Source organism: Rhincodon typus, chromosome 20, assembly GCF_021869965.1.
Source record: "Rhincodon typus isolate 14 chromosome 20, sRhiTyp1.1, whole genome shotgun sequence".
NCBI lineage: Eukaryota > Metazoa > Chordata > Chondrichthyes > Orectolobiformes > Rhincodontidae > Rhincodon > Rhincodon typus.
In genome coordinates this window covers 36,592,862-36,648,545 of record NC_063351.1, presented here as the reverse complement: position 1 = coordinate 36,648,545, position 55,684 = coordinate 36,592,862, and the positions used below count along the sequence as shown (strand labels likewise).

Below are 55,684 nucleotides of genomic sequence, written 5' to 3'. Positions count from 1 at the left end.
ACACACATCCAGATCACACACACACCACATCCAGATCCTCATACACCCCACATCCAGATCCACAGATATCCCACATTCAAATCTACACACACGTATCAAAATCTACGCACAAACATCCACACCCCACCCCCCACAGCCCTCACATCCGGATCCACGCACAAATTTCCACACCCTTCCCGCCACATCCAAACCCACACAACAATTCACACACACACAGACGTATACGCACACACCTACAAACATGCAGACACATGAGCAGTTAAGAATGTGAGATCTTAAAACAACTTTTTGTTATTTTTTAACCTCAATGGCATTGTTGAAACTTTTAGCTGCTTGTTGAATTTATGCAAACGATAGGCATAAATATAGATCAAAATTGGAAGAAAAAGTCAGAGACTTTGAGCGTTTTCAATGAAAAAGATTCAAATACGATGAGGATATCAGTGAAATTTGTAGCATATTGAATCTTGTGTGCCATTATGTTATAAGGCGAAGAAATGGGAAACACTTTGAACAGTAATTCTCTTGTCAACTGTGTGAAGTCGTCTTTAATTTCTTATTCCTGCAGATGTCAACATGAGGTAACATGGACCAGTGAGAGTGGAAGGGGACATAAAACTATTTCCTAGCTACAAGTTTCACAATACGCATGTTGCATTTACCGCGTTCAAAGACAGGTCTTACGTGTAAACGCTTATAAGTGTAATGGGCATACTATAATATCCAATATAATGCATTAAATAGAGACACAGACGCATTTTGGGAATGCAACAATTCACAACTCTTGATTAAAGACTATCTCGCTGCAAATCACACATAGGCAGCGTATTTAAGACATTAATAGATTATTTCATAATCAGATTAATAGAGAGTTATTTAATCCAAAAGTATACACGGTTAGTTCCAAACCGACCAATATTTAACATTGAATGCTCAGGAAAACACTAGGCTAGAAGGTGCTAGCTTGCCAATTAGGGAACCTGTAATGTGCTCGTCTGGTGTAAGTTACGGACAAAGTACAAATGTTGCCTTATGTATTTTGTTCTAAGATGTTTTAGGAATTGAGCGGCAACTGATGTTTTGCACTAAATTCCTATTAATTTGCTGTACAGGGACCGTGCTGCAGTGCAATAGTTTGTAAGACTCACTTTTCCTGACGCTATTGATTAGTCGCTGAAAAGTGACAATAAATTGAAATCTATGACTCCAACCTCTCACTCCCGCCTCTCGCTCTCTCTCACAAACACACACACACACACCTACACACACAGACACAGGTACCTTAAAAATTATCCGAACTGCCTCAGATCTCCGCTTCATTTTACCTGGGGTTGTGGCATTTATGAGGTGTAAAAAATAATAGGTGATTTAACAGCAAGGTTTGAGTCTAATGGGTTCTAATGGATGATATGGTCACTTTGCGATCACGATTGTCTTTTTGTTTCAGTTGCCAAGAATAAACCGATCCTAATAAACCTGGGGGCAGCTCAGCTGTGCGAAAAACTTCATTGTGAAGATGTCGCGGAGAGACAGACCTTACTTAATTCATTGGTGTAATCAAACACCTAACTGTCTGTCTCAGCTGAAGATAAAATGTTAGAGAGCTCTATCCCGGTTTAGAACTGAACACATGCTTGGACACAGCGTCGGCTAACACCGCCAATAGGTCTGATGGAAGCCGAGATCGCCAAATGAAATTGGTCAATTTCTTCCAAATGAGCACTGAACAAGGATGGTCAGAGATGACGAGCCTGTAATAACCGGAGCATACAGTGAATGGCTGCCTAAACACAAGCTGCCCGGACCATTTTTATGCTGTATGAGCTGTATCGTGTCGCCGGCTGCTCGCTGGTTCCATAAAATATGGCTCTGTTCAGCCATTAATTGAGCAGCTTTCAAAAACTTCTTTAATAATTAAGCCCCTGACTATACATTATACTCAATGTTGTGCCTGTCTGTTTCACATTTCACATGTCTGATGGCACCATTCAGTTGATTTTTTTTTAAAAAATAGCTTTAAAAATGACAATAGGAACTTTGGATACACACCGTTTTTTGTCATCAATATGACTTGTGACACAGGCCGATTGTACCCGTTGAACCTGGATTGGTGAAAAAGAAACAGAACAATGCACCACGCAGATAAGCATGTGCAAGAATTAATCCTTTATTATACCGTTATTGTTTGATATGTGTACCCCTACAAGGCCAATTTTATCAAAATACTTATGTCAACATGACCGTTCTTTCGTTTTAATGCCGACGGGAGTACCGGAGACAACAGTGCCTGCACTATAAAAGAGGCCAGCGGCTTTTTAATCTTTAAGTGTAATCGCTAGACTTTAGAATCAGAAACATGTTCACTGAGAAATACGTTTTTGTTTCATGATTCGGCAAAAATCGAATAATTTTAGTTACCAAAAACAAAACATGTAAGCGTCTACCAATTAATTTGAGGCAGACACACAGTAACTCCACGGCTCCAGACAATCAGTACGTCATTTGCCAAATGAAAAGGCATACAATTGAATTTATAATAGCACTCCGATCAGAAAAGTCCCTATATAATTCGATATTTTTGTGCATTCAGTGGCCAGCCTTCGTAAATAATATACAAAGTAAGGAAACATAATCCAGCAAGCTGGAATGTTTAATTCATCATTATGCAAGCTAATTGGAAGGTGATTATATGGTAATTGCTCATTAGCGGTGTATATTTATCGCTGTACCTTATGTCAAGGCCATGGGAATTGTGTAGAGCGTGTACTCTCATTTCAAGGATCAGTTTCAGAGGCAATTCGTGAAACTTGATGGATCAAATTCTTCCTGACGTCAAGTCCATCAAGAGCAATAGAAGCCTTGGTATAAATAATGGCTGTTGAGTGGGCATGGCAGTTTAGCTTTGCTTTTTAGCTCGTGGAAGAGAGATTTAGAATGCGGAAAGGGTTGGGCGTGGGGAATCGGGGTCTTTGAGCTGAGCTCTGGAAATTAAATTGGTGCAGCAACAGGGTTACCGAGCTAACACAACGCCCGTGATTGAGAAAGATTGCTTCATGTGCTGGGACTGTGGGCGCAACTCTGTCTATTGTACAACTGCGTGTTGCAACTGGAAGGAAAGAGTGACAATGCGAAGTCAGGCATACTCTTAGATCAAACAACACGACGTAAAATGTAAAAAAAAATGTGTGCCAGTTCGAGACAAAAGGCTAAACAACCGGAATGATTGGGAAACAATCTTTCGGGCGGTAATAAATGATGGGTAGGACAATATAATCCATTAACGTTGTATTAGCAATTTCAGTAGATAAGAATTTACGCAGCATTACATGTGATGTCGTATCCTATAAAAGTGGCTGCGGATAGTAGTGGGAACTCAGTTCAATATAATTAACCTCTTTGCTGAATTTGGAACTTGTGTTCTTTCGCCTGAAAATTGTCATATTTGTGAGCTCAGCAAGTGAATGAATGGGTATTCTTCCAGTCAGGTTTCTGATATCTTAATGACTCACTCTGCTGGATTGCTGGGATAATTACAGCCAATCGAGTCAATGAGAAAAGACTGATTTATTGCCCCTCTTTTTTTGTTGGAGCTTGAAACCGTGACATTAAAATGTTTTAAGTCTTCGACTGTCCGACCACGACCAGGTATCACACGGATTAGGGTTAGTGCTTGGGTCACTAGGTTCTCAAAACTCCCACTTCCAAATCGCAGCGGGCTTGTTTTCTTAAAGTAAATCAATTGATATATGAGGTCTAAGTAGTTCCTAAACAGTGATACTGATCAGAGAATACAACAGTGGTGTTGAGTAAGGTTTGGGTTTCTGACTGAAAGCAGAAGGGGCATCAAACTGACGCCCGTATATCAGGAAAATGACTTTCTAATGAGCAACTCTTCATGGACAAGTTTCACAATGAGTTGACTTTGTTTGCAATCACGTTGCTAATTTCCGTAAAGCTTTACTGTGTGATACGGATATAAATTAACTTTGAGGCGCTTGAATAAAATTAACAAAGGAAACGAGAGGAGGGAGTTACAGGAAATTGGAAATAGAATCATAAATCTTTTTTTTAGAAAAAATCGAAAAGAGCGAATAAAAGCTACTCCATCTCCATTCACATATAGGTATATAAAAATCACCAATATTACTTTTCAGAAGGGACATCACTCTTTCCAGTCCCATTTTTCTTTAGCAGCGAGACAATTATATCTTCACCGACTACATACAAAACACGGTGAACTATAAGCCAGTTCTCAACCAATAATATTATCTTAGTGAAGCGCTCGGTCGATCTCGATATGTTGGCCGGTAAAAATCTATCTGCAGGTGCACACAAGAAATTTTAGATAGCCCGCGATACACTTTAATTATGGCAAAGTGGAGCACCTTCTCTGTCATTCTGCACACGGGGAAGGAACCCCTTAAATCAAAGAAAAACTGCCCACTCTTGGGAAGCAGGTACACTGCTCTCACAGGAGCGCTATCCACAACGACGGCAGGTCAGAGTTATATAAAAAGTGGTACTAACCCAGTCTTGTGTCCCTCACCCCTCACACACACACCCTAACTATCATTACCATTCAGGATAATCCCGCGCTATTAACAAACGCAACCAGACCGATCACTTTGATATTTTAATGGCAATATTAATCCTATGTCTTCACAATAGAAGATGATTTTAACACAGCGACACACAATAAACAGTGCCACCGGGGATTAAGAATTACGGGCTTTTATTATTGAGTTTTTTTTCTAAGCAATGACATTCGGAGCTTGGAATGGATGAAAGCGGATACGTTATTCAGGAAATCTATATGTAGAATAGTATAATTAAACAACAGCACAATTTGCAGCATAATTAGTACACGTCTTTTTTTTCCTTTAAAAAAATTGAGTAAATGGAATCAGCGGGACAAGATACAGGAACTTCGACTGAATTAACTGTCCTGTCACTGTTTGATGCTTAGAAAAAGTGCGCCGAATTTGGTTCAAGGGATCAAGGCGAGCCGCCTTTTCCTCCAGTTATTTATCTTAATTCCGACTTGAAAAGATATAATTATCTAGTTTGAACAGACCTGGTATAAAATCCTTCTTTAGCCGGTCAGGGAAAGCTCATGTGTATTCAGCGGCAGCGGGGTCGTCAGCGCCGCTTGGTGTACGCTGAGATAGTGAGTAATGAAGTTGTGTAGTCCTGCGATACAAAGGGCATTAACCTCATTAGCATGAAACCTTTTCTTCTAAGTATTGTGGAACCTTTTCAGCCTCCTAATCCCCTATTTTCAAAGATCGGTTTGTAATAAAGCTTTTAGGTTTTTCAAAGCTAATGGTATTCTCAAAAGATTTATTGCTGTTAGTGCGCAGGACGCTTTAAGTTCTTCCTGCTAAGTATATGTATAGCACAAGACGAAGCTTCCCCCACCCCGATCCAGATGGGAAACCATTTAGGAAACTGGCCACGCTGCTCTTAAGTGCAAAGCTTTATAATCAAGAACTATGGACTCACTTGCATATTGTTAATCAAATGCCCCAGCCATAGAAAACGCTCTTGCACCGGCCTAAAATTTAACAAGACAAAAACTAAATCAAAACGTGAAAAAGCGAATCGTGAGTAACTATTTCTCAAATTGCTGTGTTCTCCGAACAAGGTTAAAAACCGCGTCCGGCAATAGACGGGGAGAAAAGAAGGACCTATATTAATCAATAAACTTCCAACCGCCGCTAAACTTGGCTTGCTGCCCGTAATGTAAAAAGAAATCTTGTTCCATGTACATCAGTGTGCACCATTTTATTAAAGTCGCCTCGATACTTAGGGGCTTGCATCGCTCTCGATTTCTCCCAAAGTTTGTTTCCGCATTGCGAGGACGCGTGTGGACAGCAATTAATTGTGCAGTTTTTTTTTAAATAATCGCGAGTTAAAACAAAGCGGTTATTTTTGCTGTACTTTGTAACTGCACCGTGTCACAGTGTGACGACTGGTGAGATTGTCCTGAGTTATGTCAAACTATTCCCTCTATTCACGGATTAAGAGATTAAACGAACCAGTGGCGCTGCCTCCGCTTTCCTCATATTCCTGGTATGATAATTGCTGAAACTGATTTGCACTTTCACAAAAGATTTCAGGACTCTTTGTAGCTGTACAGAGCAGACGAGATTTCTGTCAATGGAAATAAAACTGATTAATGCAGTCTATCAGGATGAAAAGTAAATGAACCATGAAAAACATTGCCTGGCTCAGAAACCCGTTTTGTAGTCAAGAGCTGGTTACAAACAGTTCAAATGCTACAGTTTTAATTACGATTTCAATTAAAATAATAAAAAACGATATCGTTTTGTGAGGTGAACATGTCAGACACCAACGAAATGATTTTAGTTTGTGCGCCTTTTCCGTTTCTGCTTTGTTGTATATGAGATGCAAAAAAAACAATGCCATGGCAAATAAAATACCAAACAACAAAGATTTGGATTTCCCTCATACGCACACTCCATCCCCTCCCCCCAAAATTCAGGTAACCATTGAAGAATTTCAATACGAGAGACAGTATTATTGGTTGGAAACAATTCCATTGAAATTACACAAATAAACAAAATTGATAAATAATTACTCTGTATCATTTCGAACTTCTTAATATAACATTTAACACATTTACACACCCTGACAATCATACATTGGCGGGTCTTAAGCGAAGGCTTGTGTTCTCCTGCTACGTTACAAAAACATTCAGCCGTCTAAGGGTTAATTAGTTCAATATCATCAAGCCGGTCGATCTTTTTAAAAAAATCCGGTGGATATATATTAAGAGATAGAGATTAATGACTTTGACCTTTCTTTGTATTAAAAAGAATTCATACATATCTTACTGCCTTTGATAACTCTGAGCAGCAAATGGATAAACCTTTATTGACAAAAATGACATTGACATACTTCTTGGAAGTATCGTGTGTTAGAATTGCAACAAACTCAACAAACACAAGTATCTACATTCGATAGAAGACATTACAGAAACATCTTTAACTTTAGTGTCGCTATAAACACGGATTTAAGAAGCTCAGTGCCTTGATGAACCCTAACCGTCCAGAGATGGCCACTGCTTCTTTCTTTCGCTGACAGTCCTTTCGGTGGCAACTTTCGGACAAGTTCTACCAAACAAAATGTCACCTCACTGAAATGTTGTTTTCGCTTCAGATTGACACAGAAGGAAAATCCAGAATACTCTTTAAACGTTTATTTTTCAAAAAAAAAGTTTCTTATTTTAAATAAAGGACCGAAATCGTGGTCAAAACGATTCTTTTCTTTTTTTAAAAAAAAAGATGTCTAACTTTCTTTATTGTTTTTGTAGAACACTAAGAACGCAGCACTTCTACTTCATTTAAGCGGTATTACAATCACGTCGACTGTATTATTATTTAACAGGTTTTTTTTAAACAGCATTTTTTTCTGTAAAAAGAAGCACACAGCTGACAGAACTTCTCTCAAAGCAAATAAGAAAAAAATAAAAAATAAGTCCCGCTTTTTGTTTGAATAATAATCCAGCTTTTCACGAGCGGCTCACATGCAATTCAAGTTTCTGAAACAGGTGTGGATTTTGGTTTTCCCATTCAGTTTTTTTTCAAATATTTAAATTCGGAAGTGCAAAAAAAAAAGTCCGGAATTGGATTGGAAGTACACATGAAAACGAACTGCATACAATATGAACATGTCCGCTTGTCAATCATCTTGCCCCGGAGTTGATTGATTGCTGTCTCTAGACAGTTCACGGTGCGCGCAGTGCCACCTCCCGGACCTCTTCTTACCCCAGCTGCCTCGTCACAGGAATTGCATTTGGTTGAAGTGTTCGTTTACCCCTTTTCTTTTTCTACATCAGCAACTGTGCTGCTTGAAAGTTAACACTATAGTTTGACACGAATGTTACAGTCCTAATCGTCCGAGGTGACATCGATCTCCTCAGGACTCGCCTGTTTGGTCGCAAGCCTCCACCTATTGACGTGGTGGGTCCCCTTTTTCTTCTGCTGGGCGTCTGTCCCTTCCTCTTCCAGTTTCTGTCGTTTAAATTTCGTCCTTCTGTTCTGAAACCAAACTTTTACCTGAAAAGTACCAAAGATTGCAATTAATTCGACAGTAGCCTGCAGACTTTCTCACTTTCCACTCCACCAGCTGATATTAGCAGCGCAAGCATTTTACGGAGCGGGCTATGTCAATAAAACGATGAAAATTTTGCTCTGATTTACAACAAAAGATTTGTTTAGCGCAATTGTTACTGATTTACTTGGCATTTCAGGGCCGCTTTGCTGGGGATTTTTCCTACTTTGCACATTAATCCATTTCAGAAGTCTGCAGCGCGTTTAATATTACAATATAAGTAAGCTAAATAATAAACTAAAATGCAACTTAATAGTATGAACAAGTGTACAGAATTATAATAATATTATAAACAAGAGCACTGAAATGTAACGAAAGCAAACAAAAGTGCAAATTTCTCTGCAATGTACTAAAATGGTGTGTGGGGTTAGCAATCTGCACAAGACATTCCTCTTTATTCAATAACGAGGAGACCAGAGGGACACGATTAGATTTAGAAATACAACAGGGCGAAATATAAAAGCTCAAAAGTACAACCTTCTTCCAATGAAATTACATGTATATCCCCCTCCGCTCCAAATGTTCTCTCCTGACCTCCCATCCTTGTTCCCAGTCTCTCCCCCAATCCCCACTCATTTACCTTTCCACATTCACAAAACACTGGAACGATCTCGCATATTTATTTTTCTTTTGGCAGTAGCTGCTCACCGATTGGGGACGGTCTTAAGGCCGAAATGTACTTTTTAATCCATAAATGAAACTTGCTTTCCAATCGAGTGAGTGGGATACATGAACTGTCTGGTTGGGAACAAATGACAGAGGGAGCAGCGCGCTTGTCTCTGCACCGAACTTTTCAAACATGTCAACTTTCCAAAGTGATGTTTCCGCTTTGAAACTGCTTTGTTTGGGCTTCATTGCAAACCTCGAAAGCGCTTCAGAAGTAAAATCCAAATCGATTCATTCCACACAGAAACATAGAAGGCCAAGGACTGTTAAATATCTAGGGAGAAATAATTCTAATTGTCCGCACAAATGCCGTTCTATTTTGTTAACAGTAAGATGAAGTAAAGTTTGTAGATAAATGGAGAAAACAGTATGCCGACATTTGAGTCCGCTTTTATATAAAGCATACACTGGTCTTGTAATTTTACCCCCATTAGTCAGCGAATGAAATGAACCTGCTCTCTCTCCCTCTCTCTCTCCTAATTGAGGGGGATGCCACTGGTTTTCCAAAGAGATGCCGTTTATTCAGGCCATGCGCGACACCCAGACAAAAGACCCCAGTCAGCATCGATTCGCAATCACACAAAGGCACCTTAAAAACCACATTAACTAGGAAATTAAGCCTGACCGCTCCCTTGTTCGACAGCCAAATGAAGACGGCGATGCATTTGTTCCCCCATAATGTTTTGCCCGATATGGTTTTGAAAAACACAAAGCCTTAAAGCTACACTTGTGCACAGACTGCTGCAGACGGTGAGCCCGGCTGCGCGCTGTTTCCTGCGCCCGCCGCTTTCACTTTTTACCTGTGCCCCTCCGCTTTTGAATTGTTATAATGATTTCGCTTAACACTGGCAACTTGCTGACAGAAGTGGACCGATGCAAATGGCCAAGGCGCCGCGGAAAGCCAGATGTCATCGGCGCTTCTCTGAGTCTCCCTTCTCCTGAATGATTCTCTGAACTGAAAATCCCAAACAACATTCACACCTAACAAGCTCAAAAGCTAAAATACACAACTCTTAATAATACAACCACTTTCCCAACGCCGGGATGAACAGTGCAGTTAGATTGCAAATTATTCCCTAGCTCCGGAAGCTAATTGTTTGCGATTAATGTGCAAAATCGTTTAATTATTTTGGTCATCTCTAAGACGCATATAAAGACAACTTAAAACCAGCAAAGAACCGGAGAACATTGACTAATTGACCAGATCTTTCCCTGTAGCCATTTACTTTATGAAGAATAATCTTTCTTAATGTATCTTTAAGTATGTTTTTTTAAAAAGAATACAATTGCTGACTGTATTTTACAACAGCCCGCTACTAAAGCATCAAATTCTTGCTGGCAAGATCCAGTCAAAGGGAACGTTACAAAAAAAAAAGGCTTTTGAAGCCTACATTTCTGCCAGGCTGCAATTGTTCGGAGAATCGTTGAAAAACAGAGGCCAGCACAACCGCAAACGTTTGAAGAAGCTTGAGCTCTCTCACCTGAGTTTCTGTGAGACTGAGACTGTGCGCCAGTTGTTTCCGTTCGGCCCCGACCACATAGTGATTTTTCTCAAAGGCGTGCTCCAGTCTCAACAGCTGAGACGGGGAGAAGGCCGTTCTGATGCGTTTGGGCTTTCTGGCCAGTGCATTGTGCAATAAAAAACTCTCCGGGCTCGTCTCGTTGCCTGAGATTGACACAAGAAAGCAACAGAAAGAATTCAGAGCTAGATTGTAAGCAGGACCAAATCCGTCACTTTGTTACTGTTAAAATTAATCTCCAGTCACCAATTACCACTTTGCACCGAAGTTATTCAAGCTGCTGTGTAGATCTCCGACAAGCAATTTCACAAGGTCTCAGCAAACATTTAATATAGATTTGGTTTCATATAATTTGCTTAATATGATATATTTCAGTTACATTAAATTAAATCAATCGAGCGCGCATTATACACCATTGCTCTTGAGCTCCGAACGAATATAGTTCATCCGAGCTTTTTAGTCGTTTTTCAGTTCAGAGCCGAGGCCGCACAGGCCATTACAGCTAAACTTAACAGCAGAGAACAAGCACTATTTATTTTATGAACTATACTTGTTAATAACTGTGCCATTTTAACCGATTTAAGTAGAGTAAACTATATTCGCCCGTCATGGACAATTGCAATTAATTAGTTTACTCAAATGATTTCTTTTTAATGCCAAAAGCAAAGAGCAAAAACACCCGTTCATTTGACGTCTAAAATAGACAGAAAAATAATTCATATCCTCATGTTTCAGTCCATTTAACCGAATAAATGAGAGCAATGTGTGTGTTGTTTTTAACTATTCTATTCCATGTCCAGGCAGTTTCAGAGAATCAAAAAAACTGCAAGATGTCAAAACAAGAGCCTGTTTTCTGGAATTCAGACATTTTCTTGAATTAAACTCCGTGCAAACCTCATTCCTGGAAGCCCGGCCTTTTGTATACAAACAACTGACCCAGAAAATTTCTAACAACAACATAAAAATACTGACTTCAATATGGGTCTTGAATCGCTCTGAATGAACCCCGGAGCCGCATTCAGAGGGTGGGATGTAGTGAGAAGGTCGGTCTGTCCAGATCCAGCACCTTAACCCCCTCCCCGCCCCCTCCAAACCCCAAACCCACCCCCAAAAAAAAACCCCAGCAAGTTCAACCTCCGCCTGGGCTCCCCGCTGCCTGTGGCGTCTCGCTGTTCGAGGAACCGGGAGCACAGCCAACGTTTCCCCCGGTACTGCAGCCCGCTCGGCTCAGCTCTACAAAACAGGCCCGTCAACAAACTCCGGCTTTCAACTTTTGCTTGTTACTTCAGCACACGAGAAATTAAAGGCGATGTGCGTGTTAACATTGTAAGATCGGACACGGCGCGTTGTATGAAACAGCCACCAGTTGGAAATGAGTCTAAAACGAACAGTAACATTTAGAGAGAGAGAGAAAAGAAATCAGTGCATTTTTTTAAAGACAGACGTACCTTGAAACCTGTGTCCCAGATATCTGTACCTGTGTATTAGCCATGGATAGAAACTCGAAGGGTCTCTTTGTTGCGATGTAAACAGGGGATGTGGAGAATGGGAAGACTGCAGCGGGTGACCAGCTAAAGCGTGTGGAGGGACCGGGTGAACAGGCACCGCCGTGTTGGTTTGGTGAGAGACCGCATCTGCGAACACTAGATCCGGGTTGGAGTAGATAGCCCGGCCGCCGGTGTGAAAGCCGTTCAGGAATGGATTCACTGAGCTAGAGTTTGCATAGCTGAGGGCGGCTGGCCTTATAGGTTCCTCGGCTCTCGATGCAGGCAGTGGACTATCCTTGGCTACCAGAGATTCAATGGTGAAACACCGTTTCGGTGTTGGCTGGAACATGACTTGCCAGTCAGTATATCCTCAGTGCGGGAGACAGAGAGAGAGAGAGAGAGAGAGAAAAAAGAGGGCGGTTGTGCGATACTCCCCCCTCCCCAAAAAAGACGTATTACTGCTCAAATTGAAGAGAGAGTACATTAAAAGTTGGTCCGAGTACACTTTTAGTAGCGATGTGTCCACATAGTCCAGAGACAATCCATCTATGCGGTCACTTTATCACACGCCTGAAAAGTTGTGCAAACGACTTGTTAGTTCATGGGCTAATTAGTGCTGATATCACATAAACAGCTTCCACTGAAGCCCTGTAATGGCTCGATGATTGGTCGCTATTACTCGCCTTGAGGTTGAGGGAAGATTCTTAAAGTGCGTCAATTGCTCTTTAAACCCGGAGAGGCGGACTCCATCCATACGGAATGGATCAAAGCACCAGCCCAAACCCCCACCGCTCAGCCACCATCCCCCACCCCTCCCTACCCCACCCACCCCCAAAAAAAACAAAACCCTCGACAACCAGTCATGGCTCAACAACCCATCTAGCAGAGAGAGAGAGAAAAAAACTGCTTGGCTATTCGGTACCTGCAACACACATACACACACACACATAAAGCCCGAACGCAATGTGACAAAGCATCCGATAAGTAAATACCTTTTTAAAAAATACAGGAACGACAAACATTTGCGGAGGGGGAAAGCTGCTGTAGGCGCGGCTTTCAGTGTGTGTTCCTGAATTTCCTCCGGCTCACATCGTAACGCGCTTTAAGTTTACACCACAGCGCACAATATAGAACAGTAACGCGGGATTAGAAGGTGGCTTTACAAATGATTCTTAAAACAACAAAATGCTAAATCTCCTTCAGATGAAGAGAGCGCAGTTTCCCGGAGTTTCGGGATGGCTCCTTGTTTTGGTTACCGCCTCGTGTCCAGGGACCTTGTTCGGACTGAATCCTCTACATTTCTATTGGTCAGGTAGGGGAATTATACAATTAGATAATTATATCGACTCTGCGCAGTCTGCGTGATTCCTAGGTGCGTTAATGCTCCTTTCTCTTTGCCGCATGTTAATAATTCGGGCTATATTAAGTAAACACAAAGAATTAAGAACCCAGCATGTCTCAATCTCCCGCACTTAATTGCATTCCACTCCTGAGAGTCTCGTAAACAGGTATTTCCCGCATTCATTAAGGTCAGGAGATTAAATATTGAAGCACCTTGTTAATCAGTCAGTTTATTCTATCCTTCCCACTATATTTGAGGAGGTTGTATGTACTAGGTGTAGGGAGGTCCGCCAGTCTATAAAACCTTCCCACCAATCGAACGTTCAGTTCCAGTTGTTTCCCTGGAAGGTGTCATTTAAAATCTGGAATTCTAGGTCTTGCCCATACGTACATATTCTATTGCGGTATAAATGTAAATGGTTTAGCATTGTTGTGTTGTCCCGCTTCTCTGGGTACAGTGTTTTTTTTTTAACTGTGTCAGACAGCAGTTTGAAGGTAGGGGTAGAGGTGTTCGATTGTGCCTTTTACTGTAACCCATTGTCGCTCATTTTTAATTACTGCCATAACATAACAGCTTGAGCTGTTCCTCAAGCTGTTGCGAAGAAACATTTTGTCGTTTTAAATATCGCGCTCTTTTATTCTTCGGCGTTATTATCAAAATCACAATTACATCAAGAACATTATTCCGTTTTGTTATTGATATCAGAATGAATTCAATAAGGACAAAGCCGCGTGAGCCTTTGGAAACTCAAATGTTTTAATGTGGTGATATTTTCTTCTTGAAAGAGTGTAAAGCTCTTTTTTCTCTGCTCGGTGTTATTAAAGAACTAGCAATATAGACTTCACAGAAAAATAAAGACTTTTCGCCTCTATGTTGCGCAAATAGCAATATGACCACAATAGCTAGCCTCTGGAAAATGTTGAAGGCTTTATCTGCGCGCGCGATGCCCATAATTTCTATGAATGGCCCTTTTTAAACATTAGTACAATGGAATACACTGTTAAATGATTAAATATTATTGGAGACAGAGACTCGGTTAATCTTATCTTTCAATTCCATCTCAGTCAGAAAATATTTCTCTTATTTTAAGGGTCAGAACTTTAGTTATTGCTTTAGGTTTGGTAAGAGTGACCGGGTCGACATCAAAGAATGTTCTAGACCCATGATGGAGCTTGGTTTGAAGTTCTAGGGTATTATGAACCCACTCGGTTCCATACTAATCCCACAGTGAAGCGGCATTTCTCGAATAAACAACCTCAAACATATAGCTCTGTGTGGTTTGAGCGCTAGGGAAAATTATATTTTATTTCTTCCCAAACAAAGTGCCTAACGTGGGTCACAATGAATGACTTTTAATTATTCATGTACTCTCATGATCTCGGCCATGATTCGAATTGAAATTCAGCGACAATAGCATGGGAAATAATTTCCTTTCCAACTACTGCATTGTGTCTTCTGTTCTGAATATACCGCAAAATCGGTTTATATTCAGAAGCAAACAAGGTTATGTTCTGCATGCTGTGTTAGATAGTTTTGTGAGCATTCTTCCGCCTATCACCCAATCAGTGTTACATTTTATCAAAGTATCAGAATCAGGAGTCGAAACTGAAAATATTTCAAATGCACAAGGAAACACTGCTTGCTCGGTATTTGTGTTTTACAAGCATGCTTTGCATTTATAAATAATAGAAACATGGTACTTAAATGGCTATAACCAAACAGCAATGCTATCAATAAAAATCAGCAGCAGATTTGGAGTTCATGTTGCGTTTTCTACGGTACAGGCAAGTCCGCATAGATTCCGGCTGTCAGAAATAGAAATAAATGCAGTGCTAATTATTTTTAAACTCTTGCAACACAGGCTTGTTAGATAATTACACCTCCAAAGCTTCGCAGTTTTATTGTAACTTTCTATGAAATTAAATGATGCATTTTCCTTAAAGGTTGAAATGGATACGAATATTAATCACCAGTTTCGTCTCCCGGAAGCACTGGACAGTCATTATGTAATGCCAGCATACCATTAGCTCAATTTTTTTTTAAATCTTCAAAATAACACTACATCATGAACTTGATACTGATTCATGCAAATAAAAATCAAATTTCAAGGCGCAATTAAGAAAAAAATCTATATTTACGCATCAGCCGTGCTGTGGTTCCTTACGTTCAATGTTATGTCTGTGTTTTTACTTCAAGGTTAACTGTAAACCTTTTGGCAGAATTGAAGTGGATTTTTAATCCTTAGCCAACACACAGACTACCATTTCAAAAAGTAGGATTTATTTAGCGGAAGATGATGGCATATTCAAAGATGGGAGGCATTATTGGAAAGGAATGTTGACATTGCCAGTACTTAACTGTACTTGTTTGCATGTTTAATAAGTCAAAATATTATCTATACTCGAATTACATGTGAATATGTTTTAATATATCATCGCTGGTTGTTTCTTTTATGTATATTTATTTTGATTCCCTCCATGAAGGGTACCTTTAAAAATGTTATGGAGAATCAGGTGAAATCACACAAATACGTTTGCGCTGCGAGGAATTAAGAACCAAAAAAAGTACAAAGAATGGGACCAACAACCTTGATTATTGACACTTCTGTAATTCGTGCCCTCCAATCCCTACTTAACTAACACATTCCTCGCCGAACATTGGATTTAACTTAACGTTTTGTTACAGTTAAGGACCACGAACCCGAGTATTTGGAAAATACAGTATCAACTGCGCCATTATCTGTTGCACACTCCTGTCTCTCAGGTCAGTTTCTTTGTCATTATGTAATGAAAAGTGACCGTGTGCTCGATTCAGTTGAGGAATAGAACATTTGCTCAGTATCTTTCTCTTGACGCAGTAGGTTTATAAAGATTCCAAAGCGATTGTGCAACCACAATAATTTTGCAGAGATATTAATGACAATATTCAAAAATAATAGTCAGAGAAGTCAGTTAATAAGTATTCATCGTGACCTCAGTCAAGAATTTGATTGTTGTTCTCATAAATCACCAATATAAATTCAATTGAAGGCGCTGGTAGTACTTTATGTTCTTAATTCCTTCAAATTGCCATCAACTTGGAATTATTGAAAAAGGAATCGTTAAGCAAATCAATCTTTTTCCCACCAAGGGACAATCGAGTTTTGTTAATAAAAAAAATATTTTATTTGCTCCAATTCCAACTGTATCTCCCAAAGTTTACCTGTGTTCTGCAGTGAGGCCTCGCCGAGCGGGGCAAAAGAAAAAAATAATCATATACAAGGTTTACTGTAATAGATCACAAATTAGTGGCTATCGGGGTACAATTAGATGCCTAAACGTACCACTTAATGAGGTATATGAGCACTAAATAATGACAAATGGATTTTAGTGTGCAGTGGGAAATGCTCAGGATCGTTACTTTGCAGTCAATGGATGTTTAATTCATGAAACCAAACTCTAATCCTTTTCAAACTGCAACACGTGCCATACTTTATGAGTTTGTGACGTGCTCTTGAATAAAATTGGGTCTTTACTCATTAGAAAGAGGGGACGTTCTTCGTGAGGATCTCAAGCCACATCTTAGTGTTAAATCGGGCAGACGCTTCAAAATATCAAATGGAGCTACTTGAATAGTTCACAACTAAATTGTGCAAGGTAGACTGGGGGCATAGTTCCCCCAATTAGAAAATTTGTATATTAATGTACGAAATTAGCTGGTGATGGATAGAACTCTTTTCCTTTAAGTATGTTGGTATATCCCCATACATCAAATTATCTGTCAGTTTGCCATTGAATTTATAAATACAGCAATCACCAAATGTCTTTTCAAATACAAAAAAAATCCTTTAGCAAAATGTACAGTTTTAACTCTCTGTTGGTTGAATACACAATTTTAAGTCTCCTATCTTATATTTGGTCTTACCGACAGATCACTTTTTCTTCTATAGGTAGCACATCAATGACGCTTTTCACTGAATTCCAGTCCTAGCATTGCATTAGAAGGTGAACTCACCTTTCTAATCCCTACCAAAGATTTATTCAGGACTTTTAAAAATTATTAGGATGGCCTCACTGCTTACTTTCCAAAGCCGAAAATTATAATACAATGGATCGTTTAATGTAATTTTTAAATTGCGTTGAAAACAGAGGATAAAACACAGAAATGGCAAATGAAGCGCTTGAGCCCAAGCTATTCTAATGCTGATAATATGAATGCAAAGTGGGTTAAAACGTTTGTGTCATCTTGTTGGCACTATTAGAATGAGATTATTTAATAGTTCCAATATCTATCTGACTACATTATCTTCTGTATAATAAGTGTATCCATGGAATATGAAAAGGGTACGTGAATTAAAATAGTCTGTATGTCCCTAGAAAGAAAAAAAAACAAAAGTTTTTCGAAAGCAATGAAACCCTGTGAACAGTTGGCAAATAATTTTCCAAAGTAGGAGTTCTATGAAGTGTGATTTTTTTACAAAATCCTAACATTGTAAGTTATTCTTCCTATTTTTGACATTAGAGTCAATCATCACTTAAATGTTACAGTATTCGTTAAACATTATAGCCAATTGAAAATGTAACCACTAATTGTGTCCTTTTTTTCAGGAATAGAACTGTATCGCATTCACTACTGCCACCGATGTAAGTTAATATGATGAGAGAATCTTTGTTACTGATTTTTGATGAAGAAGCCACGTTTTCAAATCGCACTTTAAAGACCCGATTACAGCAAATTTTCATACTTTTTAAGCAGCATATCTGTCGTAGAAAAGAGATGCCTTTTCAGTGCAAAGTTAAAATAAGACGATTTCTTCTGTAGTGTTGCTTAGCTTCAGTGTTTAATATATTTGCGTATAGCGCCACACAGTGGTTTATTCTATAAAGCCACATTAGAAATTAGTAGTCTTTTGTACATTCGATAGTTAGCGTATCAGAGATTTACAATCCACAGAACAGGCACTAATGACTATTGCATCTTTAAGCGCAAGTATTGTTACACCATGATAACTGTTATGTGTGCATACATTCAACATGCCATTACTTAATACATTCAACATTTATCCCGCTGTCGTTCCTACTCAGGTGAATGCGTGGTCACCAAGACAGAACAGAGTTGCATCTTTATTATTTTAATTGTCTTGTCAATCACATTGTAGACGCTTTTTTGGCGGGTTAAGGGGGAATATTTTCCTTTATTCGTCTTGTAGTTTCGATCTTAGCTCAAATACGACCCAAATCCAAAGTGTTATGAGCCATGGTCTTTCCGTAGAGTTCTAGACAGCGAGAATTCTTACAGGCTTCAGCTCCGTCCACCCGATTTTAAAGTAATTAATTGCTTGTTAATCAGTCCAATGTCACTGAACAAAGGTTGTTACAATCCAGGACCTCGAACTGAAGCCAACAATTTGAACTTGGATCAGATAACCTTAAAAAAAACAAGATTCGTCCCTGATATGCAATCAACCCTGTGTTGACTAAATGATCATGACTGTATATTACATGAATTCAGAATAATCTATGAACCAATCAAATCATTGTGTTGTACGACAACTTAAAGAAAACGGTCTTCTAACTAACTGCCCAATTCGTTTAAAAAATTCAACTTCTTAAAGCGCCATGGCTGAGAATTCGAAGTGTTTTGCAGTGCTGAGTGCAAACATAGCGTTTACCAACTTACGCTTTTGATTACAACTTATCCCTGACGCGCTAAGTAAAACCTTTTAAATTGCAAGCTAAACCAATTTATTGACCCATTCCATTCGGAAATGTAAGCGTCTAATCATTTCGATAACCGAAACAAAAGTACTATTATGCTCTAAATTAATGTTTACCAGGCAGCAATTTAATTTGCATGATGGTGAGAAGTTCAGACGAAATCTTTTTACTTGGCGTTCTGATCTGTGAATGCGTACTTGCGGGAATTCAGTAGCAGACGACCCGATAGTTCCAAAGGCTTCCATTAGTTCCAAAGAAAGTGCAAGCGACGAGAGTAGCACCAAAAGTCCGTAATTACAGTGCATGTGGACACCAAATGTGATGGTACTTCGTAAAAGTGGTGTTTGTGTGCGCGCCTGTATGGATGTGCTGGGACTGATAACGAGATCTATCCCAACATTCGTCAAAGCATATGTGCACCACTTGTAGATTCGGCAGAAAGAGTAGAGGTAGTTTTACAATTCAAAATTAAGAACAGAACATGCAAGGACAAGGTTTAGGTGGTGTTCATTTCATCGCGTTGTAAACGAAATGCCCGGCACAGCTGAACATGAGCAAGTTGGTGAGCGGCGAGCAAGGGTTTCGTGTTAATGTTTTGAGCCATTTTCACAGAAGCTTCAATTCAGTGAAATGAACTCACCCCATCCCGCCTTAAGTAGGGGTGGGAGGAGTGGAAAAGGCAGCCCCATGTTTAAAATCGCCTTCTTACACCCAGTCCGGGCAAGCTGTATTTTGAACATTCCTATTGCACTCTCAGTGCTCCAAAAATGAAATAGATATCGCCTAACTGGTCTTTTCAACAACTGACAGTGCAGCATAAAAACACACTGTAAGTTCATTCATTGCTGTGATTGAATTAAACATGACACATGGTTAATGGCACATGTTGGAGGAACTCCCCCGTACAATGTGATGCTGAAATCTTGCAAAAACATAGGTACTTCACATTATATTAAACGACAATCTGCATGAATGGGGTGGGATGAAGTATAAAGGTTCATTTCAGTTCGAAATAGTGATGGAAGTCGGTAGCAAACTCATCGGTGTCAAAAATTATTGAAAACACGTTCAGCTCTATGAAAGCGTAAAGGCGTTTCCGCCTGGACATTTAGGGTTGATCCAATTGTTATAAATTTTACTGTTCATGTCAACAAATACACTTTCTGCTGTGTAGCCCAGTTTAAATCTCCTTCGAAAAACTTATTAAATTTTTGGTTGCATTTTTTTAGCGGTACAATGTCTTTCCCGAATAATTTCTGAACTAGACCAAATTCGGTGCTGGGCCTTTGATCTCTTGCCAGATTCAGGGGTCCTGCACTTTCTCAAGTAAACTTTTGTATCAGACTTTGTTAAGAGTGTGTCTATATAGGGGTGAGCTTGTGATCCGGATTGATTTCCTAAACAGAAGCGCGATTTTAAAAAGAAGCAATTTTGCCTCCATTTCAAACAGAAATATGAGGAAAGCCGAGGGGTACCGGTTTCAGCGAGGCAGTGCAGAGGCGATCGAGTGAGCTGTCAGCAGTGCCTGTTTGCAGTACAGCATCGCAATGCCTTCCTCACGCAACAAGGAACTCACTATGATCAGGTAGCGGACACATCCTCTTATTGAAGTGGACCTGTACAATAATGTCTTCTTTAAGATGAACTGTTCATTTGGCAATAATTTCTAGTGTTTAAGACTTGGTTGGCGGTGATTATTGAGACAGGATCTTTTTGGTTTCAGAACACCAAACTATGGGTTCAGTTAAGCTACAGGTAACAGATTATTTTTTGAGAAGTCGTTTTGCAACAGGTTAAGCACGGAGAGCTGGCATTGTTTGGCATCGTTTAAAACGTAAATGTTTAACACCGTCTCAGTGCATGCAGTAATTTGCTTTCCTTTGCAGACCAGGCCAAATATTTTCACTTCTTGCAGTTACTTGGCTAATATCTGTAATCTGAGCTCAATGATGCAACAAGTAACGAAATATTCAGGGCTCTGCAGGAGGCGTGTTCTATTATTCCATACTTCTAGGAGTGAATGTTTAAAAAGTAATTGCCTCGATTTTGAAAAATACCAAAATCTAGCGCTTTTTTGAGTAGATTAATAACTAGTCCGGATTTTCAAATAGGTAGCTATGAACAAGGCCTTAGATTGTGCGTTGCTCCTGGTGTCATTTCTTGATGGAACTGACATTCTAAGGGAAAGGGCTAATTTAACTGAAAAGCCAAACCTGCATGCACTCATCCACATCAATATTGGCTCAGCCTTGTTATGATCACATTTCAACTAGTCTAAACATGGGTCCCGCAGCTTTAAGACGCAAAATGCAATCGAAGTTCTTTCGCATTCGTGTCGTTGCTTTCCACACCCTCAACACATTCCATAGCGCTCTACAGCTAATTAATAAATTTTGAACAGGTGTCACCTCATCTCGGAATGTAGCTAGCACCCCATTCTTTTAACCTAGTTTAATCAATGCTATCAGTCCAGTTTTTGCAGAATTAACAATTCCTACTTCCAGCAGATTATATTTTGTTCTTGCAGCTGTGAGGTATTTAGGACGTAGGATTGATTCATCCGGTGGAGGTGATCAGCGTTTCCTCAGATTGTCAGTTCACCCACTCCGCATCTGAGGAAAGAATTCCACAAATCATGTTGGGCGTACTGAAAGTAACCTGTTGAGATGCCCCAGGGTTCACATACCATTTTCCAGATATTTACGACATCCTAACTTGCAATGACACAATTGCCTTCTAAGCACTGCGTTTGGGTGTTTGTGTGGTTAGATAGAAACGCTGACAGAATGAGAAATGTATGAGTCGCCTCAAAGTAAAGTAATTCTTTTAGCCCTACCACCAGTCCCACCCAACCCACTTTCCCCACTGACAGAATGAGCAGAATTAGGGAAAATAAAATCTAAACATATTTTTTGGTGTATCTTTGCTGGAATGTTTCTATTGCTACGTATTTCCATAGAAGTTGGGTAAATAGTCTTTAGACGTATTCGAATATGTCTGTTATTCGAAGATCCAATTCTATCTGCAAAGTTTTCCGTCGCACATCCTTTCCCTGTCTTAGCACATTGCAAAGTTTTTTGATGGAGTGGGCCAAAACAACCCAGCTGCCCCTACCCATGATGCTCTATTCTTTCATGTGATATGGACGCTGCGGATAAAACCAGGATTTGTCGCTCATCCCCAATTGCCCTTGAACTGATTGACAGGCCAACTTACAGCTCAGTTAAGAGTCAACCCCAGATCTCTCCACGCATCTAATTTCAATCCTTTACAGAATGACAGAATGATTACAGCAATCGTGAAGATGTTGCGAGACTGATGTGCCAAAAGCAGAAGGAACAACAACGTCGTTATCAGTCGAGAAACTCAGGGCGGTTAGCACTGCTAAATTAAGTGGTTAGCACTGTTGCCTCACAGTGCCAGGAACCCGGGCTCGATTCCACCCTCGGCTGAATGTATGGAGTTAGCACATTGTCCCCGTGTCTGCGTTGGTTTCCCCCGGATGTTCCGGTTTCCTCCCACAGTCCAACGATGTGCAGTTTAGGTGGATTGGCCATGCTAAATTGCCCATAGTGTCTAGGGATGTCCTGGTTGGGCGGACTAACATGGGAAATGCAGTGTTGTAGGGTAGGGGGATGGGTCTGGATGGGAATGCTCTTTGGAGGGTCACTATGGGCCGAATGGACTGCATCCATACTATAGGGATTCTATGATTCTATGAAATTAACAGTAATGAGTGCATTGACTCCTCGACATATTACTTAAGGTGTTATGTTCTTGCCTTGATATTCAACCAATTCTCAGAATAGTTCAACAAAATGTGCTTAACATTGTATTCCTTTCCTTTGCTCCATGACCCTCTAATTCACCTTCCTCTTTGAAAAGGCTGCTTAAAATCTGCCTCATTGACTAAGATTTTGCTTTATGGTTCGATGTCAGATTCTGCTTCATAATATCTTTGTGAAGGGGTATTTTATCAAAATTAAAAATACAAATATCGTTCAATGTCTACTTGTGAAAGTATTCAAGTTATATAAATTCTAATCAACCCGGCTTTAACCTAATGTAGGAGTCGTTGCCGAAGTATTCCGAATTGAAAATGCAACAATTTTGCCTAATTTAAAGCATTGATTAATTTGTCTCCCCTTTTATACAGTCCCTTTCTATTGGCCGTCTTTGTCCCCATTAAGGCAACTTTGATATTTTGTTACATTTTACCTTAAGTCGAGGTCGAACTAAGGAAAATGAAAGGCCTTAAAGTGGCACGTGTTCACGGACAAAAAGAACCATTCTACTAGCTCGGTTTTATTGCTGGTTATATGTAGTTCCTGGAGTTACACTTACAGAATAAGATCTTCTTTATCAATTTGTAACAGGCCTCTGTTGCACATGCTGCATCTTCAAGACCATATCACACTAGTACACTGTTGGTGGATTGCTGGTCTGAACATCATATGTCCTCGTTTCCTACTCATGGAGGATAGTAGTGACTAAATGGGAAGGCCGCCGTTAAGGAGTCAATCAATTTAACAGAACTGCAGGACCTCGGAAATATCCATAGAAACACAGTACATTTGCAAGATGCAAAACAAAATAGCAAATGCGTGAGATAGTTCATAAAACATATTGAGGGCAAAGTGTGTTGGGAATAGATACATGTTATATCCGATGAAACGACTAATCATTTGCTTTGTGTTAGATCTGCACAACACTGTGAAAGTTTGCAGTCATTGACTTGGGTGTGAATTAAATGTGTATTTCTAGCCGTCAACCCTCCGTGAACTGTATAGGACAATAGTTCAGTGTGAGTGATGCTGTGTTCGTGAGTCTGTCTGATGTTTGTTTGCGACCAAGTGTCTAAGGTCCTTGAGGATGTCCAATTGTAACAGTTTATATCTGTGTGTAAAGTGCAGTTGCATTAGTAGATTTCCGATATTCGTGTTTCCCTTTGTGAGGCTGTTTCTGCTTCTCTCAGATTTATGTTTATATACAAAGAAAATTCCTTGGATGATTCTGCTGTTGTATGTACGTGAATCCATCTGTGTAACGCTGTAGTCTGACTTGCTCAAAGCGACATTATCAGCTATATTTTCCAGAATTTTAAGAAAATTTCTGCAGCCTGAGTTTTAGACGAAAATTATTTTCGTTAATCGTTAATTAGTGAGTCCCATTTCTGCTCTGCTCATGCTGATGTATGTATCTTGCCGAGAAACATGAAAGGGGACGGCTTGGATTGTAGTTAATTACATACTCTGTAAAATGATACATGCGTGGTCATGAATTTTAAAGCGATTTTCTGTTTTAAACTAATACTTATGCCAACAGATTAACATTGAAATCTATACAACAACTTGAAATGACTCTATAGTTAGCTCAGGCGGTTCCAGTAATGATAGTAAGTAGCTGAATATTTCATATTAACAATAAGATAGATGGCTAGATAGTTACAGCAGTTATGAAGTTTTTTTTAAAAAAAACTCTTTTACAGTTTTAACAATGGAGTGCAGACTGCAGCATACCATTTAGTTCATAGATAATGGTCATTTTTTCAGTAATAGTGTATGAGCTGAAAGGACTGTGAGCGACAACAACACTTGCCGCCGAAAAGCGCCGGCCTTTGGACGTATCAGTGACTTGTCACCCCGGGCGAAATTGAGCTCCCTCCTCCGATCAGTTCCATTCCAGCCCTTGGTCAACGTTATAGTTCAGCCAGGCCTCTATCAATCTCTGACCTGTCAACTTATAAGAGAAAATATTATGTTTTACTCTCGGTGAAGTGTTAGGCAGATGGTTCCGGAAGTAAGTAATAGCTGTAAATAAAATTATAGTTTCGGTTTTACATCTAACATAGTTGGATAAACAAAATATTAAAATGCGATATTCTGAAAATGCAGCAGCTGAATGCTTGCCCTTCCTCGCGAGTAACATCACCCAACAGCAATGTGGTACTTTACAAGTTGAAGTGGGCTGTCGCCTGGTAAAGTAGAAACAGAAACAAAAACAGGAGTTGCTGGAAAAGCTCGGCCGGTCTGGCAGCATCTGTGGAGAAAGGAATCAGAGTTAACGTTTCGGGTCCGGTGACCCTTTTCTGAGGAAGGGTCACCAGACCCGAAACGTTAACTCTGATTTTTTTTCTCCACAGATGCTGCCAGACCTGCTGAACTTTTCCAGCAACTTCTGTTTTTGTTCCTGATTTACAGCATCCGCAGTTCTTTCGGGTTTTATTCAGAAACAGACAGACTGCTTACTCCGTAGCTAAAGACAGCGATTATATAACTCTGATTTTTTTTAATAACACGGTTTGCTCTGCACGTTGTATTGTCAAACGGAACAATATCTATAGCTTTTTGCCCCAAACTAATGTAGATTTGGTTGGCCATGTCCAGCCCACGTGGCCGAAAGCTGCAGAAATATATGGGAAGTCATCGCAACGCCCTGCCAGAAAATAGACTACTTAGCCCTCAGAAAACAATCCTTGGTCTTTTTCGTCCTACTGTCCTCAGACCCTGGTATGTTATCGCTGTCATATGCCAACAACTTCATTGGCATCAGGCTCCTTGCTGATCCCATTCCGACCCTCTCGGGAACTTACAGGATGTCAGTGCAATTGGTTCTGGCGCGTACAGAATGTATAGAGACATGCTCGTGTTTTTTTTAATCTATGGTGGTTTACGTTCTGATATATTGCACTGAACTCTATATTTAAAATGCGTTTCCACTGTATCCACGCTGCGTCGACTTGTACCTGCTGAAGTGTGTGTATCACTATCTGCCATGTGATCTCAATAAACGCTATTGATACTGACCGACCTTTGTTATCCGTCTTGTGCAATGTTGCCTTTGTACAAACTTCACTGCAGGGTGAGATTAGTTGGTGGGTGCAGGGAGAACTACATCGAACCGGGATATTTCATTCGGATTTCTGAGGCGGAGATTCCATCAACTGAACGCGGCGACACACAGTAAAAATACCGAGTAGGTCGCATACCGTCAGCTTTGAGCAATTATAAATCCTGACAGTGGAAAGGAAAGGTCTGCAAGCCACTGAACCGCGAGGGAAGCGAAGTGCACTACAATCTACCCACAACTAGGTCGAATTCGTTATTATGAATCCTTGGCTGCATTTATGTCGTTCCTTCAGAGTTGAGCCATGTGTGTAATCTGCTTAATATTTTCATTTCATTCCCTATAGTTGTTTAACTGTATTTATTTTCTTTTTATTTTATTTTGCACAATCTGTGTTGTGTCACTCGCATATAACTCTCCCCTTTTACATGTATTGTAATCATTAACACGTGTGCTGAGTCCTTTTTGCTGGTATTTGGAGAGGCAGCGCACTATGAGCTGTGTTCCTTTTACCCCATGGCTACACTTCCTGTTGATTGTGTTTCCTCTGACCCTTCTGTGCTTAATTTAACATTCAATCTGCAGTAACGCTGCCACTTCAAACGGGAGTGTCCCAAATGTTCCCATCAAATATTTCTTTTCTCGCAAATGTAGGACAATGTCACGGAAAGTACCATCTACGTTTAACGTCGCTAAACTATCCTCAGCGTGTTCATTCTCTGTGAAGGTCAGTTTTTCAGGGCATGCTTACGCAATGCTTGGTGTTTTCATGTGGTGTAAAGTCCCCAGGGCATTTTATTGGGAGTATGTGGGCCCAACAGAAGGCAGCAGCTGGTCTCGCTGTACTCCGCAGTTATCCCAGATTCTGCTGCCGATTCCCAGCTCATCTCCTCTAATTTCCTTTCCAGGCGTGGAATGGAGAAGCACTGGAAGGTGACATCCGAAAACAACAGGTAGGTCTACATACCTGTCACTCCAACAGGCTCAGTTTTACGCTCTCATTTTCTAAAATAGAGACACTATAAGGCTTTCGGGAAATGTTGCAGCACCTTGTTGCTCGCTCTGGGCATATCTTATCAATGGACAACCAAAGTGGACGTTCCACGTTATCAATCATGTAATTGCTGTTTGGCTAGAATTCGGGACGGGATTTTGTGATCTCTCTTTTCATCACACGGACACCAGTCTGTATAGGAACCTCTCAGCAAAACGTGTCCTTTCACTGGTAAATATGATTTCAATCTGAACAACTGTAATGATTTGTGATTGAGAGATGCACCCAGTTATACTCCCATATAAAGGAGAGGAAAATGTGCCATTGTATGTATCTAAGATTGTGAAAATGAACTGCTTTGTGTGTGAAAGACCATGCCGAGATATATGTTTGTTGACAAGTCTGTGTGTATGTCTGTTACGCAGCATGCAGGTAGTGAGATGGATTGTAAAGTATATCAGCCAGTAAGAGGGAGCTTGTCTGAATGCACATGGGATTTAAAGGAATGAGAGAACACTCACAGTACAGCTGTAAAGGTGATTGGCACTCACTATACTCACTGTCCAAATCTAAATCCCGACCCAGGAGCAATGCACAACAAGACACGCTTTAAACAGAAGCGGTTCTGATTTTAACCTCCCAATCTACATCAGACAAGTTCTGCTGAGAGTGGACCTGGTTTGTAGTTCTGCTGAGAGTGGACCTGGTTTGTAAATGCACCGATTGAGCATGTGTCGATGTTTGAGAAGTAGCGGGTGGCTATGTTTCAGCAAGGAAATGTGTGGAGCTCTGAGTGCCAATGGGTGTGTGAAAGTAGGTTCCTCGCCAATTAAAAGCGGACACTGTTGGCGATTCCTTAACGGCATGTACGAGTTCACCACCAAAGCGATGACAGCACTGGCCAATCTGATTCCCTATTTGACCTAACAGAACACGTAACGGACAATTTGTGCTTTGAAAAATGGCGCGGAAGCCTTGAACAATTTGTTGAACAGTAAAAAAAAGTCACGTAATCGTAAAAAAAATCTTTATATCAAAATATTCAGCGTCTGACATTGGCAAGGTTATCTTCAATGAAACCCAGAGTATGAAGCAATAATAAACCGAGACTTTTATTTAAAATCAACACTCGGGGCTTTTATTTGCCGTGTGATTCCTACTTTGCAGTGACCATGTTTCCTTCTTAAAATCTACAAGATCTTCTCTGATATTCGCAACAAAACAAACCACACACACACACAGAGACACCCAACTCTGTTCTAATTCAGATTTGCGATAGCTTATATCACTTTGATAAATTATTTGCTCTGGAGAATACATTGCCTTCAAATACTTCACACAAAGTTGTGTTTCACCTGGAAAGTGGATGAACAAAGGATTGAGGAGATGGGGAAAGCTTCAAATCGTGCTTTTGTGTAAGAACCTCAGAAAGGTACATCGTATGATCGATTGAATTCATCATTTAACTTTTCGAATCTCTGCGTTTGCTTTACTGTCTTATCAACTATTATCGGAGTTAATTTTAAGCAAGGAATAAAAAGGCTTTGAGACAAATAGGCACCCAGCATCAGGGCGTTGGAGGATTTGATATATTTTCATGTGAACTTCCGACTAGAACACGCGGACAGTTGCGGCGGTGCAAATTTCAGCTGCTCCCTTGGTGTTGATGGGTAGTAATCTTCTCCCCCGTTCTCCTTGTATTTCTGGCCGAGTATACAGCAGTGCACCGTGAACACTGCGAGAAAACCATTCCTCCTGAAAGTCACCCTTGCTGTAGAGGTTCTACTTCGAAGTTTCAAAACAGGGCGGATGCGGTAGCTTTGTATAACAGCGTAACTCCCTACCGCCCGCCCCAGCTGCATCCAGTCCTCCCTGGTTATACAGAATATTTCGCTTGCAATCCGGGTTCAAATGCTTCCTCTCCCAGGCTCACTCAAATCCTGAAGTCCAGTAGTCAGCTGCTGGGCGCTTTCCTTCCTACGTGGTAATGGGCCCGCACCAGTTAACTCTGACTCCTGGAAATCCCACAAACTTACGCATCACGATCGTAAAGTTCGAGAAACTACAAATAAAACAGCCGATTTCTTCTAAACGAAATCTTAGTCCCGCAGAAAAAAAAATTAACCTTTTAGCAATCTGCCTAAAATTAGGTGCAAATGTAAGAATTTTTGTGCATCAAGTTCAAGAAACTACAAATAAAATTGCCGATTTCTTCTAAACTAAATCTTAATCGGCCAGAAAAAAACTTATTTTAGCAACCTTACTGAAATTGTCTGATATACATATAGATTGATAACTGTACATGACGCGTACGATGGATATGTAAACCCTTCTTATTCCACATGGCACGAGAGACTTTCTTCAGTACGAACATATTTTACATACTTCTCCTGTTACACTTGGTAGATTAAGGAAATATTATACGTGATTGTTGTGTAGGGTCAGGAGTTTTACACAACGGTGGTACATTCCCCAAATACTGTAGGTTTAAACCGAAGTAGAGATGAGTAACAGTGAAATTCACTGTTTAACAGGCTGTGAAGAAGCACAGGGCCGGACAGAACCGTTCCAGTCGGTGAGAGCTCTTCAACCCACAGAAACACGGGTGAGAGTTGCCGACAGCAGCTCACACTGAGCGTGTAGGGAGGACGCTGGAAAACTAGTTCATTCCGTCTGCGGACCCATCCAGTTAACCGTTTTCTCGCCACACGGTCTCAATGACTTTTTATTGGACTGCAAAAGGTATACTTTTTTATCGTGTTTTTTTTTTCTTTGCAAATTTAAGAGAAACGTTTGGCCATTACCCCGGTTAAAGTAAAGCTATGGATCGACACCGACCGGTCTGGTGAAAAGTTAGCGGAGTTTTTCTCGGGAGAAATTGACCTTTACTCTCCCGTGCACGTTTAACGAGGAATTTACCAAAACAGCGATGAACAGGGACTGTAGTATGTGCAGCAGAAATAGCATTCTGACGATGCCTTGCTTCAAGACAGAAGGAAGAGTTTTTGTTTCTTTTCTGTCTGTTGTATGGGCTAACATGTGTTTTTGATCAAATGTCTGCACGTTAGAAGCTGTTTTAAATCAGTAATCAGCGTCCCTTCGTTTATTTACCGAGAAGTGGTTATTAGAATACTAAAAGTAACCAGTCTCCGTTTTAAAGGGATCGTAAAGATTAGAGAGAAGTTTGAGCTCCTCTTAAAGAAAAGATCTGAAACTGCTCAACATTAAGTTCCTTGTCTGTTTTTCAAAGTTTCTCCAAGGAAGTGGGTGCATTTTGTCCAATGTTTGATAGGCTGTGATTGAGCTACTCCGCTTCTCAAGTTTCCGGGTAAATGTCCATATTCCAAGCTCGGCTTTCAGTCCCGGAAGATACTTCCGTGTTTGCCCTTTTGACTAGCAGCACTGTTTGCTCAGTGACAATGATTACATTTCTCTTCCTTAGAATGCCAGATGTTGTCCCTCACTGAGTGGATTTCGAAAATCACAGAGTTAACTTTGTTTTGTGAGTATTTGAGTCCCCGAGGTACCTAGACACCCATCTCCCTCCCAATCTGTCCGAAACAGGCCGTGACGTCACCCGCTTGCCCGCAGAACCGCAACGAATAAAGTGAACGCTTACGGCGTCAGAGATGGCCAAAAGGCATCTGGGTTACAAGTAATACACCAGTTAGTTGCAGCTCGAAATAAAATCTGCCCATTGCCCGCAGGCTATCAGGGTCTGTTTATATTTCAGAACGCAGCTGCAATGGACAATTCCAACCCTAATAATGATAATGATCAGTGTGAGAGCAAGTCACCCCACAGTTTTCAGCATAGTTTTCATTTACTCTCAGTAATAGTATACTGTCATAGTTCATGTCTTATTGGGGGCGGGGTTGTATCCGATATCTTTCTTGGTTCCTTCACGCTAAACACAAATATTTTGCGAACGAGCAGTCAAATAAGTTGAAGCTGCAAAGACCGCAGGAACATAAAGGACAGCGTCAAGAGATCAGATTAGCGGCTGTAAAGGGGTTCAGTTATGAAATCCTAAATCACCTTTATCACCAGTGGAAGACAGTTGGCTATATTTTGTAAAGCGAAAACATCGTTAGGACTTTTGTCTACACTCCTGAGAAAATATCAGTATATTGCGGTGAGCTTTTTCTAACGTAATCTGCCAAACATCAGATACATCACGAGGTTGTTACTTTTGTTGTTTGGCGAGATTTATGATGGCCTTCTTCACAGACTAGTTTCCAATATGTTTCACTACCTCTAGTTTACAGTACGCCTCAGTAAATTGTGATTAGATAATCTTAATTGAAAGAGTCCATATTAAAAGAAAACGGGTAAAGTAAATAATTGGTGGAATATAACTGTCCGCGGAAGATTATTAATTGACATTGGTGTCCCAATGAAGAATTGAATTTCACCTTTCCATTTGCTCATTAACGTTAAACGACCGATCAGAGAATTAGGGTTTTAAGTTTTTAACTTTTTCAAGTTTCTAGGATATCTTAATTATGCAAATTGTTCCTTTCAAAAGTGTGTCGAAGACATTCTGCTGTGTACACAAAACAGACCGTCAAAATATCACGGACAGGATAAGCAGACTAAACATTCTCGGCTTGCATTTTCCTTTCCGGCAACTGTAAGGTGTTTAGATTAGCTCAAGCTTCTAATTATTTGCATTAATGATTGAGAGAGATCTTAGTTCAGATTCATAGTATTGTTTACTTTTCGGTTTCTTTGATTATTATAAAAATAATATCTATTCTTAAGCCAATTAATTACAATCTGGAGGAGTCACAGGCACAAGGTTGTATATTCGCTCTGCACTCCAATGTAACTTCTCAAATTACAACCTGAAGCTTATTAATTGTTAACAGGATTCTTTCTCACTTTGGCGATAGCTGGTTAAGAAACTGGTTTAAAAGCTAAAAGATCAAACCCGGAATGTAGAAAAAATTAAACGAGCTGGAACAGTCACATAACCCACGCTTTACAAATTCACGGGGCAAATGAAAATTCCGCCTCTTTTCTGTAAAAAAAAGATTCATAATTGAGTAACACCACATCAACGATATTAACACATTTTCTTGGGTAGGGGTAAATCGATGATATTCACACTTGCAATATCCTTACTACCTGATGGACGTTAATTTCTTTAAAAGTGCGTCTGAATTGGGATTCTTACTGGCCTTTAACAGTTGTGGGCAGCTTTTTGTGTGAGATAACGTGAAACAAGAAATGTAGGTGTTAATTCAGAAAGACATATTGTGTCCAACCAACTGAAACGGGCAACTTTCAACATGCTCTACCCTATGATTCCGTCATTGCAGAAAGAAAGAAAACTTTTCCCTCTGTCCGAGTGAGGGTCTGCCATCAGAATTTTTAGTGCAGATGGAGAGGCGGTCGGAAATAAAACGCGTTTAAACAGGAGGACGCAGAGCACCAGCCCCTGTGAAGAAAATACCACTGCTTAACAAAATGAGGAATTATCTGCTTAAAGAGTACCCAATGTCAGCAAGGCGGGCTGTTCGGACTTCGTCTGAAATCTCAACGCTACACAAATCTTGCAAACAGAATTATGGTAACATTTCAATAGCCTTAAGGAGGTATTATAATTCCCATCAGCTAACCGTATCTCAGTCCTCAAGGAGTTTTGTTAAAATAAACCATAATGTTGAGGTATAAACAGAGCTGCAATTATTAATGTATTAAAACTAGTTATTTAGATGTGCCATGTAAATAGCTGCAACACTTCATCCTTTTAATAGAAAATAGTTTCCCTAACATGAAGAAAATGCAAAAATGTTGACTCTCAAAATTTGTAACAATTTCACAGTACTTCCATCGTTTCTTCGATAACCAATTTGATTTAGTTCATAGCAATTAATTTATGAAATTAAATTTCAAATAGGTAATGGAATTTTAAGGTAACATCTCTTTTGTCATATGGAAATAACTATATTAGCAATTCAGACAAAGATTCCTCTTATTTCTGCTAGCTCCTAGGAATCATTAGCAATAATTTATAAAACCCAGGGCTGTGAGTGAAAAAGGTACCAGTCAAAAATATATCATAATTTTATTCCTATATCATTAAAAAGTGTGTTGCTATCAATGTTCTATTTAAAAATCAGTTGCTCACAGAGGATGCTTAAAAACAAAGACTTGCATTTATGTAAAGCTTTTCACAACCATCAGTTGCTCAAAGTGCCTTATAGCCAATGAGTATTCTGAAGTGCAAGTCACTTGTAATGTAAGAGACACAAGTTCAAATTTTCACAGAGCAAGTCCAAACAAACAGCAATGTAATGATGAATAGATAATCCACTTTTGTAATGTTGATTGTGGAATACATATTAGACATGGCACCAATGTTAACTCAATGCTCTTCAAATAGTACTATGGCATCTTATATATTCATTTGCCCTCAGCTGAACAGCTTTTCTGAGAATCTGCACTTTCAGAAATGCAGTACTTTCTTCCAACCACACTGCAAAGACAATCTCAATTTTCAACCTTAAACTTTGAAATGGCTTGGATCCTTGTGACTCAGGAGTATGAGTGCTATGAACTGATCCACATCTGATAACAAGTTATATTGGGTATAAATTGGTTCTCCAAGTATTGGATACATTATCACTATCTTCATGACTAAAAAAAAGTGTTTAACAAATGTATTTAGATTTTCTTCTAAACAATTGACATATTACATGACTGGCATATGATATAATTACATTAACTATATCACTTGTAGCCTCAACTCCCTTCCCAACTCTTAAGAACAAACTAATTTTCATCAGGACAATGCCTTTCTAAAGACCAATGACTACTGATTAGAATCAGGTCCACTGATCTAGAAAAACCTTGCTGAGAGTTTGTAAGATCATGTGGTGAACACATGTTTTATAGCCTACCAGGTTTATGATCTAATTGTTTACAGCTAAGGAAAGATTTATCACAGGGTGTCTGACATAAAGCAATTGATAATATCTCTATAATCTAAATCATTAAATACATGATCTTGTACACCTACAGAATTGGAAATTAACACTATGTATAATTTCTTCACGTGTGACTCAGTTTGACTAAGCTGCATGAAGTAGGCTGTTTTGAATTTAACTAAACATCCAACAAGCTAGGAACACTTGTTTTGAATTAATCGCAACCAACCTATCAGAGCAACCTGTGCTGCAAGAAGTTAGAAGGCTTTTATTGTACCTCTGAAATGCTGGATCTGTAATAGAACTACTCTGTCTTTTGATGTAGCTTCAATTTTTCCTTTGGGGATTTGCTCAATGAGGCCAACAGCATAAAGTTTAAAATGTTTTTAAAAAGCTAACTAAATAAACAAATAATGTTTGAAAATCATAAGAATAATAAAACTGTGCGGGCAGAATATTTCTGTTGCAGCTGGATAGAAATGTTTGGATGAAATAGTTTGGGAATCATAAAAATATATCATTCGATATGCTGAGGCAATAACACTTGTCAAATCAGCTATCATCAAGGTTAAAATTTGATTTCTGATTAAAAATTGTTTAAGTGCAGCTTCTCAGTTCATGGACTAAAATATTCATACAATACACACATTCAGCAAATTCATTAATCTAGAAAATATCTTCTGCAAATGTTTTATGACCTTTGGTGAGAACAAAAACCAGAATACTTAATGTACTGTACTATACACCTTGAGAAAGGTGTGCAATATTTAGCAGACCACATATTACGTCAATGTTCATCAGTAATGAAGGACAATCAATCAACTTTTGTTTTTATTTGATGCAATTGTACTGTGACTGACTTTTGTATTGCAAAATTTGTTTCCACCTTGTAATTTAATGTTATGGTGTCTCAACATTTGGTTAAAGCTGCAAAAATGGTAAATATTGGAAGGTTTGATTATTGAAAAATGTACATAATCTTTCAATAAACCAAAGCAAATACTTTGAAGTTACTTCTTTCTTGAAGTCTTACTGATGTGAGTTGAGAGAGATTTTAGTTCCCTCTGCACTCAGTAGTACACGACAGATTTTAAAAAGTATGGAAGCAAGGAACACTGGCTATAATGCCAGTGAATATTAATGCTATAATGAAAATTTAAAGATTTGTTGACTCAAATACATATTTTTTGCCCTAACTGTTTACCATATTTAAAATGTCTGGAATAAAGCATGATGTTATGGAGGGGGGTGAGGGTTTGCTCTGTTCAATCAAAATGACTGAAAATGGCAAATTTCCCCTAAACAATTGCAGACTGATTATTATTGAAATAGAATAGAATTTTTTTACATCATCTTAAAATGCAGTTGTAAAATTGTGCCTTTTAAAATTGTAGAAACAAATTGAGCATGAGAATCAGTTAGCGTGCACAGTATTTTATCAACTTTAATGTTGCACATTCATACCACAGCTATGGTGGATACAGTTTACCACTGCAAGTAAACTACAGTGGATACCCAAGTAGATCTTGGCACTCACATTTAGGTTTCTGCTTTCTAATTAATAATGGGATAATTTGGCAAAGAAGTTTGTTGATAGCAGCAGTTTTAGAAAAAAATAGTTATTTTGCCGGCTTTCTGCTGGCACAAATACACATTACAAAATCAATTACTGATAACTGCCAAAATGTACTCTTTCCCTGATAAAAAATCCTAATAGGATTTTTAAAAATTGCTACCATTAATAATGTTTTCAAGCGGTAGAAACCTAATCTGAGTATCTGTTGAAATGCTGCAGTATTAAAACACTCCAATCAATCTTAGCACTTAACTTTAAATTTCTATCACATTAAATAGACAGAATTTACTAAATAATTTTGTTGCTAATTCAGATTTTTTCAAAATTTGTTATTTAATGATACATTTTCCATTTTCACAATAGGCTCAAAAATTACAGGAATTTTATAATCAGATCTTAAAACTCTGCACATCAAAACATTTAATCAAAAAATATATTTCTTTACTTTTTCCAAAATTAGGTTCTTTGACAATTTATACTGGCTGCAGTTGTGTCAAAATTAATACATTTCACCACAGATGCAAAATTGCCTGCTTCATTTCAAATTTCTGTCTTTTTAAATTAGTTATAATAATTAGACCAGATAACACACACTCATTTTTGGAAATTCTACCCCCAACACAGAGCTTTATACAATGAGCCCATATCAGGAATTCAGATGCAGAGGTGATCAAACGCACAGATGTTCTGTCTAATGTTTTGAATGAGTGGAAAATCCTTTGGATCTGCTGATCCTTCCATGCACAGTTTGTGATGTATGATGTACATTTTGTGGATGATTGGTTGTGGGAAGCAGTCTACAGGGTATTGTAGGAATTCCATGTTATGAGTGCAAGCTTGTAAAATCTCAGGAGTAAAATATCGTTAAATGTAAAACATGTCATAGGTTAGACGTTTGATCGATCTATCTCCACTATTTTGGATAAGTGTGGGTTCAAAAGTGCTCACAAAATGCTCCTTAAAATAGCACCCACCCATACCTTAAGCATTCTTTTCCTCCACCTTGGCACACAGTCACAGCAGTATGTGCTGCCATCTACAAGACATACTGCTATACTCTCTAAGTTTCCTTTTACAGCATCTTCCAAAACCTGTAATCTCTACCAAATAAAGGGATAGCAGATATATGGGGACATCACCAGCTGACACATACCATCCTGACTTGGACCTACATCACTGTTCCTGCATGGAACTCCTTCTGAACAGTATAATCTGGGTGTATGCACATTAGATGGATCGCAGCAGTTCAAGAAGGCAAATCACCATCGGCTTCTCAAGGGCATTTAAAAATGGGCGACGAATGTTGAACTTGCTTATGATGTGGTTATCTCACCAATGAATTAGAAAAAAATAGATTTTTGATGTAAAATAGTACATCTGCTGATTTGATTTCCATTGACAATAGGCAATGAAATGTTGGTTAGCATTTTTGAAATTAGCTTGGTGAATATCAAATAAGAAATAAATCACTAATTATAAGAGTAAATTAAAGATAATACAATACTCTGTGAATATTTTGTATCGAGTACTTTTGGGACAGGGTGAATGTAACTTGTATAATTTGGGGTTAAACAATGGTGATTTTAATTTTTGATTTTCTTTGATCAGTGTTGGGGATCAAGGAGAAATTTAAGTCATTTCTTTTTATAAAAAAAATCTTCAGGTACAATAATTTCTTCCTAGTGTCAAATGTTGGCTGATTGGGAGACTAAGTGGACTGTTCATCAATGTGAAGTATGTCATGGCAATCCATTGTAATGGCATTGTCCATGCAGAAACCCACCAACTACCTGTATATTTATAGTCCACAATATCCTGATTGTCTATCAAATTTAAATAATAGATGAATAACTTATATTCACCAGAGTGGTCAAGGTCAGTGAATTAATCTTCAAACATCACAGGTGGAATTTTACACACCCCTCCCATTGTCAGATTGGGTGGCTGGAAGTGAGAGCCATAAAATTGGGAGACATGGCAAGTATTTGTGCCTGTTGCACACCCATCACTGCTGGTGTTTTTTCAGTGCCAGAGACTATTTCAGATGGCCTATTTGCCCTTGGGCTGACTGAGGTTTTAAAGTGGTCAATTAATGGTCTGAAGAGTCACCTCTTGCTGACACTGATATTTTACCAGTGGTGGAGTATGTGGGAGGTGGGTGAGGAGGTTAGGGATGCCCGTATCATATCAGGCAATCACCAAGTGAACCTACTGACCTTGTGCTCAAAGGAGGCCCCCATTATGTTATTATGCACTGTGGAAAGTTCCTCTTCATGGCTTTAGATCATACCTCATTGGTGTCTTCAGCCTTGGTAAAACAACTCCATTCACATTCTAATCTTGACCTAATGATTAATGTAATTGGGGATTGCTGGTGCCATCACACCCAGTGGTGCTACTGGAGCTGCACAACTGCCAACCATTTAGTTGCTGGCACTTGTCACCTGTGGGACCTCCTCCCAGAACAAGGTGGAATCACACCTTTAGCAAACAAATGGGTGCACAGTCATACAATTAGCTCCAGACATCCTAATCACCCTTGCACCACACAGTTGCCAACATTAGCAGGACTGAGGAGCTAGGGTGAAGAGGAGCTGAAGGGTGATGGTATAATAGAAAGGAATTCAGGAGCTGGGATAGGGTAGCAGGGGTGACAGGGATACCAGGAGGGTAGATATGAGACAGGTGAAAAGGTGCGTTATTGAGATGGCAGGGCATCCTAGAATTATATGGAGGGAGGCTAGGGCAAATGGGGAGCTCAGGGAATCTGACGGTGAAGAAGCTGCAATGACAAGTATATCAGGTATAAAACTGTAAATCACTGACAGCCATTCACCTGTCATTGAGCTGAAGGTGGAGTTCCATGGGTGTGTTTTCAGCTTGTGACGTTGAGGGTAGGGTTTGGAGTGGGGGAGCATGACTTTCTGGCATAGTGCTGAAATGCTCAGCCTCTCGAGTCAGTTCCTCTTTGGACCCAAGCTGTTGATGGGAGCCCAGCTTCCTGTTGCAGCTACAAGAAAGAAATTGTGATAGTTTTTCAGCTGATCCTCAGAAAACAAACCTGCTTCACCAAGATACATGCTCTTGATGGAGTTGACATGTATCATTGAGGCTGGTGTTAGTTTGTACCTCTTACCTTCCCACTGCCATCCTCTCATTATAAGACTACCTGTACTTCTTTTTCCCTTCAGATACACCAGAACTGCCACTTGATTGGACAGTGCTTCGATAGCATGAAGGCATGATTATGATAATGATATGGTCTCTTAATTTCAAATTCACAATCACCAGTTCAGACTCTAACGATACCGCTCTTTAAAGAGTAGCTGAAAGGAAGGATCTGAATTTATTAAGAAACTGGTGGTGCGGTTTGTGGCCAGGGCAAGGTTGAAAGGAGAGTGTGGATGCCCTCTCCTCAGAGGGTGAAGTTGCATGAGTTCTGCTGCAGATGACTAAGATGAAGGCTTTGGGTGGAATGGAATACAGACAGATGCAGAATGGAATGTTTGGTGCATGCGTAGACCTGTCACAAAGGCTGCTGTCACTGTCAAGGAGCATGTGAGGAGTTGCTCTGATGTGTTACACAGCTTTGCATAGAGCTAGGGACCCCTCCTTTCCATGGTGGCTAACTCCATGTATACAAATGTGGATCCCATCATGATGCAGACTGATGGCCAATGTCTCAGTTTCCATCATATTACATGCAAAAGTCACCTGACACATAGTGCTGCAGTGGAGACTAGTCATGAGAACATGTTGTCATCTGGCTCATACTGCATCATCATGTGATCTTCGGAGCATCCCAGCAGTCAGTACTGCAATCAACTAGCTGTGTCACACTGGGGATGAGCAGAGGAGTGTGAATGTGTCGGCCTTTCTCAGGATGACAGTACTCATTCTCCCGTCACTGTCACTCCACCAGTATCCATTGCTGTTGCCTGTCATTCAGCTGGTCCACAATTCTGTTGTCCAGACTGCTGTCCAAAGCCAAGCTTTCTAGGCGTATAGCTGTCCAAGGATGCCCTGTTTGGGCAATGAAAATCAGCAGTCTTTCATCAACCTTGCTGAACCTACTAAGAGTAGAACTGTGTAGCAGCACTAGGACATGCAAATAATGTGCAACAGCGTGTTCCTTGATCCATAACCTGTGGGAATCTGGGGTAACCACCTTTACTTTCCTCAATTTTTGGCCCTGTGTGATCTACCAAGCATATCCATCTTCTCTTCTGCCAAGTCCTGACTCTCAGCTCTCTCTCTCCATCTGCGCCTTATATGGCCCACGCTGATTAACTCCAACTCATTTCCACACCCTGGATCCACTTCCACCCCATTCCAAACTAAGGTTAGCTTGAGTTCCACAGTTCAGGCAAAGGTTATTCTGATGAATTGGCCTTGGCTTCTTTCTATGCACTCAGCTGATGTTGCTTTAACCATCGACTAATTTTTTCCCAGTATGTTTGCATATTTAATACCAAACTCACTAAACAATTGAGCATTTTTATTAACATGTATAATTCACTGGGTATTCATGTAATAATTTATTGTGACCCAGATTTTGTAACCAGCAGCAAAGAGATGGCACTCGTCACTCACTGACTTTGACAAAACTGCCCAAAAAGAGTTGATGAAACTTCTCAAGTTTCACTTTCCTCTCTTTTGATGTGACTTTGAATCTGCCGCCATCTAGCGACAGTGCAGGCAACAAGCAGGTAGATCAAAAATAATAACTAATGAAAGGTCAACTCTCTTTCTCTATCTTCACAGATACTGTCTGACCTTTTCAGTATTTCCAGCACTGTTTGTTTTTATTTCACAGTCCAGCACCAAAACATCTTCCTTTTGCAACAGAACTTCCTGCATCATCAGACTAAAGGTTTCACATAGACATGAAACAGTAATGTCAGGATTGTAATTCACATGTTAGTACATTTTAGGTAGAAACTGAAATATTATCAACAGATTTCAACTGTAAACAAAAATTTACTTCTTATGATATTAAAAGCCATGCAACTTTTAGATATTCTTTTATGAGAATAAAATTCTACACATAAAATTTGATTTTCAGGAGCAGGGAGTTTGATTAATGGCAGTTAGGATTTCATGTGGCATTAAAACCTCAGTTACACCACATTCAGCAGCACAATGTTCTTGCAAGAAAAATTGTGTCCAAAGCTCACGTCAATCGCTAATTGTACATTGATTGTATCTACAAGGATTGCAACAGTAGAGCATTGTGAAGAACAAAGTATTATTAACAGCAAATTCCAGATTTTATTGTTTAACTGTGTATGTAGCAGAAGTTGCTGCTAGACTTACAGACAGTGAGTGTTAGCAGTTTCACCATCATTACAATAGGATGTTCTAGATGAATATGTGAATAAGTCATCCACTCAAAAGAACTGCCTGGGCAAAATTTATTGAGGAAGGATAGAAAAGAGGAAATTACTGGTTTAAGAGGCATTATTGGTTTAAAATACTCTAGAGAGGATCAATGTAGATAAGGGAGTGATAAAGGTCGCCAACGTAGTTGGACAGCAAAGATGAAAAGTACTTTCTACATTAACATAGCTCTATTAAATGTCTGTGTACTAGACAAAGATAAAGAGGAAATCTACAGTCAGATTGGACAGTTCTGTAGGAATAGCAGAATTATTGTTTTACTTACAATTGGGACAGGAAGGAAATGCGATTTCTAAAATATATACAGGACTTGTTTCTTAAGCAGTAATTTAAGACGCCTATCAGGGTGGAGTCTAGATATATTTGGGAGCAATTAAACCAAATAAATTAGCTAAATGCATATGAATACTTGGGTGTGGTAACTGCAATGTGATAAGACTTAAGATAAACTATAAAAGGTAAAAGCCATTACACCAGCTACAGACACAATTCAGAATGAGGAACAAGTTACCATAGGTAAACTGGAAGCAGCATTTGGTATTCAGCCCATAATGGATAAGAAAATTGGGAAGCCAAGTGCTGAAAGGACCTTGTCATGTGAGGGCTTGGATTTTGAGAGGCCATCTGGAAAAATAATGCATGTAAGAGGAGATTCAAACATGGATTAAGTAGATTTTTGATAGACAAGGGTGTCCATGGTAATGGTGGACAGAGATGGAAGTCAAGAAAATGGAGTTGAGATCACAGACACATCAGACATGATTTTATTGAATAGTGAAGCATACTTGAAAGGCCAAATAGCTTTATCCTGGTCCTATGTAGGTTCTAAATTACACATTTAAAGAGCTTTTGAGTTACAGTGCACTGGACATTAAAACCTTTTCACTTAACAGTTGAAAAACTTACACTTTTCTTACTTTTCCTACCCTTGGCAAGTTTTGAATTGATGTCAAACTGGCCTTCGGTCCTGTGTTTGAGAAAGGTGACGCACTATCACCACCATTACACTCTGTATAACTCAGGCAACCCTCTTCAGTCATTTGTTTCCTTGTAAACCATTCTCCATTCCATTTCTTCAATGTAGGTCCTGAAGACAAGAAGATGTAGGAACAGGAGTAGCCCATTCAGCCCAGCCAGCTTGTTCTGCCATTCAATTAGAATATGATTGATTCCACAATCCTCAACTCCACATTCTTGCCATTTCCTCCACCCCTTGATTCAGTTACCGATTAAAAACCTGTCTATCTCAGTCACCACAGCTCTCTGCAGTTAAGAATTCCATGGAGTCACCAGCCTCTGAGTGAAGAAATTTCTCTTTGCTTCTGTCCTAACTGTGTGACTTAATCCTCTCTGGTTATGTTGTCTTGCACTGGACTCTACCACAAGGGGAAAGCATGTTTAGGAATTACCCTGTCAACCCACCTAAGATCACCTCTTGTTCTTCTAAACTCCAATGAGTACAGGCCCAACCAACTCATGCTGTCCTTATTAGACAATTCCTTGTCAGCATTCCTTCGCTTTCCCTATTACCTGCAGAACACAAATGCTAGCTTTTTGTGAGTTTTGCGCAAGAACGTGCCAAATCCTTCTGTGCTGCGGCTTTCTGCAGTCTTTCTCTATTTAAATAATATGTAGCTCTTCTTTTCTTTGTGCAAAACTGCGAAACTTCATTTACATTCCATCTACTAAGCTTTCATCCACTCAACCTGTGTATATTGGTATTAAGGGGGTACTGAGCCTTCCCACCTATTTTTGTGTCTGTGGACATCTCTGTCCACCATTACCATGGACACCCTTGTCTATCAAAAATCTACTTAATCCATGTTTGAATCTCCTCTTACATGCATTATTTTTCCAGATGGCCTCTCAAAATCCAAGCCCTCACATGACAAGGTCCTTTCAGCACTTGGCTTCCCAGTTTTCTTATCCATTATGGCTGAATACCAAATGCTGCTTCCAGTTTACCTATGGTAACTTCTCCCTCATTCAAACTTGGTGGTGATTAATTAAATTCCATTATCCAGATCATTAATATATACTGAAATGGATTGTGGCCCAAGCACTGATCCCTGCAGCTCTCCACTCGTTACAGGTAGCAAGGCTAAAAATGCCTCTCTTATTTCAACTCTTTGATTTCCATCAGTTATCCATGTTAATATAATTCAGACAGGTCAGCATCACGCGAGTCCTGCCTTGCCTCTTCATTCTGCCACCAGTTACTTGAACCTATCCTTGTGATCCTCTACAAGTGTCTGATGTTGCGGTCCAGCAAACAATACATCAAAACAACCTTGCACACACTTCAATTTCAGATTACATATATTAACACATTCATTGCTTCCATATTGATTTAATATTGTTGAAAATATCGCTACCAATTTCAATTTGTCTAATAAATTGCTATAAATTTTATAATCCAGCAACAAGTCTCATCCTGTGCTTCTGATTCATAATAAATGGTCTGTGCTCGTTCATTCTCACAGGATTAATGAGGCATGTTGCCAGCAACTGCAATTTCTGGCATTTTGTTGTAAGCTGTTGAAGTATCAGAAAGATCTTCATTATACTTAAGATTATGTGTTACAATAAATGTATAACTTCAAGTTTAAATTGCTTAACTTCATAGAATCCCAACAGTGCGGGAGCAGGCCATTTGGCCCATCCAGACCACACTGACCCTGTAAAGAGCACCCCACATAGACCCACCTCTACCCTGTCCCTGCATTTCCTACCCGAGACTCTACGGGCAATTTAGCATGGCCAATCCACCTAACCTGCACATCTTTGGACTGTGGGAGGAAACCAGAGCACCTGGAGGAAACCCACGCAGACACGGGGAGAACATGCAAACTCCACACAGTCACCTGAATCATACACTCACTTTTAAAAAGGATAGGGCATTGTTACATGTCATACTTCTTATAGCCACAAGATGGCTTACACGAGAGCGGATAGTAGTGCAATAGGGCTGCTTTTCTGTACTAAGTCCACTGGCGAAAAATGTACATGGAGTTAAACGTGCAATCTAATGTGCCATGTACCATCTAATAATTTTTGATGTTAACAAAAAAAAGAGAAAGTGATCTCCCTCAGTTCTGATATTACTTAACTTGAATAGCTTAAGTTTACTTCTGATTTCATGCAGAGGTAAACCGCATCAGGCCATTTATAAAGTAAATGTATGGCTTAATTAGTAACATCAGTTGTATACCAACTTCCGACATATAGATGGCGCTGTTTATATAATTGTGAGTTTTCCTTGTGCAGCAATTGTGAGTATCAGCAGACACTGCCTTTATGTCAGGAATCTCTCATTTGCACAGGGACAATGTATAATCTACTAACATTTGACAGTTAACTTTTCTCCCCATTTGCTATGCACTGATTAAGTGGCCAACATGTTTATGTATAAAGGGTTAGAAATCAGATTTGGTTTGGGAGAATAGTGTGATGATATAATGGCTTTATGAGGTGTATTTTGTCCTGTTTCTTTTATGAAGAGAGGTTCAGATGGAGGTTATGAGCGGTCTGTTCCAAGCCAATAAAGTAAACAGCTTGTGAGGCTTTGGGGTTTTTAAAAGTTTGAACAATTGAAGCAGCATGAAGGGGTGGGGTCAAGATCCCACTGAACTGGGATTTTAATTTAATCTCAGTAGCTGTTGAGGTTTGGAAGGTGCTTTACATCTCTCCCTGCTACAGCAAAATACTTGAGTTCTTTCTCTCTCTGAGTTTTCTCTTGATGTTCTTTCCTCGTGAACTAGAGACTTGCATATGAGACAATTCATTTTACTGAATTCACCTTTGTGAGGGTGTGTTTATGGGATGTTACAATATTGGAACAGTTGCTGTTTAGTACCTAAATAATCTATTATTCTGTTCAGTTTTCCAATAGAATTAAGTTATTCCAATTCTTCTTTCTTTTGTTTATATTTTAAATGGGGGCTACTAGCCTCATCCCCGCCTCCTTGACCTCCCTCCCACCTACCCACCCCTCCCTCCTCACTGACCAACCCCCACCCCAACTCCCTACCTACACTCACCTTTACTGGCATCATCCCCGCCTCCTTGGCTTGTCTGTCTTCCCTCCACCTATCTGCTCCTCTATCCACCTGCTATCATTTCCTCACCCTCTCTCTATTTATTTCAGAGCCCCCTTCCCCTCCCCCATTTCTGAAGAAGGGTCCAGACCCAAAACATCAGCTTTCCTGCTCCTCTGATGCTGCCTGGCCTGCTGTGTTCATCTAGCTGTACACCTTGTTATCTCAGACTCCAGCATCGGCAGTTCCTACTATCTCTCTATAAGAATAAATTATGTTTTGTTTCAAGCCCAGTAGTCTGACCAATGAAATTGCATCTTGAACACAATGCGTTACACATGCCTTTAAAATGAGAAAAAGTTAGGAGGCTATCTTCACATATATTACTGCAGTTTCTGATTTACCTTCACCCAGTCAAGGTGTTGCTTGCACCACTCATGCAGCCGAGCCCAAGATGGACTGCTGAGTAGTTGCAAGAAGTCAGAGGGCTATGGTTCATCCAAGATAAGCACCAACTAAAGCTCTTGAGCATTTCTTTTAGCCAGCCTGCAACTCTTGAGGGGAGTTGCAATTTTGCTGCAGTACTACTACAGCACCGAGTTTTTGGTAACACAGAGGAGCAGTGAAATAGTAGGATAGAGAAACGGTATCCAGGTTTTCTGATACAGCCTTAGTCCAGAGGTGTGTATGCTATTGTGAAAAAAAAGGAGCAAATGTCCATCACATAGAGTGAGTCATCCAAACCACTACTGAGTGAACAGGCTGAGTCCTTAAGAACATAGCTGCTAGATTGGGTCTGCAATAAGTGGTAAAGGAACCACTACTGAGTGAAAATCCTAATTGATCTCATCATCACCAATTTTCCTGTTGTAGATGCATCCATCTTTGACAGTATTGGTAGGAGTGACCACGATATTGTTCGTGTGAAGATGAATTACTGTCCTTGCGGAGGATGCCCTCCATCGTATTGTGTGGCATTAGCGCCTGGCTAAATGGGATAGATATTGAACAGCTCAAGACTGGAGCGTCCATGAAGCACTATGGGCCATCGGCAGCAGCAGAATTATATTCAACCACAATCTGAAACCTCATGGCCCACCATATCCCACTAGCTACTATTAACATCAAGTCATTTGATGAAGAGTGTAGGAGGGCATGCCAGGAGAAGCACCAATCATACGTACAAATGAGATGTCAGCCTGGTGAAGCTACAAAACAAGAATACGTGTGTAAGACAGCAGAAGCAGCATGCAATCTACAGGGCTAAGTAATCTCACAACCAGCTGATCAGATCTAAACTCTGCAATCCTGCCACTAACAGCCATGAATGGTGGGGGATATTTGAATAACAAATAGCAGGTGGAAGCTCCACAAATATCCCTATCCTCAATGATGGGGGAGCCTCGAATATAAGGGCAAAAGGCAAGCCTGAAGTATTTGCATCCAACTTTAGCCAGCAGTGTTGAGGATGGTCCATCACTGCCTCGTCCTGTGGTCCTTCACATTACAGATGCCAGTCTTCAGCCAATTCTATTCACTCTACATGACATCAAGAAACTGCTAAAGGCACTGGATACCGTTAAGGCCATAGATGCTGACACCATTTTGGCATTTTTGGGCCGCTTTTTGAAAGAAAGATATACTGACATTGAAAGCAGTCCATAGAACATTCACTAGGCTAATGCTAAGGATAGATGTATCATCTTAGAATGTTAGGTTGGCCCTGTACTTGCTGAGAGGCAATCTTATTGAAACATACAAGATTCTTAGAGGACTTGACAGGGTAGATGAGGAGAGCTTGTTTCCTGTTGTAGGGGAGTATAAGACCAAAGGCCATAATCTCAGATTTATGAGGTCGCACATTTACAACAGAGATGAGGAGGAATTTCTTCTCTGAGGGTTCTTAAACTGTGGAGTTCCTTGTCACAGAGTATATGTTAAGTATATTCAAGGCTGAGGTAGGCAGTTTTTTAATCAGTAAAGGAATCAAGGATCATGAGGAAAAGGCAGGAAATAGCAGATAAGGATTATAAAATCAGCCATGATCTCATTGAATGTTGGAGCAGATTCGATGGGTTGAATGGCCTACTTCTCCTTCTATGTCTTACGGTCATTGTGAGGAGTAAGTAGTTGGCTACAGTACTAGGAAAAAGTTCAATGATCTCACATTTGTAATTAAGGTGAATGAATACATTTTCAAGTGCCACCTCTTACACAATGCAACATGTGGCTCAACGGCCCCTACCTTCTTCATTCACTGAGTAGCAATCAGGGCTAACACTTAATTTCCATTTACTACACCTTACCCAAGCATACTTGCATTGCTGCAAGCATCGCACCCAAATCTCACAACTTACATATTCTTTCAGCTATTCAACAATGGCACAACACTCTGATTCATTGCAATGTACCTACTAACATCCTTCCCACTCTCTGCTTACTCTTCAGGAAGCCAGGTGTTTCACAGTCGACCATCACACATCTTGGAGGTATTGTAACTACTTGTTAGGCAATAAATCTCTTTACTAATCATTAAGATTGAGGCCATCTTCTAACAAAGGCCTTATGTAGGCATTCTTTCTACAGAAATCAGAAGTTGAGACTAATACCAGCAAGAAGGATTAGCGGCAGCAAAAAACATACACACTCTGTGTCAAAGTAGCCACTCTCTGCAGGCCTAGGAAATAACAGCAGAGAACAGCAGGGGATAAGTACAGCAGCCTTTCCTAAGCATCTAGCAGTGAACTTTCTCCAAGTTACTGCCATGGTAGCCATTAAGGCTTCTGCAACTGGTAGTGCTGAAACTATCCAGGATGATATGGCATTCCTAACTTACACATCCTCTTAAATCCTGAATCACTCATCCCCACAATCTGGAATTTTTGGTAAACCACAGTTAGTATGTAAAAGGGCTATGTGGCATCATGAGTTAGGCTCTGTCCGTCACCATATAAAAGAATGTTCTTGGAAGGAACTAACAAGTTCCACTTATGCTCCTCTGTGTGTTATCAATGCTGTGTGAGAACGTTTTAGCAGTGGCAGTAGCAATGTGAATTTACTCTTCAGGAAGCCAGGTGTTTCACAGTCGACCATCACACATCTTGGAGGTATTGTAACTACTCGTTAGGCAATAAATCTCTTTACTAATCATTAAGATTGAGCCCATCTTCTAACAAAGACCTTATGTAGGCATTCTTTCTACGGAAATCAGAAGTTGAGACTAATACCAGCAAGAAGGATTAGCGGCAGCAAAAAACATACACACTCTGTGTCAAAGTAGCCACCCTCTGTTTCCATGTGGCAGCTCAAAACTGAAGGGATGAGTAAACTGGCAGAGAATAAAAGTACAAAGACAGAAGTTGCTGGAAAAGTTCAGAAGGTCTGGCAGCATCTGTGAAGAAAAAATCAGAGTTAATGTCACTGGACCCGAAACGTTAACTCTGATTTTTTTCTTCACAGATGCTGCCAGACCTGCTGAGCTTTTCCAGAAACTTCTGTTTTTGTTCCTGATTTATAACATCCGCAGTTCTTTCGGTTTTTATCAGAGAATAAAAGTGTCATGACTACTGCTAGAATAGTAGGCATTCACTGACCTGACCCTCTATGCACAGTCATATATTAACTGCACACTGAAGAAGAATAACTCTTTGCCATTCTTCTACCTTCCAATAGGGCTCCTAACTGTTAATATTAGAGACCCAGGTTCAAATCCTGCCACAGAATTAAGAGTCTAAAGATGACTGTGAATCCATTGTCGATTGTTAGAAAATCCCATCTGGTTCACTAATGTCCTTTCGGGAAAGAACTTTCCACCCTTACCTGGTCTGGCCTACATGTGCCTTCAGACCCACAGCAATGTGGTCAACTCTCAATTGCCCTCTGGGCAATTAGGGATGGGCAATAAATGCTGCCTGGTCAACAACACCCTCTTCCCATGAATGAATAAATAAAAGAGGCGCTGCCTGAAGAGTCATGCATGTACAGTCAATGGTTCCCTATGTTGTTAGGAATCTCTCTAACTTGACAAAGGCCTCTTCTCCTTGTTTCTCTTTGCTCACAGGAAAGATAATGAAGTCTTGTCCTTTTGCCCTCGGCGCCTTTCTCCATGCATCAGGGAGCTTAGCATATTGTGAGATGATTGAAATGCGGTCAGCTCCTGTTGGAAGAATTCTAAGACATGGAAATTGAGGGTGATGGAGATCTTGCCAGCCACTGGCAATGCCTTCTGTGTTTAAATCAGCAACAGGGACCATCATATGGAGGTGCTGGCACAGCTCAGTGACCATCTTGGTGAGTCAAATACACCTCAGACACTGCTCCTAGTTGAGGTGAAGGTAGGATAAATGCTCTCAGAATGCATTGATCAACCCGGCAATCTCTTTAGAGCCCTCTTTCTTATTCCTCTGTATCAAGAATCTCCTCTTTGTTGCCTCTGCTCCAACTTCCTTCTTTGCCACAGCCCAAAAGGAAACACAGCCATAGACCAATGGCTGAAAGCAAGGTTTCAACTCAGATGCCTCCAAATTCTACTCAACCCCTTGCAAAGTTCCCACTTCCAGAACCATTCCATTCTGGTTTTAACAACTTCTGTTAGCTGCTTCAACATCACCAGACATAATACTTTAATTGACTCCACAGCAGCAAGAGCAAGTCAAAGCAAGTCATCTGAAGATCCACGTTGATACCTTTGAATAGCATTAGTTGGTTGGATCCCACATGCTGCTTAATGCATCCTTATCTGCAAAGGGTAAGGACAGATATAGGACAGAAGTCAGAGGTAGGTTCTTTACTCAGAGAGTAGTAAGGGCGTGGAATGCCCTGCCTGCAAAAGTAGTAGACTCGCCAACTTTAAGCCTTTTAAATGGTCATTGGATAAACATATGGATGATAATGGAATAGTTTAGGTTAGATGGGCTTCAGATTGGTTTCACAGGTCAGCGCAACATCGAGGGCCGAAGGGCCTGTACTGCGCTGTAATGTTCTATGTTCTATGTTCTATGTTCTAAGGCCAGTAATCAGACCTGTGAGGTTCAAAGAGACAGGCTTGGCTTCCAATTCATATTGACTAGGAGCCTAGTCCATGCTGACCAGATATCCTAAATTAATCTAGTCCCATTTGCCAGCATTTGGCCCATATCCCTCTAAATTCTTCCTATTCAAATACCCTTCCAGAATCCTTTTAAAAGTTGTAATTGTACCAGCCTCCATCACTTCCTGTGGCAGTTCATTCCATACATGCACCATCCTCTGCATGAAAAACTTGCCCCTTAGGTCCCTTTTAAATTTTTCCCTTCTCACCTTCAGTCTGAAAAGCAACCCTCGACCACCACCCTCTGTCCTCTACCTTCGAGCCAATTCTGTATCCAAATGGCTAGTTGTCTCTGTATTCCATGTGATCGAAACTTGATAATCAGTCTACCATGAGAAACCTTGTTCAACGCCTTAATGAAGTTCATATGGATCACGTCCACTGCTCTGCCCTCATCAATCCTTTTCGTTACTTCCTCAAAAAATTCAATCAAGTTAGTGAGACATGATTTCCCACACACAAAGCCATGTTGACAATCCCTAATCAGTCCTCGCCTTTCAAAATAATTGTAAATCATGCCCCTACGGTGGGGTCTACAGTACAATCCCAATAAGGTGATTATCCCTTTTCTATTCCTCAGTTCCACCCAAATAACTTCCCTGGACGTATTCCCAGGAACATCCTCCCTAAGTACTGCTGTAATGTTATCCCTAATCAAAAAACGCCACCCCCCTCCTCTCTTGCCCCCCGCTTTCTATCCTTCCAATAGAATCTATACCCTGGAACATTAAGCTGCCAGTCCTGTCCATCCCTGAGCCACGTCTCTGTAAATCGCTATGATATCCCAGTCCCATGTTCCCAATCATGCGCTGAGTTCATCTGCCTTACCTATTAAGCCATTGAAATAAATGCAGTTTCATTTGTCAGTCCTACCTCATTCTCTGCTTTGTTCCTGCCTGCCCTGAATGTTTGACTTGCTCCTTTTCCCGACTGTACCAGTCTCAGACTGATCTCTTTCCTCACTATCTCCCTGGGTCCAAATCCCACCTTACCAGTTAAAACCCTTCCAGCTCTAGAAAATCTCTCCACCAGTATATTAGTCCCTTTTCAATTCAGGTGCAATCCATCCTTCTTACACAGGTCACTTCTACCCCAGAAGTGATTCCAATGATTCAAAAATGTGAATTCTTCTCCCCTACAGCAGCTCCTCAGTCACATATTCATCTGCTCTATTCTTTTATTCCTACCATTACTAGCTTGTGGCACCAGGAGTAATCCAAATATTACAACCCTCGAGGATCTACTTGATAAGTTCCTGCCTAACTTTCAATAGTCTCACCTCAGAATCCTGTCCTTTTCTCTTCCTATGTCATTAGTTCCAATGTGTACAACGATCTCTGGTTGGTCCCTCTCTCCTTTGAGAATATTCTGCACCCTCTTTGAGATATCCTTGACCCTGGCACCAAGGAGGCAACACACCATTCTGATATCTCACGGTCGTCCACAGAAAAGTCTGTCTGGTCTTCACCAGAATTTCCACTAATCATCTGCCAGAGAATGTGATAGACAGAAGTGAGAATTTTTAGATAAAACAGTCAACTAGAACGAAACACAAGTGCTGAAAATCAGAAATGAAATGCTGGAAATATGTAGCAAGACAGACTGCGTCTGAAAATAAAAAGATACAATAATATTTTAAGCATTTAATCATGAAGGGTATTAAAGATTTCCACATGAAATGTTGCTAGTCTTTGCTATTCAGATTGCTAAGGTAAAAGAAGGTGCTATATATTTTTCCTGTAATTAAAATGGGGGCACTTTTAAATTAAAATGTCATTCCCTGAAAGCAGGTGTCTCTTGAAAGACCAGAATTTCAAATCCACCCCAAGTGCCCTGAGAAAATGATGGTGGGCCATTGTATTTTTCCACTGAAATTTTGATCAAATGATGCAGCTTGCTAGTTATCTTCATCACGCGGTTAAGAATCAACTACACTGAAATGAATCTGGAGTCAAATGTAAGCCAGACATGGTAATGTTGGCAGGAATCCTTCTCTCTTCAGAGGACGTTGTTGAGTCATTTGTCTTTTTTAAATACAAATGAGCTAATCTAACAAGTGCAGAGATAAATCAGACTAAAAGTATTTTTAAAGACAAGAAAATAGCTCTCAGGAGATTAGGGAAATTATTGATCTCAGTTAAAGGCAACAAAGCTAATATTGGAACAACGAAAAAGATACTGGAAAAGAAGATAATGGATAACTATAGAAGTGACAGCAAGAACATGTTTAGTTATGTTTGGACACAGAATTAGGGATCTGTCTTGGATTGCTGAAGAACTTTTCTGAGCAAACTTGGGCAGACTCCCAGATAGAAGCCGAGTGTTTTAAATCATTGCAGCAGCTTTCCCCTGCAAAGGGGATTTCATTTACAAATAATAAGCAGAAAGTGCCAAAGCAAATGCAGATATTGTTTTCTCAGAATGAGAGTTCTCAAAACTGATCAAGCTACTAGTCCTGACAGCACCTATCTACCATCATGTAAGGCTTTGCCATCTCTGGCATCACTGACCTGACCTTCAATAATTATTTCACTGGTTGTCTCCATTTTTACACGATCATCCTCCACCCCTTAATAAATAAAAGTGTTGCAGGATCCCTCAACATACAGCTGAATTACAGCTTTGCAATATCAGAAACAAAAACAGAAATTGCTGGAAAATCTCAGCAGGTCTGGCAGCATCTGTGGAGAGAAATCAGAGTTAACATTTCAGGTCAAGTGACCCTTCCTCAGAACAGTCAATATCAAATTGCTGTACTCAAAGTCTGCCTTGCTTTTTAAAATCCTGGCTCATCTCCACTACCTTCTCCAATCCTATGTACCATGTGCCATAGCATAGCTTCTTATCTTCTCAACTTTGGGTCTTCTTTGCAAGCCTTGTGTCATTTTCACCTACAAATTGTTCAATGGACTCCTTGCTGAGCTCCCACAATTTAGTTTGGAAGTAAAGTGGTTATTAGTTCTGTGATTAACAAGTGTAAAAACAAATGGAAACCATATTAAACAGCTAAGAGATGGTTTATTGAAATTACGCTAATGGTAACATGTCTTGTTAGTACAGACATAGCAGGAAATTGTTGGTGTGCCTTCCAAGATTTACTACATAATCATTTAATGGATGGAAATCACTTACAGAGTGGTTATGATTTCTTCAGACAGATTGAGGCCTACTCTATTTGCTTGAACTTAGAAAACCATCTTCATAGATATATGATAAAGTGTGGAGCTGGAGGAACACAGCAGGCCAGGCAGCATCATAGGAACAGGAAAGCTGACATTCTGGGTCGGGAGTCTCTGACTCTAGCATCTGCAGTTCTTGCTATTTCATCGATCTATGCTTATTTTTAAGAATGAATTGCATTGTAATAAGCTACGTTATAAAGCAATTATAGAGTGGTGAGTAGTTCAGGGGAAGTCATCTAGGCTATGAATTGTCAAAAGGTTGAATTTGGTTTATTGATTCAAAGGTTGATTTTCCAATTGAAGTAATTGGACAGGGTAATATTTTAGAGATGGTGATTAATATAATCACATCAACACCTCCACAAAAGCTGATAGTCAATTTTGGATCTCCCCATGGAAATACATAGAACTAATCGATAGCTCAGACAATGTTTGGAATACTTGGAGAGAAACCTACTGAAAGAAAGAGGCTGCCCAGTCAGCTCTCCTTTTTCTGGAATAGAACAATTGGTGTGAGTCCAGTGTGGTACCTGGAGCCTGATACAATTGTTTTTGCATAAGAAACTTCTGAAAGAGTTTGTCTATTTTGTTTCCTCAACCACTGCATCTAATAAAGTCCTCAGGGACAAGCGTATGTATTCAGTAACTTTCATATTGTGAGACTGAAAGTCAGACCAATGGCCATCTGAGCATTTCAAACTGTAACCTTTTTGCCTTCAAGAACTACAACTTATTAGCCAAAGGTATGCATTTGTTTCAAGCGAATCTCTGCTGATAAATCCATTTTTGTTTTCTTTTATCATGAGTATTGGGATATGTCGAATAGCAAACATTTATACATTCATATTACAAATTAAGTTAACCAGTTTTGCATCTTCACTGAATATGTTTTGGTTTATAATAAATCTTTTATTTGAAGTTTAGAGATTGGCCTCTTCAGGAACAGGGTAAAACAACTAAATTTATGTTGTGACCCAAGAAGTAATGGGACTAGAGGAAGGCAGCGCATTTCTCCCAACTCAATCATAACACCTATAATATTCCTTCATAATTATCATGATCCCTGCTAGATGACCTTTTATAAATCAGAACTTTAAAAGTACCAATCTATAAGTACCAATCCAAAGGGACAAGATTTCTCATTATGTGTTCTGCTGGGGAGAATTCAACTTGCAGTTGCCTGCTTGTCTAAAGAAAAACTGGCATTCATCGTAATAATTCTATGTTGTGATCTACCATCTCCATGCACCTTAGAGGAACTACTGGAGGCTTCTCAAAAAGCTGAAGAAATTTATTTTTGTGAGAAGCAGGAGTGTCCCTCATCAGGCCCAAACATCCTGTCCTCTATCCTATGTATTTTGACAGTTTATTTCCTCTGTTCAGGGCACCACACAAAGGAAATAAAAGGTTAGGATAAATTTCTTTATTGAGGATTATTGGATCATGGAGCGTTATGCGTATTACAAACTATTGCATGTATCAAAGGAAAAAGTGGATACGTACTTGAAGCAGTCAAAGATACAAAGAAACAGAGAGTAACTTTGGATTGTTCCAACAAAGAAGCATCAGAAACTTGATAAGCTGAATTGTCTCCTGAGGTCTGCAAATCTCCATGATTTTTTGGATGTCAGGTTTTTAATTAACCCAATAGCCAGAATTGCTCTGTTATCACACTACTGCACACAAGGAAGAAAAGACAGTAAAACAGGTTTCCAAAACCATTATCTGCATTCCTTTACTGTGCAGACTGCGGCTTGACATTCAGCTTTTGTGCAGGGGGTTACTTTTCTCATGATACAATGAGAAAGGAAAAAGCAGTGAATTTTTAGGAAAATATCAGTAATAGTTAAGAAGTTTCCACAACTTTTATGAGCTTTAAATTTCAGGCTTTAGCCTGGCATGCTTCACACTTTCTCTCAAGGAAATGACTATTGACAAAATTTGTTGAAATACAACCAGAACAATTCATGCTGACTCCAGACATCTGGGCACAGAGCAGTAACCAAATCTCTCGTCAATTGTGGCTTCATAAGGAGGTAGGAGCTAGGAATAGCAACACAGAAGAAAACGCTTCATTATTGAGTTGACAGGAAGCATATATTTCACATTAAATAATACATTACCCTTGTCAACCCATGTGCAGATAATAGAATTTCTGGAGTAGAAATCAAATACAGATGATAATAGAATACCTTATAGAAATGTTATATTTTTTGTGGAGTCCTTGGGCAATTTGAAACTTTAATAATTTTTTAACATACATGCACATGATAAAAACAAGTCCTAAATGGTAGCTGAATGCATGATTTTGTAAAATTTTTAAGTGTTAAGGTAATATAGTTCATATTTCCTGACTTCAATGTAACAACTACCTTTCACGCTATATCATTCAACAAGATAGGATCTGCCCATTCAACATCAGTAACTTTACTGAATCCCCCAACATCAATATCATTTTGGAGTGGCAGGGGTGGGGGGCATGATACCACTGACTAGAAAGAAGTCTATTTGGACTGTTCATATCAAGACTGTGGCTGCAAGACCAGGTCGAAGTCTGGAATTCTGAGGTGAGTAACCTACATGCATTTGGAAAGACAAGGTTTGATTAGAAGTAGTCAATATGGCTTTGTGCGTGGGAGATCATGCCTCACAAAATTGTTAGAGTTCTTTGATTAAATGACCAGGAGGGTTGATGAGGGCAGGGCAGTACATGGATTTCAGTAAGGACTTCGGTAAGGTTCCACATGGTAGGCTGCTCTGGAAGGTTAAATCACGTGG

General features: G+C 39.8%; 1 protein-coding gene and 1 long non-coding RNA gene across 4 annotated transcripts; one reads left to right on the top strand and one right to left on the bottom strand.

Annotated features, from left to right (window-relative positions):
• Positions 1 to 6,870: 6,870 nt before the first annotated feature.
• Positions 6,871 to 12,506, bottom strand: emx2 (empty spiracles homeobox 2). The gene is made up of 3 exons (XM_020515243.2): positions 11,771 to 12,506; positions 10,284 to 10,468; positions 6,871 to 8,081 (listed from the first exon to the last, which is right to left on the bottom strand). The coding sequence occupies exons 1-3, from the start codon at positions 12,156 to 12,158 to the stop codon at positions 7,914 to 7,916; spliced, it is 741 nt and encodes a 246-aa protein (XP_020370832.1). The 5' UTR covers positions 12,159 to 12,506; the 3' UTR covers positions 6,871 to 7,913.
• Positions 12,507 to 12,659: 153 nt separating this feature from the next.
• On the top strand, positions 12,660 to 24,887 carry LOC125485585. 3 transcript variants are annotated; one of them, XR_007264300.1, is made up of 6 exons: positions 12,660 to 12,727; positions 13,013 to 13,121; positions 15,837 to 15,914; positions 17,738 to 17,773; positions 20,298 to 20,432; positions 23,224 to 24,887. It is a non-coding gene; the product is annotated as an uncharacterized LOC125485585 (long non-coding RNA). The 3 variants fall into 3 exon arrangements; XR_007264298.1 differs by having other exon boundaries at positions 12,689 to 12,793; XR_007264299.1 differs by lacking the exons at positions 12,660 to 12,727; positions 13,013 to 13,121; positions 15,837 to 15,914 and adding an exon at positions 16,684 to 16,786.
• The last annotated feature ends 30,797 nt before the right edge of the window (positions 24,888 to 55,684 follow it).

Coding starts and splice junctions, on each gene's coding strand:
- emx2 (XM_020515243.2), bottom strand. CDS start 12,158: ATGTTCCAGCCAACACCGAAACGGTGTTTCACCATTGAATCTCTGGTA. Junction 10,469..11,770: donor TCTGGGACACAGGTTTCAAG/GTACGTCTGTCT, acceptor TGTCAATCTCAG/GCAACGAGACGAGCCCGGAG. Junction 8,082..10,283: donor TCAGTCTCACAGAAACTCAG/GTGAGAGAGCTC, acceptor GGTACTTTTCAG/GTAAAAGTTTGGTTTCAGAA.